We start from the raw sequence: 72,089 nt of genomic DNA on the forward strand, positions 1-72,089 counted from the left end.
CAGGCACTAACATACATGAACAAGAAGTTTAATAGCATTATTGGCATGTTTAGAGCATAAAAATGAAGGAGGGAAGCATAACAAAAACAACATATGGGAGTAATGGTAAAGAGGAAGTGGACGTGGCCACTATTGGAGGCAAAAGTGGGAATGCCCAATTGGATGGGAGTAATACTGTAATGCCCCAAATTTCACGAATTAATTAGCAACTCTTGGATTAGAACTTCTCGCTGTCTCTGACTTTCTAGTATCAGAAGGAGTAGATGGAAATTAAAATTTTTAGAATAGTGATTTATTTTAGAGTTGGAATTTTAGGGAAAATTGTGTGCAATACTTGGTTTCAGGATCATTCAGGACTAATTTACTCTGCAGTACTGTCTAAAGTGTCCACTGATAATTCTATCCAAAAAATATATTTTCGTTCTATTTGAATTATTCAAAAAATAATAATAATAATTAATTAATAAATATATTTGTCATAATTATCTTTCTCGAAAAGCGTGAGATTTGGTAATCATTACTTTGGATTTTCAATGATTACTTAGGCGTCATAATTTTGCACGGAATTTCACGAGATCTAGTAATCATTCCCTTGAAGATCCCAAAAATCTAGTTCGGCCACTAAGATTGCATGCAATGGATCTTGTTCCCCGATTCATAGACCAAGTCACTTCGAAACTTTCTTGTCTTGTCTTACAAATTCCAACATGATTTCCTTGAAATTGCCACCATGTCAAATGTCCTTTCAAATGTCAACCAAGTCGCATCAAATTCCTCGTCGGCCAATTATTTTGCATGCATGCTGTCCAAAGCTTTAAGCCTTGATACTTTGTGCCGATTCTTGGAACTTGCCTCACCAAAAACCGTGTGCATGCAGCCTAGACCATTCCATGCAGCTTGCTTATCAAAATACACTAAGTGTTACTTGCAAGCCTTTCTAAAATTCACTATTCATGCACCAAAAAACCGTGAGCTCCTTTTCATGCAACAATCCTTTTACTTCAATTGGCCAATTGCAAAATTGGAAGCCTTAGAACCTTATCCAAGGAGCCTAGGGCCGTGAATCCATTCCCTTGGCCATTTCATTTTCACCTTTCATGCAAAAGGGGACACTAGGTCCGAATTTGCATTTTTGCTGCACCAAACCAAGAAATTATCTCACACTATCTCTTGAAACCCTTCCACTTTCTCATTCTCTCCATCCTCTCTTCAAACCGAGACCTCCCCTCCCCAAAAATCTCACATTCTCTCAACTTTTCAAGGCCAAAACCGAGAGACTTCAAGCACTCACCTTGTTCCTTGCTTGCTTTCTTCAAACCGAGACCACAACACCAAAGAGGTAAGCCATTTCTCATCTTTACTTCCTTGATTTGGGGGAGCCTAACACCATAGCACCTTCCTCCACCTTTCTTTCTAATTTTTATGTTGAAGGAACCCACTTTAGAAGGAGAACTTGAAGAATCTTGCCACTATTTTTTTCGGTCCAGCAAGCTTCCCTTGAAGATCAACCATTTCCAGCCCTTCTCTCTTCAATCTCACGTCCAAAAATCAAAGGCAAGGGGGAGTTCTCACCTTGCTTGATTTTGCATGTTGCGATTTGATGTTCTTACTTGTGTTTCCTTGATAAAATCTTGTATTTTAGACTGCATGTGGAAGTGACTTGAATCTAATTTTTGCATGTTGAATCCCTTCAAAGAGTGTGTTATCTTCCCATTTACATGTCTCGGCCAGCCCCTAGAAAAAAAAAAGAGTGGACTTTTTCTTAATCAACTTGATTCACAAAAAGGTTGAGACTTTGAAGTGTGCATATTGATTTCCTTGTCTTTCCTTGACTGTTTTTGCTTGTTCGTCCTTAGAAAAATCTATACATTGGACTGCATGTTGAATATACCCCAAATCTGAATTTGCATGTTAAGTTCTCAAAAAAAAAATGTGAACCTTTCTCTTAACGAATTCACTCTTAAAAGTCTGAACCATTGATGTGTACGTGTGGTTTCTTTCCAATTGCATGTCTCGGATTTGTATACCTTTTGACTTGATCTCTTGTTCAAATATTGATTGACCCTTGGAATCAAGAAACCACAGATTTACACATTAATTTTGCATCATTGCATGTTAATTTCAGCCCTATGTATTTCGGTTTCACTCTTAAAAGTTTGGACATTCCTTAGGAAATTTGATGTACTGCACTTAGATGATGAAACCTTGTTTTTGCACGCAAACTTCCCTTGATTTAGTGGTGTGATGATTGAAAAAGAAGGAAGTAATAAGGAGGTTCATAAGGCTGGACAGTTTTGAACGTTTTGAGGAAAAAGGCAAGGATTTCATATTTTAGAACTTTAAAATAAATTGGGAGCATGAGAATGGACCATGGACATTAACCTTGTAAAAAGAGAGGACCAATAAACTTGAATGATTTTCGGTTTTGACAATAAGTGATGCAAATTATTTGGAGATGTCATGCTTAGATTGAACCTTGACGAATGTGTGAACTAAAGTGTTTAACAACTGAATTTTTGAAAGGAGAACCCTTGTATAAGCCTTGGTCTTGTGTCCCTAAAAGCTTGATTTCTTATAAAATAAAATCATGAAACTTGGACAATGAGTTAGAGTCTTCGTATGTTGATTTTCCTACTTTAGTATGTTAGAAAACTTAAGTAAAATAATAAACGTGAGTGCTGGACAGATTTAACTCTTAGGGAAAAGGTTAGTGTTTTCGCGCCTTGATGTCTTGTTTTATCTAGGTTTAACCAAAGAGATTGAAAGCATTTTACCTTGAATTAATTGATTGAACCCATGCTGAATTTAATTGGTTGAACGATTGTTGTTGCATGTGAGTTTGAGTGATTGACCTCGTGAGAAAAGAAGTGTATGTTTTAATTTGGCCAAGCTTTGAAGTTAGGAAAGTTCTGAATATGGTTATGTACAAGTGCTAGAAAAATGTGATTGACATATGTTGTTAGCAATCTAAACTCTAGCAAGTGCACTAGTATTGCAGCAAGTAATGAGTAATTTTTAAGAACAGGATATCGTCTCCACAGGGAATTTAGATTTCAAGTATCAATTCACAAAATTGTAACCGTTTGAGCCATACAAATTTGGGAGAAGAGTTGTAACATACAAAAGCAATTAAGAGTAAAGAAGAACTTGCAGAAAACAGAACAATGAACACACAGTTATGTAATAATAGAGGAAGAAACCATAGTCAGAAATTGCTTCACCAAAACTCCAATGTTTAATCAATAAAGTTCTAAATTAACAAGCAATTGGAAAGAATGACAATCAGTTTCACATTGTATTATTCAGAGGTTAATTCCTTAACTCAGTGAACCTAACATCCAATTAAACCATTCTAATTCCTTAGATCTGATTCAATTCAATATTGCTTTAAGTGTAAGAAACCAAAAGATTGCAAGATCAAAGTTCCTTATTGATGAATCCATATTTTGACTGATATTTTAGCATAATTCTAACACATTTGATAAGAAAAATATATAAAGAAAACAGAAAAACTTAGAAAAAATAAAAGGAATTGAAGTTTGTTTAAATTTTTAGTTATTTTAGTAATTGTGAAATTTTTGCTTAGGAATTAAGTTTATAATCTTGTTTTTGAAGGAATAAATTGAGCAAGGATCATATTCATGGAAGTTTGATGACAAGGAAGAGAGAAGAAGCAAGTCTGGACTCCACAAACTCAAGAATAAGAAATTGCAGACTGGGCATGATCACCATTATCAGTGAAAGTGATCACTTCAAAAGTTCAAAGAAGAAAGAAAGCTCTGCGTAACCACTTTTATCATTAAAAGTGATAGTTCCAGAGAGGCAAAATATCAGGAAAGCTCTGCGTAACCACTATTGTCATCAAAAGTGATCGTTCCAGAGAGTCTTCAACTTGGCGAGTTGCGCGTAGTCACTTTTATCAACAATAGTGATAACACGCAAATACTAATTTAAATCACATAGGACCTGCCAATCTCAAGCAACAGCTAAGCATGAAGACTGAACCAACCTGATCATCCGAGGAAAGGCAATCAGAAGCATGAGTGACAACTACAAGCTGATCCTTGAAACCAGATGCAGTCACCACTGGCCCATCTAGCGAAATCACACGTCTCTGCAATGTCAAATATTCAAAAGTGTGTAAATGCTTCCGGATAAATACCATCGACCACGGATTCTTGGTTACACGCTTTAAGACAAAATAAATGTCTAAAAAGTTAAATGAAAGTGATAGGTCCAATAAGTCTATGGATGAGTTTCTGAGTATGGGGCCACCGAGGCCCAAGGTCTAGAAGGTGTATACTAGAAGAACGAAGGCACACGACAATGGGAATGCCAACGTGGCAAAAGTTTGTTAGGAGAATTTGTTAGAATATTTGGAGGTATATAGGATGAGGGAATAGCATGATAGAGGAGACATTTTTGTTAGTGGGTTATTGGCACAGTAAGGGACCTTGCTGTGATTGCTGGTTGTTTTGGAGCTTTTGATCTGGTGTATTTGCAAAATGCTGTTGCTTGATCTTTTGAGTCCAGTTTTGGGCTCTTTATTTGGAATTGTATTTGATTCAGTTAATCGAGTTCCTATCAGAAAGGCTAGGAAGTACACAATCATCTACCTTTTAAACCCATAGTTCTTCTACATACAGGAAAGTATCATACCTTCAGTATTCAGTCAGTGAAAATGAAAAAACATGTAAATAAGCTATGTGCTACAAACCTGCAAACCACCCTCAGAAAAGATGCGAAGATAGTTAAAACTAGTTACGGTGGCCACCCAAGCCGCACCAAGTGCAACAACCTTCACTTCTTCTCCCTCAAAGCGCATAGACCACTGCCAATTTTTAAACAGAGTGAGCAACGGTGAATTTTCATATCATGCACAGCTAACCAAAAGAACTGATATGTTGTCTGTCCTTTTAAGAAATGCTTTTTCTTAACAAGGGATAAGCGCTTTAACCTAACCTCACTATTACTAGCCCAGCTACTAAATGGGCGATACATGAGGGTGCTCATGTTCTTCTCCCCCTTGCAAGGATTTGCAAAGACACTCCCTTTCTCATTTAATGCCGCTATTGAAAATCCAAAATGATCTATCATTGAAGGAACTCGTGGAGTGCTTCCAGTATCATGAAAATCAATCTGTAAACAAAGATATTCCAACTCATTAATTTATGCTAAAAGTGATGATTTAACTAAAAGGTAAACTTAAACTATCTCTAGTTCCTATGCACTACGTTACCTCAATATGGCAGTATCCATCATGTTCAATAGAGGTCACACATCCAAGCATATTGTAGCATAAGAAACGCCTTTTCCCAGGCTGCACAGGGGTTGATCCTGGTTGAAATGCCTCCTGCATCTTTGGCTTACAAATTACCATGTTGCTCCTAAACCTCACATTCCCACTGTCCAAATTTTCTTTCTTTGAGCGATTTCGTTTCGTGTGAGACTCAACCTTAGGATATAAACCAATTTCCTCACCTCCATCCTCATCAAAATTATCCTCACTCAAAGACTGTTTACGCAATCTCTTTCTGCTCGGTGGCTCAGCATCAACATTACTAGTTTCACCAATATCACTCAAGCTTCCACTTGAAGCACTGTTTTCAGGATCCTCTTCATCAATCAAAAGAAGCCCATTACTCTTATATTGCACAGGAATATCCTCAGTTGGAGACTTCATCGACGAAGGAATAACATTCTCCCAAACACCATACTTCCCCATAACATCCATAACAGCCAAGGCATTCCCAATTGGCTTCCAAGCCATACAACAAACTCTCTCATCAAATTTCTGCCTATCAATGTCCTGCTTCCTACTAACATCCCAGATCAGAACCTGCTTGTCCAAACCTGATGTAGCAATGTACTTTCCATTGGGTGACCAGCACAAGAAACAAATAGCTTCTACATGATCACCTCTCAAAGAAAACAACTTTTCAGCAGTGTCCCTATCATACATCACCACATAATTTCTCAACCCGGGAACCGCCAAGGTCTCGCCATCAGGACTCCAGCAAAGAACATTCATAGTGGAAAGGTCTACCCCTGTGTCAGGAGCTATGCTTTTGAGATTATGAACGATTCTCCCAGAATGAAGCTCCCAGAAAATAACAGTTCCAGTTGAATCCAGAGAGGCTAAGTATTCGCTGTTAGGGTCGAAAGCTAAGCCACTGACGGACCCTTTGTGCCCTTTCAGAACCCTCGCAATAGAACCATCAACTGTGTTAATCAGCTTGATGCCCTCATCATCACCAGCTGCAGCCAGCATGCTCCCAGATTTGTTAAACGCTAGAGAACGAATTGGAAGAGTAAACCTCGTAATGTTTGTCTCGAATTCCCACCTGCCAAGGATCAATTCAAATCGTTCAAATTGGAACATGCGCGTCTCAAAAGTTTAAACAATAATAATAAAAAAAAAAAAGCATTAAGTTGAGTTATTAAATTGGCAAAGGACCAAGTCCAAAATGCAATTCATATTCACAAGTAACAAATAAAGTAAGAACAATGGTGTACCGGGAAACTTGTAGAGTTTGACGGAGTGATCGACGCAACCGGATGCGAGGCAAGTGGAGTTTGGGCTAAGAGCCAAGGCGGTGACACCGTCACGGTGGTGACGGAGGATTTTGGGAGTGGCGGAGGGGAGAAGAGGGTCGTGAATGGAGACGGAGACATCGGAAGAGGAGGCGGTGACCAGATGCTGAGCTTGCTGGTCCCACAGGATGGAGCAGAAGGAACGACGACCACCCTTGTTGGCGTGGGCCTCCCTCAGCTTCAACGATCGAACCTTCATGGTGGCTTTTGAAACGGCTCCCGTCGTTGCACGAGTTTTGGGCGCCAAATGGGGTTTCTGTTTGGCGGGAGGGGTCGAAATGAAACTACGAATGTTTCGCTATCGAGTCCAGACGGACCGGAGATAGGCAACGAGCCAACGAACTCGTAATGAACTGCGGTGTGGCAAGACCTATTTCGGCCCAATTCCTTTTATGAGACAATAAAATGGGTTGCGCTTTGTGCCAACTTGTATAACAGTCTCTATTAAAATTTATTTTCAATTTGAATATATTATAACGATGTTAATTTTCTCTCTTAATATAATGATGTTAATTTTCTCTCTTAATTAGAAAATGATTATCTAACATGATAAGTTTAAATTATTTTCTAAGTCCCGTTATAAGATTTTTCCTTTTTTTAATTTAGTTTTCATAAGTAAAAAAAAGTTGTATTATACAAAAATTTGTTTCAATTTCATTCTTATTATTATGGTAACATTTTTATATCAATGTTAAGTGATATTTTTTCATCACTTTCATAAGATTATTTTAAATTCTTCAAAAAAAATTTATATTCTTCTCCATACATTTTTAATTTATGACAACTCGCTTCATTATACAAGTTAACATTTCTTTACTTTAAACTGTTGTAAAAACTATTCCAAAAATACTTTAATGTTTTAATTTATCTTTATATGATCATCACCTTCAATATTTTTATGGTGATAGTTTAAAGAATGATTCTAATTTTCTTACAAATATTCAAAAAAGTTAAAAGCAGACATTTTTTACTTTATATATGACTCAAGGAAATATGGTCGATATTCAAGATATTAAGATTAGAATAATAGAAGAAAGAATGATGATTATGAAAAGAATATAATGAGGCAAATAAGTAGTGACATTAAAAATAAAAATATTGAAGATAATGCTCATGTAAAGATTAATCAAAACATGAAGCTAAATGTTTAAGGCTATGTTTTGAGTCATGTTTAACAGAGGAGGGGAGGAGAAGAGGGATTAGTGGGGTTTAAACCTTATTTACAAGTTACTTGATTAAGAGTGGAATGGTTAAAAAGTTTTAGAGATTTTTCTAAATCTTCTAAAACCCTTAGAGTGATAATTTTTTGAGTTCTCTCGTTTCAAGAGGTTTTCTCTTTCCACTCTTTTGTATTCTTTCACACATAAGATTCTAATTTTTTTATAAAAAATATTTTTTTTAAGTGAGAATTTAAAAAAAAGTTATACAAAATAAAATTATTAATTTTTAGAGAGAGAAAAATATATATAAAAATATAAAAGACAATAATATAATATCATTTATATGATTAAACCTTTCATCACCCTCCTCTCTCAATCATAACATTCAAACAAAGAAGGGGTTTAACTTCCTTCCCTCCCCCTTCTCCTCTCCCCTTCAAATCTTTTTCTTCCTTTTCTTTCAAAACTTTCAAACAAAGCCTAAAAGTATAAGAAGAAAGAGACTTGAAGAATATAAAATACTCCTCTAAAGATAGTAAAAAAGATCACTTGACACAGATATAAAAATGTCACCATAACAATATCAATGAAATTGAAAATAAATTTTCATATATAAATTGATATACAAATTTTTTTATCTATAAGGACTAAATTACCTTAAAAAAATCTTGAATAAAGATAAAAAAAAAAAAAACAATTTAAACCTACCACATTGGATAATAATTTTTCATGTAGAAAAGAGAGATAACATCGCTACAATGTATTGTAAGGATATGGATGAAATTAAAAATAATTTTTTGTATAAAATTTAATATACAAATTTTTTTACCTACAAAGACTAAATTATAAAAAGTGGTTTCATATAGGGATTAAAAAATCATTTATCCCTTATTTTTTATATATCCTATGTGAGAAACTCATTATTTTTACAAATTTTTATTCTAAAAATATTTTTAAATGATGTATAACTCAAACCAACGTATGTACATATAAATTTTTAAAGTAGAATTTTTTTTAAAAAAATTATAAAAAATAAAAGTATTAATTTTTAAATTATTTATTTTTAGAGAGAGAAAAATATTAATTTTTTAAAAAAGATAAAAAAATATAAATAAAAGATATAAAAAATAATAAATATCCAAGAGAGGGGTTTAAGCCTCCTTCTCTTTCTCTTTCCCCTCCTTTCTCTTCTCTTCTCCTCCTTCCGTTTTCAAACTCATTTTTTTCCTCTTTTCTAAACATTCAAACAAACCCTTAGTGTCATAGAAAGAATTAATCTTACAAATATAATTATATATAAATAATTAGTATTTTTTAATTTAATTATATATATATATATATATATATATATATATATATATATATATAGTCATAGAAAGGTTCATGTGGCATATGGGAGTTTTATGGATTTGTTTGACATGGAGACGTACGTGTGGATGGTAAAATGAGTTTTTATTTTAAAAAATTAAAATGAGACGTACATATGTCAGATTAATTTTGATTTTTACACGTGTTTTAAGTTTCTTTTATTTGATATATGAAATTTTTAAAACAACATTTAAATAAAAATGGTGCATGCTTTTGTAACTTAAATGGGCATTTATGCCTTTTTCAAATTAACCGTTAAGATATAGTTATATTTATTAATCATTATTTTAATATTTTTAATATTTATTTTAATTGTAAATATTTTTAATGCAAAAAGATTCTTTCAAATTATTGTTCATGCAAAAAGATTTCCTTTCTTTCAATTTTTGAGTGTTTTTTTTTTGCTTTGAACGTTTTTTTGCCAAGTCATGCAAGTTAGAGTTTGTAATCTTTCTTTTGTAATCTTTGAGTAAGAAAATGCAGTGTCACAAATCAATATCAGCATAAGTAGAATAACTCTTCTAACGAGTCCATCAAAGACTTCACGCATTGCAAGCTATCCCCTAATCACAACCTTTCACCCTTTTGGCTGTCATCTTCAACTTCAGCAGTTCTGGCATCCATGTTCATCTTTTCCATTTTGACCAAAATCTAGATCTCGTTCATATGGCAGAGACTTCGAGCTTTTCATGCAAGTGTGCAAAATTTGTGGATTTTCATTTGTTTCTTCCTTCATAAGAACTTGCACTTATTCAATCTATCTTCTACAAGTTTATATATATATATATATAGGGAAATTTCAAGTAAGATGTGAGAGGCATTAATAATGGCAATTGGTAAGAGAGAGAAGAAAGTGGATAGTGGGGTAACATTATCAAATCTAAGCTTTATTTTGATCTAATAGCCATTATTAATGCATCTCACCTCTCATAATAACAAACTTCTCTCACTTGAAATGCCCCCTATATATATATATGTTTTAATATCAATATTTAGGATTGATTTTGTGAAACTAAAGTCTAAAATAATTATATATTTTATACATTTGAGTATCCAAATTGTTTGTATGTTACCCTAAGTAATTGCGAGTTTGAGCACTTTGAAAGGGACTAAATCTGAGCAGATCTTAGAAGCAATAAATGATGTTTGCTGCATGTTGTCTGATGTTTAATGCTTTTAGCATATAAGAAGCATCGTTTAAGATTTGGATAAGTAAGGAAGCACTCTAAAATATGACCCTAATGTGATGACTATGTTGGATGGAACCTAAGAATGGAAGCTCACATTAAGACTAAACGATGAAAAAGTTGTTTTTAAAGTTTTTAATTCTCTTAAACACCCTTCTAGTTTTGATTCTTGTAATTTTATTTTTTTAAATAATCTTTTTTCCTCTTTACACTCTGTACAATTAATTAATAGGTTAAGGGATGATATTCTAGAGAAAATTCTCACACTTGAAAAAGATACTCTAATAGAAACAGAGGAGGTAATAGATGAAATTTTGGCTTTAGAGAGCAGGAACTGAAGTCGATAGTTGGCGCCTAGGCATTTTGAAAGCTTTAATGTTTGGCTTTATTCAATTAAAATGTATTGTGTATATTAAGATTTGATCACCCTTAACATCCCATAGTTAGTTGCATTGTAGGCGATTGTACCACGTGTAATTAATGGAATCATATGATAAAATGAGACAAGGGGTTAGGTTCATCACACTTAATTCCTTTCTTTCAGCCGTTATTAAATTAATAAACTCATAAGATCTTCATGCTTTCTCGACCAATTATCTTGCATGATCATTGGGGGTGTTTGCTAAGGAAAAAGAATATTGACATTGCATAATCATTAGGTTGGCAAATATTTGGATACCAATATCGGGATTAAATTAATTAGAACATAAAGAAGTGTAGTATGTGAACCCATAAGTTCTAAGCTCATCTCATCCAATCTCTCTCATACGTTGTATTATTGTTCTTTTAATTTATTGTTAACATTAAGCTCTATTTTTTATTCGTTATAATTTCGTTACGTTTAAACAATCAAATTAAGTTATTCTTGGTACTTGGAAATAATCTTTGTGAAACGATAACTTGGGAACTCTTAATTCAAAAACCCTTTATTACTTTTTGATAGGTACACTTGCATATGAACACTATACTAGTCTCTTTTATTAAATTCACTATATATATCTTAGCATTTCTGTCTTCTCTAAGTATATGTTTTATCATTTTTATTTAACTAAAAGGGTTGTAGAATGTTGTAGAAGCATGATATTGAATTATTCATTTGTTGGCTTTGCAAATTAAATGTTACATGTAGTAACTGTTTAGGTTTGGAGGCTTAAATACTACCATAGTAGGGGTGTTTTGCACCATGACATCAAGGGTTCAAATCTTTTTATTTACCAAAATGAAAATCTTAAGATTGAGATTTGGTCTTACAACAGTTTATAACCCTACTAAAAGGTCTGTTAGCTAGCCATGTTGTGACTTTGTAATGTAGGGCAACTCAGCTTTTGCTAGGAGATATTCATTGTGGAGATGCAATTGACTTATGGAGTGTTTGTTGCCTTCCAATGAAAAGGTAGGTAGGCAAGCCTATCTTATTAGGAAGAGCAGGGACATTTTTCATGAACCAATATGAAACTTGCATATTAGGTAGTATTTACCAGTAATATATTTAAAAATTAGTTGCAATTTATGTAAATGACAAAACTTAAGTCTAAATGTTAGAGGTTGTTAATTAATCAAAATTTGAATTTCATGTTAACCAATGATAACAATAAATGTGAATATTTTTATTAAAATAAAACTCAAATTTTAATTAGTAAACAAACACTACAAAACAATATCTAAGTTTTGTTATTTTCTAAGTTCTATCTACTTCTTATCAACTTTTTCTAAATAGATGGCGCATGTCTTTTTAATATCACTCATTTTATTTGTAAACAATAAAAGTAGACAATATTTTATTGTACACATAATTTTTATTACTACTAACTAAGCACATTCAAACAATTGTAATTTAATATAGAAAATGATTTAATATATTGAGGTGGAACAAGTACACAAATTTTTAAGCTTTATGGTTTTTCATTTGAAGATTATGTTGAGAACAAAATTTACTTATGCAATAAGTTTTAAGCAATAACACCCTTACAATCAAAAAGTTGTTGATGGATTTAATAATTTTTCACCTACAACATTGACTCTTGTTGAATAAGCTCATTGCAATAGTATTAGTGGTTTCATCATAAACTTGTAGAACCATTATTGAAATGTTGAACAAGTAGGTAACTTGTTGTCAACCTCTTGATGTGCATGATACCATAGTAGTCACAATAAATTTTACCTAATATAATATTGTATATGAAAGTGGTAACCTTGTTCCACTGAAATGTTTCATTGACAACCACGTCGTAATGGTTTCAAACAAAACTAGATTCCTCAAATAATTTTGCAATATAGGGAGCAAACATAGGTCATCTCACAAGGACACAAATTCATTCTATTTCTAGTTTTAAACATGCAATAGTGGTTAGATTGGGGGGTTTTGTAGTTTTTAAGAATTTAAACATAAATGTAAATTAGAATTGAAGAGCATTAATGTGAATCAATGACAACAAATTTAAAATCTAGAAAAACGAAAATGAAAACAAAAACAAAAATGAATGCAAGGAAGAACAAATGTGAATTAAAAGAACAAAGGCAATTAAAAAAGAAACACGAACTCGGATTAAAATCGAAAACCACAAACACGAACTAGGATTGTTATACCGAATTTGCCTAAACCTTGAATGCAAAAGAAATCAATTAATCAATCGAACAATCTTACACTCAAGAATAAAAATCAAATTACGCATGCACAAATCTTAATCAAGAATTGCGAGAAAGAGAAAGCAAAAAGACAAACTCGGAGCGATCAATCGGTCTTGCAATCCATGCTCTAGATGAGATGATTCGAGAATTCAACCATGTAGTCGCGAATCGGAATACAAATAAAATCAAATTAAAAGTCGCAATGGAATCATAAATCGAATTATGCAGAATCCGGAAAGGAGGTTGTAAGATCTGAATATGAAATTCAAATCTAACCCTCAACTCACTCCCAATACAATATTGAAGAGGTTGCCTAAAAACTTAATTGAATATAGATGGGTATATATATAACCCGTGTTTCTGATGGCTATATCCAATTTTTCGTCACTTTCCTATTCCTAATGACTTAAGCAAATAACTCGCGCCCCACAACTATATTAACTAATTATTAAATTGCTAATCAAACTCTTTTTTTTTCCACTTATTACAGAAGCAAGTAACAGTAACGAAAAATGTTTCTTTTCAAAAAAGGGAAAAAGTCTAATAGAAAATGAAATTATGAAAAGAGAGAGAAAAGCAAAGTCAACCTTTTGACTCATATATATATATACTGGTCTTAAATGAAACGAAAAATAAATGGGTCAAGGCTACCACAAGTAGATAAAGGTCAGAATAGAAAAAATATAAAATATACAGTAAAGATAATAAGTATTTATAAAAATTCTAATTTAATGCAAGAAATGCAAAAACATGTTAAATGAAAGGAATAAAGAAGAAAAAAGTATTTTAAAAGATACAGTAAAACTATAAATGTGAGTATAAAATATGAGTCATCATTCACCATCCTAAAACTATAATGCGATGACACGCACAAAATCTAACTAGATTAATATTTACAAATTTTCCTTTCAAATTAGAATCTCCTCAAAGTTCCATCTTCTTCCCTTAATAAACAATAATAATTGGATGATGACTAACTTGGAGCAAGCTTCTTGTTAGATGAGAATTAGCATCACGAGACAAATACAAATCTCAACCATTTTTCATATTCAATGACAATAGCAATAATAAATCAACAAATTTATGAATTTATTGCTATGTTTACTTATAAATTTGACTCATTTTCATAAACCTTAATAAAGAAGTTAACGAGAAAATCCTTTTATCTTCTAAAAAATATTAATAGAAAATTAACATTTTTTTAATATTTATTTCTTTATTATTATAATTAGTCGTGATCAATTTCCATGTTAAAAATAACTTTTATCCTTAGCAAAATTATAATAATATGACAAATTTAGTCATCTTATTTGAAAAACTACATAAAATAACATTAGCTACGTATAAACTCATATAAAATTATAATCAATCAAAGTATTAAATTGCTTACATTACGTACATATTTTTATATCTATATTTTGTACTTATTTCCTTTTATTTTTGTAAGGATGTATATTTTACGTATACTATCTGTTTAGTATAAATTATATTTGATAGAAAGTGGATTTACAACTTAAAAAGTTGACTTGATATGCATATGCAAGGAAGAAAATTAAACACTTTAGATTATGTTACATCAAGAGAAAATTTACTTTAAAAAGAGGATACTATAATTATTAAAGATAACATCACCGGAACTATGGTGGAAGTATCTTTTCTTTCCCAATAATGCCCCCAATATAGAAGTTTAAATTATTAAATTTTGCATGAAAATACATATATTATTATTGTGCTTCAGTGAAGCGGCAATTATTGATGTTAATGGTTAGAAGTGAAGTAAAATACGCATAATATTATAAAATTTTAACGGCGTTACGTAAAAGATAAACATTGATCTCCGTTACGTTTCACTTTTCAAACGGCAAAAGTAGCTGTCCCATCAAGCACCCCAAGTCCTTCTCGGAGCTTCCACCGTTTCTAACGGCGTCAAGCGCCGCGGCCTGCAGTCTCAACGCCTCTCTCTTTTGGGCGCCGTTTTCACTCACGGACTCGGCCAAAACTCGACCCAAATGTTCCACGTCGGGAACAGTCTTTTCTCCCTCACACACCATCCTAGCCACCTTCAACTGCTCCACGAGCAACGTTGCATCTACGAATTGGTCAGCGGTCATAGGCCACGCAAGCAGTGGCACCCCAGCCACCACCGATTCCAGCACCGAGTTCCACCCGCAGTGAGTCAAGAACGCGCCCACAGCTCTGTGCCTCAGAATCACCACCTGTGGGGCCCACCCTCTAATCACGAGACCCTTCTGCCTGACCCCTTCCTCGAATCCCAATGGAAATGCAATTCTACCGTTAACGGCTTCTTTCATTGACCAAATAAAATGGACCCCACTTTTCAGCAATGCTGATGCAATCGCGTCCGTCTGATCCTCGGTCAGAATAGTCTGGCTCCCGAAACACACGTACACGACCTTGCGATCATCTTTTTCATCAAGCCACGACACCACGTCGTTTACTACGACCGAACTGGACCCGCCTCTCTTCTCAAGAGAGGAATCGTCCGCAGGCAGCAACGGTCCAATCGCCCACACACGATCATGGCCCAGCTCCCTCTTCAGAAAATCAAGATAAGGCTTTTCTAATTCGTCGAACGTGTTCAGAACGAGTCCCCAGCTGGCTATGTTCCCGAGATACCAATCCTTGAACCGCTCCATCTCTGCCTCTCCGGAAGCGTAGCTACGGTACAGAGGAGAGACCTGCCACCAGGGGTATTTTGGGGAGTTGGGAAGGCGGTGAAACGAAACGACCTCGTTTTGGTGGGTGCATTTGGGGAGTTCCTTCCAGAGGACGCACATGATGGAGAAGGCGAAAGCAGCAGAAGGGGAGAAGACAAGCCTTTTAATGCCAACTTGGGAGGCGAGTTGTTGGCTCCAACCGCAGAACATGTCAGAAATTATGAAGTGAGGAGGGGAAGGGTGGGAGTGGAACCAGTGGAGGAGGGGGCGGTGGAGGCTGGAGAGGGAGAGAATGATGGGCTGCATAGAGTGGGGCATGTCTTTGGCGTTTTCGACGCCTCCGGGAAGGGAAGGGTGAGATGGGAATGGAAGGAGTAAGGGGTGGACGGAAGGGTGGGAGGAAAGGATAGGGGTTAAGAGGGTTTGGTTGTTTGGGGTTGTTAGGATCGTTATGGTGAGGTTGCTGTTGTTGGAGGCGAGCTTGTGGGTTAGGTCGAGGAGGGGTATCATGTGCCCCTGTGCCGGGAATGGAATCACAAGCACGTGTGAGCCCGCTTTCTCGCAGCCGCTTCGAGCCATGCTGCAAGTTCTTTCATTATCTCCGTCCGTGAGCATATCCAACTTTTATACCTTTTTCAAGGTGAATTATTTTATATAACTTTTATACTTTTTTTATATCTATTATTTTTATTAATATATCAGTAAGATTTTAATTTTATTATGGAAATAAGTTATCGTGTGCACGTGTCCACCGATCTATCTGCTTCAATAGCAAGTTTTCGTTACTACAGTCTGCAATCGAAAAAATGCCACACGATGTGAAGGTTCATCTTTTATCATTCATTATTTTCAAAAATAAATAAATAAAAAATAATAATAATAAATAAATAAATAAATAAATAAATAAATAAATAAATAAATAAATATATATATATATATATATATATATATATATATATATATATATATATATATATCAATGACTGAGATTAGTGTTTGCAGAAAAAATTAACTGCAGAGATCTAAAGTTCCAATGAATGTGCTCAATAATTTTTTATAAATATTAAATTTTATTAATTTAATTATTTATTTAAAATCTTTGAATAAATAGTTTGAGTTTATAAATTTTATAATTTTAAAAATAATTTGATATTTTATTAAACGAGTTTATTTAATATATTATAAATTTTTTAAAAATATGAATACACGTTAACTATAAAATTATATATTTATAAATAATTATTAGTTTAATTAAAATTTGAGATATATCATTATCAAGATAATATTAAATCAAATTAAGTTTGATGTCGTAAAAAATTTATTATATATATATATATTGTTTAAAATCATAAAATTAGAAGATTAAGTGTATTAATAATATTAAATATTATAATTTTAATATTTTTATCGACTATTTTTTATTATATATCCTTTCACATATTATTGTGAATTTTGATATTGTTGATTATCATTATCTGATATTTTTTTTTAAAAAATTATTTATAGCATTTTCTAATTTAAAATTAATTTTATTATAAGTATTTTGCTAACTAATAATGTATTAAATTAAATGTAACGTCATTTTAATTTTAACATTTGAGATTGAGTTTAAATATTTAAAAATAAAAAATACTAAGAAAGAACATATTAGAATATTAAAGTAATTAAAATAAAATAAACATTTTTTAAAATTTTTTTTTATTAATAGTTGTCTAAATTTAACTTTAAAATTTGATATTAATATTTTACTATAATATATAATTTATTAAATAATGGATAAGTATTTGTAAAAGTATGTTATATATTAAAAATGACTAATAAGAAAACTTAGAATCATATTGTAAAAATAATAAGATTGTAAAATTGACGAGCTCAGAGAATATTTTATTATTTATATTTCTCACATAAGTTTTATCGACATCAAAATCAGTTTTAAAATGTTCATACTTTCTCATATATTTCAAATGCAAAAATATTATTCAATGTCCTAACATTTGTGTATATATATATAGTCAGATTGAAAAATATCTATTTAATTGTAAGAGAATATTGAATAAAATGTAATGAATGCATGCTAAATCAATCAAGATTTTTAAATGAATGGACATTTCTGTTATTTCAGATTTTAAAATTGCTTAACATAACAGCAACATTCAAAACACCGGATAAATCCTAAAACAAAAATAAACAAATATATTTTTCAGCTTTTTTTTATTTGAATATTTTATTTATCTCCAAATCAGTTTCATCAAACAACATCACTGATACATATTTTTTTATCAACACGCGCGGTCTATCCAAAGTACTAATTTTATCAAAAATATCATTCTCAAATCAATTATCAATCAATAGAACACATGATATAAAGATTCTTCGCATCAAGAATAGAGAAACATTAGCAAGAAATTCTTACTCTAACATTTCATTGTTCATAATGTGGATTGAGATTCTCTCAGTTATGTATCAAAATGAATAAAATGTATTTAAAAAATTTCCTTAATCATTACAAAATACTATTTGTTTTATGCAAAGTAGTTTACAATCATATTCATCAATATATAACTTCGATCAAGAAATTAAAGTGTGTGAAATACTTTTATATTGCTGAAATGTACGATTCTTAATTGTTCTTGATGAAAACAATGATGATTCTTTGATGAACTACTTGCTCACGAGGACAAAGAAGCACAAATGAGGAGTTTGGTTTTAATAAGCTCTAGAGAATTTTTAACTATTAATTAGAGTAAAAATTCAAAAGTTAGAAATTTTTACTTGTAAGAATTTTAAAATGTTTGCCTCATTCCTAACATTCAACTTTAAAAAAATAGATTAGCAGAAAATTATAATAAGTTTACCAATTCACAATTCCTAATAACTTTTTAGTCTTGCTAGATCCAATTGTTCTCTTAAGGTGTACCTTGGCATATTCTAAGAACGACTTATAATTCTTGATAAGATATAAAGTATCCTATACTACTTTACCTTTTGCCAACTAAGATCTAATGTATCCCATACCACATTAGTTCTTTGGATGAATGTTACTTCTTTCACTAGATTTACATAAAGTCCTAACCCAAAAGTCTAATTAAACCAAACCGCTTTGATATCACTTAATTGAGACACCTCTGTTACTTAATTTAATAATTCTATCTCTTTATCACTAATTATTCCATGTTAATTACCTTGATATAAATCATATGTTGTATATCTAAAATTCACAGACTAATAATTACTTTCTTTCTACATGCAAACACGCTAATATTATATATTAACATGTTTTTAGAGTGCACAATATTTTATAGACCTTCTAATTCTCTTAATTATATAAATATAATATAGAATAAGAGAAAATAAACGTCTACAAAATATCTTATAGCATACATAATGTACATAGTATTTTCCTAAACAACTCGTCCCTCTCTACTCCTTAAACTTACCACGAGGAGGATGGTAATATAAACCCATATATGTCATTGCACAATATAAGAAAAAAGAGACTTCAGCCCTAACTACATCTACCATGACTATAGGAGACATATTGAAATTATTGATAGTGGTAAACATTAAAATAATATTATATTTCCCTTCATATTTGGTACATTAACCTTTTTTTTTGTGCTTAATTGAATTGATTTAGATTACTTTTGCTTTTGAGTCTTAGTTAAGTCTTAATTCATTTATTTCATCATAACGCATATTCTGACACTATTTATTATTTGGGTTATAACTTGAACTCTAGACCTTATTTTAATGTAATTCTTGTTTTGTAGGAAAGTTAAGAGATGAGCCTACAATTCTCATGGAGAATTAAGAGGTTGATTCCCAACTTCTAAAGCCAAAACTAGGCCTAAACCAAAAGAAAAGGAGGAAAGCGTAGATTCTAACTAGTGTACATTGTTTGAGTCATATCTCATTTCACAAATATCCAATTGAAATTATTCTAGTGACATTTGAAAGCTAACATCTAGGAATCTAGTTTATTTTCAGACCATGAAGCCAACTTAATGCAGATTCTGGGCCAAAATAAAGGAGCAAGTTACAATTTAATTCTATGAGATTAGGTGGTTACCATTTATGATATATCTTTCCTTAGATTAAGATATCTTACAAATTTGGCGCAATCTTGTTTTGGAATTTATTTTTATAAAATAACTTATTATTAGGATTACAATTTTGATTATCTTCTATTTTAAATTTTGAACCTGTTAAAAGGAGAGAGGGAAAATATAGATAGAGACATATTGATAGATTTAGATTCAATTTTAATTTTCCTTTTTGCTTCTTCCCCTATTCCCTTAACTCTAGATTTTTGTGTTCTTCTAATTATGGAAAAGTAGTTTCATTATCTAATTCAAGGATCAATGAATCACAATACTTTTAAGAATGATTTGCAACATTTATTTTGATAAAACTTATAAATAAATTTATAATATAAACTTTCGTAAAAGAGTTTTAGTTATATGCAAGGATTGACTAATTTCCATGGATTGTTTGGAGGCAAGTTGTTTTCTATCTCTAGTTTGCTTGATTTGACAAAAACAATCCTTCAACACAGAAGATAATTAATCTATGATTTTATATGTCTTTCATATTCATTTTGTTAAAAATGTTCCTTATCGAAAAGTCATCAGTTGGATAAAAAGAGTTTCAATAAATGTTGACTTTTTATTTTAAGTTTTGTTTAGGAGTTTGGAGGAGAAAGAATGAAATGGTTTGAAAGGTAAAGGGAAAAAAAGAAGGGGGGAAAAACAAGGTTTAATACACAATTTTTAAATTTAGAAAAACTAAAAGAAAATGTGAGACTAGGAACATTTTGGAAGGTTTAGGATCATCAGGTTGGATAAAAGGAGTTTCAATAAATGTTGACTTTTTTATTTTAAATTTTGTTTGGGAGTTTGGAGGGAGAAAGAATGAAATAGTTTGAAAGGTAAAGGAGAAAAAAGAAAGGAAGAGAAACAAGGTTTAATACAAAAATTTTGAATTTAGAAAAACTAAAAAATATGAGATTAGGAACATTTTGGAAGGTTTAGGGAAAAAAGAAGAGAGAAGAAACAAGGTTTATTACAAAATTTTTGAATTTAAAAAAACTAAAAAAAATATGAAATTAGGAACATTTTGGAAGGTTTATGACCTTCCCTTCTTCATCTAAAAACTCTCTTAGATAAACATCACATAAGTTTTCTTTTCTCTTAGATAAACAAAATCTTAAAATTTTATATCTATTTTATTAAAATTTTAGTAAGACAAAATCATTAAAAATAATATTTTTAATTAAATTATTGCAAATACATTTTTATACTTAATTTTAAAATTATTATCAATCAAATTAGAACATTTTTTAATTTATGTGCTAGTTAATAAATGTTGAGTTGATATTCTCTCATCTACCATTTTGACATTTAACAAATTAGGAATTGAAATTCTTGAAGATTCCGTGATGTAGTAGTTCACTATTTGATGAATCCATATTTTTACTGATATTTTAGCATAATTCTAACATAATTAATAAGAAAAATATATGAAGAAAGTAGAAAAACTCATAAAAAAGAGAAGGAATTGAAGTTTGTTTACATATGTAGTTATTTTAGCAATTGTAGAAATTTTGCTTAGAAATTAAGTTTTTAATCTTGTTTTTGAAGGAATAAATTGAGCAAGGATCATGGAAATGGAGGCTTGAAGACAACAAAGAAGAAAGAAGCAAGTCTGGACTCCAAAAACACAAGACCAAGAAAGTGTAGACTGGGCGTGATCACTATTGTCAGTAAAAGTGATCACTCCAGAGTTCAAAGAAGAAGAAAGCTTGGGCGTTATCACTTCTGCTAGGAAAAGTGAGAGATCCTGTGAAGTCTCAGACTCAACATGTTGGGCGTTATCACTTTTATCAGTAAAAGTGAGCGTTCCAGAGAGGCAAATATCAGAAAAAGCTCTGTGTGATCACTATTATCAACGAAAGTGAACGTTCCAGAGAGCCTTCAACCTGGCGAGTTGTGCGTAATCACTTTTATTCATAAGAGTGATCATGCACAACCACTTGAACTCTGCGTAGTCACTTTTATCAGCAAGAGTGATAGTTCCAGAGAGCTTTCAATATCAAGAAAGTTGCGCATGGTCACTTTTTCTCATAAAAGTGTTAACGCCTGCGTGGCTACTATTTCTCATAAAAGTGATAATGCGCAAATCTGGGAAATTCTATAAATAACAGAAACGTGTAGATTTTTCAGAGTTCAGTTTTATTTTTCCATTTTTCTATTAGATCTCGTTGAGAGAGCCTGAGAGAGAAGATTGGGGTCAAATCTTGAAGCTTCCACAAAGAGAAATCGGATTGGAGCTTTCGACTATGGCTTCTTGGAGTTTTTTTTTTTCTTCTTCTTCTTCTTTCTTTTTCTCTTCTCCCATGTCTGAGTAGTTTTCTTGTAGTTAGGGGTTTATGGAACTCGAATTGATGTATTAATTTGACTTTTACTTCTGAATTTTGAGTTCTTGAATTAATTGAATTGTGAATTCTATTTTTCTTGCAATCTATGAATGGAAATTCGTTTGATTCATCTTAGAGGAACAATTACCAATGGAAGTTGGATTTGCTTCTCCGATCTGAGTTAACAATCAGAATTTGGGGATTTCTTAGGGATAAGGAGACCTAATTCTGCAATCTTAAGGTTTTAAGTCTTAATGCAACTTGGAATAGAACTTCACCTAAGGGATTAGGGTGGTTTAGTTGCTTGTTAGGGTCAATGAGTTAAGGAATTAACCTTTGGCTATTGCTATGCAAAACTGATTGTCAATTAACCAAGTTCTTGAATGTTCAAAGGCATAATTGAATTAATACTGATATTCTTGTGAAGTAAATTCCTAACTATTCTTCATTCCTATCTCATTTCATTACATACTTTGTTTTTCTGCAAGTTCTTTGTTTTAATTGCTTTGGTTTACTGCTGTTATATGTTATAAATCTCATTCCAAAATTCGTATGGCTCAAATGGTTATAATTCTGTGAAGTGGTACTTGAAACCTAAATTCCCTGTGGAGACGATATTCTGATCTTAAATTTACTCATCACTTGGTGCAATCCTAGTGCACTTGCTAGTGTTAGATTGCGAACAACAAGTTTTTGGCGCCGTTGCCAGGGAATTTTGCCATTCAATATCATTAGTAGTAGAAAGGTAACTAGATTGAGCATTTATTTTATTGCTTTGCTTTCAAATTACTTTCTGCATAATTTTACTGCACCTTGTATTGTATTCTGCATAATATTGCTGTCTGCTGAATAGAGTTTTTACATCTTTTTTTTTTATCTGCATAATTTCGGTTTTCATTGTTCTTCATGTTTGTAATTGTCATTCTGCATATTTTTACATGATTTTACAATTCTGCAACTGCTAGATTTAAGTTTCTATATGCTTTTACTGATAGATTTTGCATGATTTCTGTTGTGCATTTCTGAATATTGATTGTATCTAATTTTGTTTTAATCTGATTTGTATATGCGTTGTAAAAACAAGAATAAATCAATTCTGGTCTTTGATCTTGACATAGACATAACTTTGAGAAGATTGAGAAAATAGTCTAGAACAGAAAAAGTCATAGGGAGTGATAGTGAATTAGAAGCTGTCAATTCTCTAGAATTTTAGAGTAATCCTAGAGTGAAAAGAACACCTACACCTTTGAGACAACCAAATCCAGCAATAGAAATGGCAGAGCAAAATAGAATTAGAACATTAGGGGGACTATGCTATTCCTAACATGCAAGGTTTTAACTCTTCTATAATTAGGCCAACTATTTTGAGATTAAACCTGCCCTACTACATTTAGTCCAACAGGATCAGTTTCTTGGAGGAAATTCTGATGATCCTAACCTCCATATTTCAAATTTTTTGCAGCTATGTGACACCATAAGAATGAATGGAGTTAGTGAAGAAGCTATCAGATTGAGACTATTTCCTTTTTCCTTGAGAGATAGAACAAAATGCTAGTTACAAGCTCAACCACAAGGAAGCATCACAACCTAGACAGAACTTGTGAATAAGTTTCTAACTAAGTACTTCCCTCCATCCAAAGCTGCTAAGTTGAGAGGAGAAATTACATCATTTGTGTAGCAAGAAGGAGAATCATTGTATAAAGCTTTGGAAAGATACAAAGAATTACTTAGAATGTGTCCACATCATTGTATCCCAGATTAGATGCAATTGAAAACTTTTTATAATGGGATAAATGCAGCAATAAGAACAATGGTTGATGCTGCTGCTGGAGGTTCATTAAATACAAAGTCTTTGGAAGAAGCTCAGAGAATTATTGAGATGATGACATCTTCAATGTATCAGAATTCAAACTCAAGAAATCAAGGAAGAAACTCTGGTCATGAAGCTAAGGTTCTGGAATCTTTTCTTGCACAGAATCAGCTACAAAATCAAATGTTTTCAGAACAATTAGCTGCCTTAACACAACAAATCAGCAATCTGCAAATAGGGAGTATGCCTACCAGTCAGCTAAGTTGTGATTTTTGTGGAGGAAACCATGTAAATGGTGCATGCGAGGCATCTACAAGTGAACCACAAGAGCAAGTGAATTATATGAATAATTTTCAGAGACAACAACCATCATATCCCCCTGGATTTCAATTTTTGAATAATAGAACTCAGCAGTATTCTAATTGGAATAATCAATATTCTGCTGCAAAGAATTCTAACTCAAATTTACCTTTTTCTAATGCAGGTCCAGCAACCCAACAACCTTATTTTCAGAGGAATTCATCCACTCAACCTCAAGGAAATCAGAAATTTTCCAAGCTTATGAATGAGAGGTTGACTGAGATGGAAGAAACTATGTTGCAATTTATGAAGGTGACTCAAACAAGCTTCAAGAACCAAGAAGCTTCCATGAAGAAACTAGAAACACAAATCGAACAATTAGCTGAACAACTATCCAGCAGGGATTAAGGAAGATTTCCAAGCAATACATTAATCAATCCTAAAGAGCAATGTCAAGCCATAACTACAAGAAGTGGAGCTTTAGTTGCAAGTCCTAAACCAGCAGAAAAGAAAGTAAATGATGCAGCAAAGAGAAAAATTAAACAAGATCTGCAACAAGGAAATTTTAAGCTATTGAAGAAAGACCATTCAGAAGAAAAAGTAGATGTTCCTATGAATCCTGAGAGGAAAACCAAAAAGCAACTCTTTGAGGAAGCTTGTAAGCCAATAGATCTAGAAAAATACAAGAGGCTGCCCTATCCTTAAAGAGTCCAAAATCCTAAACAAGAGGAACAATTTGAAAGGTTTATGAATGTCTTTAAGAAATTACAAATTAACATTCCTTTCGCAGAAGCTTTGGAGCAAATGCCTTCATATGCAAAGTTTATGAAAGAACTACTTTCCAGAAAAAGGAAGCTAAAGCATGATAAAATAGTACCTTTGACAGAGGAGTGCAGTGCCATTCTTAAGAGAAAACTTCCTCAAAAGCTGAAAGATCCTGGATCATTTAGCATTCCTTGTGAAATAGTAAACTGCACTGTGGGAAGAGCATTGTGTGACTTGGGAGCAAGCATAAATCTGATGTCATTGGCTGTTCTGCAGAAACTTGGCATAGAGGAAGTGAAGCCCACCAACATTACACTGCAGCTAGCTGATAGATCATACACTTATCCATATGGAGTTGTTGAAGATTTATTAGTTAAAGTTGATAAGTTCATTTTTCCTGCAGATTTTGTAATTCTGGACATGGAAGTGAATTCTAACATTCCTTTGATCCTAGGAAGGCCATTTCTTGCAACTGGGAGAGCCTTAATAAATGTGCAGAAAGGTGAACTTATGCTTCGAGTTCAAGATAAGAAGGTAGTGTTTAATGTGTTTGAAGCTTTAAAATATCCAATTGAAGATAGTACATGTATGAAGGTAGATATACTGGATGCTTTTATTACACAAAACCATATTAATGAAATTGATGAACTTGCTGTGTTAGAAGAAATAATATCTGCAGGGAATAACAAATCTGAACTTCTCCATGAAGAATACATCATGGAAGTGCAGCAGCAATTGGAAGCTTTGCCAATTCAAAAATCTGCAGAAAATTCAGTGAAGGAGAAGCTGGAAAAGGATGATAAAGAAGAGGAAAAGCAAAAGATAGAGTTGAAACAACTTCCTTCCGACTTGTGGTATGCATTTCTGGATGAGAAACATGAAAATCCAGTCATCATTAATAATGAACTTAAGGAAGAACAAGAGGAAAAACTGCTGAGAATTTTAAGAGAACACAAATCTGCAATTGGATGGAGTATTGCAGATCTGAAAGGTATAAATCCCTCATTTTGTAAGCACAGAATTTTATTTGAAGAGAATTTTAAGCCTGTTATGCAACCACAAAGGAGGTAAAACCCAGCCATGAAAGAGGTAGTTAAAAAGGAGGTCATGAAGCTGTTAGATGCAAGAATAATATACCCTATTTCTGACAGCAATTGGGTGAGTCCAGTCCAAGTTGTTCCAAAGAAAGGTGGTATGACAGTTGTACCTGTTGTTCATAATCTACACTAGCAAGTGCACTAGGATTGCAGCAAGTAATGAGTAAATTTAAGATCCAAATATCGTCTCCACAGAGAATTTAGGTTTCAAATACCACTTCATAGAATTATAACCATTTAAGCTTTTTCGAAATTGGAAGGAGAGTAGTAACATGTAATAACAGCAAACTAGAACAATTAAAAGTAAAATGAACTTGCAGAAAACAGAAAAATGAACACACAGTTATGTGATAACAGAGGAAGAAACCATAGCTAGGGAATTGCTTCACCAAAACTCCAATGTTTAATCAATAAAGTTCTGAATTAACAAGCAATTGGAAAGAATGACAATCAGTTTCACATTGTATTATTCAGAGGTTAATTCCTTAACTCAGTGAACCTAACATTCAATTAAACCATTCTAATTCCTTAGATCTGATTCAATTCAATATTGCTTTAAGTGTAAGAAACCAAAAGATTGCAAGATCAAAGTTCCTTATCCCTAAGAAAACTATAATCTCGGTGATTGGTTCAGATCTAAAGAACAAATTCAATTTCCATTGACAAGAGTTCCTCTGAATTTAGTTAATCAAATTTCCATTCAATTTCCATGTGAAGTTCAGAATCAATCACTCAATCTATTCTAAAGCTTGAAATTCAGATCCAAATCAATTCAACATGTTCGTTTCAGATCTACAATCCCTAACTATGAACGAATTACACAGCCATGGCAGCAGAGAAAAGAAAAGAAAGAGAAGAAGAGAAGAAGAAACTCAGAAATGCCATGGAAGCTTGCTCCACTCCAATTCCTTTTCGTGAAGCTCCAAGATTCGAATCCCCACTCCTCTCTCTCACTTCCTCTAACAAGAAGCTAACTAAAAAAACTGAAAATGAATAGAATCCCCCATTTCAGGATCGTTTCTGGTATTTATAAAATTTTCCAGATTTTCACGTCATCACTTTTATGAGAAATAGTAGTTACGCAGAGAGTTTTTGGTTGTGCATTAACACTTTTCCCAGAAATAGTGGCCACGCGCATTTTCCTGATATTGAGAGCTCTCTGGAACTATCACTCTTGATGATAAAAGTGACAACGCAGAGCCAAGGTAGTTGCGCGTTATCACTATTGCTGATAAAAGTGACTATGCGCAACTCGCCAAGTTGAAGACTCTCTGGAACGGCCACTTTTGATGACAATAGTGGTTACGCAGAGCTTTCTTGATATTTTGCCTTTCTGGAACTATCACTTTTAATGATAAAAGTGGTTACGCAGAGCTTTCCTTCTTCTTCGAGCTCTGAAGTGATCACTTTCACTGACAATAGTGATCACGCCCAGTCTGCAATTTCTTATTCTTGTGTTTTTGGAGTCCAGACTTGCTTCTTTCCTCTTCCTTGTCATCAAACGTCCATGGATATGATCCTTGCTCAATTTATTCCTTCAAAAACAAGATTAAAAACTTAATCCTAAGCAAAAATTTCACAATTGCTAAAATAACTACAAATTTAAACAAACTTCAATTCCTTCTCTTTTTCTAGGTTTTTTTGCTTTCTTTATATATTTTTCTTATCAAATGTGTTAGAATTATGCTAAAATATCAGTCAAAATATGGATTCATCACTACCCCAAACTTGAATTTTTGCTTGTCCTCAAGCAAATCAAACTAAACCAAGGGTAATTCTTTCACTTTTCAAAAACAATTAGCAAACTGCTTTTCTCAGATTTTTTAATTTCCAATTCTGTGTTTTCTGCAAAATTTTCAATCAAGATGTTCATCCAATTACTCATCATTGCAATCACAATGCATTCATCACATTTTAAGCAAGAATTGCTATCTAAGTGAATCAGCCAAGTTCATGTGAGAAACATTAAAATCATGATCACTTCTCACTGGACAATGTTTCCCTCATTTCTCAACAGTGTTAAGGTACTGTTTTCTCTCTTTAATCATCAATTCAGCTATACTCTACCATATGCTTGCCCAATTTCTCCATCTCCTCTGCTTAGTACAGCCAATCACACATCAAGAGGACTTTTTACAGTTTATAACAGGGCTTAGGTTAACGTAGATACTGAACAAAATAAGAAACAAGTTGCAATTTCAAAAGATCAGAAGCATTTTGAGTGAATGACTTTAAAACTAGTCTGGTTTAGCATCAATTCACATTAAATCCCTCAATTATGCAGCAAATTGATTGTTTTTGTGCAGCAGAATTTTCATTTTCCTTTTTCTTCTCTTACTTCCATTTACTCTTTTTTTTTCCTTGAATTTCTTTTTTTTTCTTTTTCTCTGCAACAGTTTACTGCGAATTTCTTCTTTTTGATCTTCATTTTGCTCTTTTCAACTCAGATTCTGTTTTTGAACTCATGTTTTACTCTTTTCACAGTTTTGCTGTATAATTTTTCATTTTTCTGCAGCACTTTTGTTCTTTCGTTCTGACTTTTTGAACTCAAACTTAGATATCTTGCTATTCCCCTACCCCAAACTTAAAAATTTGCTTGTCCTTAAGCAACATAAATGGATGCTACCCAAACTTAGTTTTAAAACTCATTCTTGATTAAACTCACAATGCCTTTGATCAATTTGAATGGTAAAATTGGTTTTTCAGCAAGGCATGTAATGAAGTTAACTCAAGAAAAGGGAATATTAAGCTCAAAGGGGTAAACTAGGGCAATTAATCATAAGGGAAGGCATTTTAGCCTAACTAAGTATATCAAACATGGCCTCTATCATGTGTGTGAGAACTGTAACATGCATATTCAATTAAGAACAAGGGCAAGTTCTAGAGAATGCAGTAAAATCTGATTAATCACACAAGAAAAAGAAATAGGCAGCTCAAGTCTCACTAGGCATTTATAAGTGATCATGTGGATTAATGAAAACACAATGCACTTTTTAGAAATAAATGCACCTAGTGGCAACTGCCTCATTTTTGAAATACAAGTGTGATCTCATTTTGAGAATGGGAAAAATAACTTAAAAAGAAATTCACACAGAATTCACAGCCAGCAGTTTATTATTTATTCTAGTATTTAGTATTTTTCAAAAACAATTCAGTGTAATGTGAGGCTACACATGAATAAGAGGTAGAGAATGAAAACCCCCCTTTCATGGCAGCTTGTGCAAGAGTCACCATCCAATGTGTGTGAGTGTTGTGTGTGTGATATTCTCTACACAAAAACACCAGAATTCCATCAATTCGCAGCAAGAGAAAGGTGATTAGTTAGGAAGCTAATATAATTGCAAAACAGGTAAGTGAAAATTAAACCAAATTGTACCAAATAGTGATTACAACCCAAAAAGTTTAAAACTACAGAAATTTACAAAATCCTAATAACAGAAAATAAATTCCTAAACTAATCTTCTGCTGCATCTTCTTCTTCTGAGCTTTCCTCATCAGAACCTTCTTCTTCTTCTTCTTCTTCTTCTTCTTCTTCCACTACCTCTTCAAATGGTGGCTGAGGAAAGTGGGTTCTGTATATTGGCATATTCTTGAAAAAAGAAGAACGAAGGCACTGGGCATTCTCTGCCAAGTCTGTAGTATGATACATTTCTTCTTTGGTCATTCCCAATTTCTGACCAATATTCAGCATAATACATTCCATTAACATGACTCCAGCTTTGAGGCTATTGTGCAACTCAGTCTGTCTTTCAGCCAATTGATTCTGCCCTTCAGCTAGCTGCTTCAGAGTGTCCTTCATCATCATTGGTTTCTCTTTCTTGATTTGTGAAGGAATTGGGGCTGCAGAGGTGCAGGAGACAGTTGCATAAATCTCTTTGATCAGAGCTGTAGAAATGGATGGTGCAGCTCTGATTTTCTCTTGATAATCACCAAACTCTACTCCTGCGTCTTCACAAAGTAATGTAATTACTTAGGGAAGGCTAATGAATCCCTTTTTGTCTTAAGTATTCCCAAAATACATTCACTTATTACTTCTCCCACATCTATGAAGATGTCGAAGACTATGGCAAAAAGCAGAGCAGCCCTCTTCACAGCTAGTGTGGAGCTATGTTTGACAGGCATGAAAGAATTAAGATAAACATGCTCCATACTTTGGCAAAGGGCAGAAGATTCTTGGTGACAATATGCTTTGGCTTCTTAGATTGGTTGAGCTCCTATGTGGTGCCTGGTTTCCAAATCCTTTACAGAATTTGCACAAAATCAATATCTGGACTTTCCTTAAATGTTTTGAAGTCCAGCTGTGCAGCATGTTGTGCAGAATTAATTTCCAGCACCCTGTTGATATTTGCTGGTGAGAAGTCAATTCTCATGCCCTTGACCATGGAGCTGAACTTAGGGATTCCTTTTCCTTTAAACTGCATGGCATTGGCATAGAATTCCTGAGTGATTTCCCTCCAACCCAGGCCAGCCGTTGCACAGAAAAATTCCCAGCCTCTTTTCTGGATTTCCTCCTTGAATTCAGGGTAATTGTTCCCAGCTATTTGGAATGCTCTGTCAAGAACAATTTTTCTTCTTAGAATGTTGGCTCTGAAAAAGTTGTCATGAGCCAAACTTCTGAATCTTGGATCATGTGTGGCAAGTGGTGAGGATCCTGAGGGTGCAGCTGTTCTTGGTGGGGGTGATGGTGTAGGTGAAGGTGCAGGTGCAGGAGATCTTGGTGAAGGTGGTGGAGAAGGTTAAAGTTCAGATGTAGGTGCAGATGATCTTGTCTGAGGTGAGGGTTCAAAGATCTGAATAGGTGAAGAACTTGAGACACCATCAGTTCTGGCCCTCTTTGATGCTGTAGCTAGGAGATTTCGGCTGGATCTTCTTGTTGGGGTTGTGGAAGATGCAGCTCGCTTCTTCTTAGGAGTGGTAGAAGATGCAACTTGCTTCTTCTTAGGAGGACCTACAGGTGTGTTGAATGAAGTCCTAACCATTTTGTAATTTTCTGCAAGAAAGGAGTAATTGTCAGTTTAAAATTTTAGAATCAAAGAATAATCCTATACTGCAGAAAATTCAATCAAGCAGTTTGCAGAAATTTAAATTTTCTAATACTTCTCATCATGCAATCTGCTAATAATATCATTCATATTCAAATACTAACACCCAATTACACAACTTAGTCAAAACATGCAAAATCTAACAGTAGAATTTCAGAGTGCACACTCTTATCAACTATCAGGGTAACGCAGAAAGATAATTACATGCCTTAACCAAAATTTCAAACTAATTTTGTGCTGACAGCAAAAATTCCTAAGTTGTATTCATTTTGCAATCAAATATGCACTTCAGATATCCCTAATTTAATGTCTAATCTCAATTTCAGCATAGTTATGCATTCTAATTTCCAATTCCATAGTTTCAGAAAATTCTGTTGCTATCAGTTCAGATTCTGCAGAGATGTGGTTCATATAATGCAATGTGATTTCAACCCTTCCATCAAACTAACATACATGACAGAGAACAACTATTTAGAGTATTATTCATTCTATTTTGAACCAATTAGCTTCAGAGTGTGATGAATTTAAGTCTGCTATCAAAACATGTATTATACAGATGCACAGAATAAATGCTCAACATTAATCCATCATATTCAGAGAATTTTAGATACTCCTAAGCTGAAAATTCAGGATGTGTTCACTATCATTAAAAATTAGGGTAGCGCAGAGCAATATTTTCAAGTTTCAACCAATTTTCAAACATATTTTGCAACCCAATCATTCTCAGCAAAAAGTTATTCTATCAAAGTAATGCAGAATTACTTGTCCTGGTATTTTCCTAACATTCGATTGCATTACATGCAGTGTATGGTTGCAGTTAATCTCATTCAACAGTCTTAGTTCAAACGTTTTCACTGAATTCTTTTTAGGTCATCCCAATTTCTGCAGAACTTTTATTTAAATATGTATAATGCAGATTCGAATTCTCAATAAATGACAAGGAAGACTTCTTCAGTGTATTGTTCCTACAGTGCCTCAGTACCCCATCCTACATTTTTCCAAATTTTTAAACGAAGAAAACCCTAGCTACAGTTACAAAGGAATGAGAGTAAGTGTACCTTGCAGGAAGATGTAGTATTGAATGAGAAATGCTAGTTGATTCTAGGTCGACGCACACAGAGAGTGAGATTTGCAGAGAAAGCTTAGACAGAGATGAAGTTTCAAGCATGAAAAGTGTGTGTGCGTGCCCAGCTTAGGGATTATATATGGTTACGCTGGCCCGTGACAATTATTTTTAAACAAAAATGAACGTTGTAAAATTAATTATTCCCAGCGTAATCACTATTATTCGAAAGAGTGAATGTTCCAGAGAGTGAATTTTTCAGAGTGAGGCGCGCGTTATCACTATTGCTGAGCAAAGTGATAACACGCAACAAAGTGATAACTTTTTTTTTAATAAAAGTACTAACGCAGAAATATTGGAAGTTTACTTACCTGTGCATTGTTGTTTGCAATCTAAAGACTAGCAAGTGCACTAGGATTGCAGCAAGTAATGAGTAAATTTAAGATCCGAGTATCGTCTCCACAGGGAATTAGGAACTCAATTATCACTTCACAGAAAAATAACCATTTGAGCCATACGAATTTGGGAAGAGAGTTGTATCATATAAAAGCAATAATCAGAGCAATCAAAAGTAAAGAACTTGCAGAAAAACAGAGTATAAGATTTGTGATGAAATGAAATAGCAATGAAGGATAGTTAGGAATTTACTTCACAAGAATATCAATATCAATCCAATTAAATCCTCTGAACATTCAAGCAATTGAATAATTGACAATCAGTTTCACATATACCTAGCCAAAGGTTAATTCCTTAACTCATTGACCCTAACAATCCACTAAACCTCCCTAATCCCTTAGGTGAGATTCAATTTCAGGTTGCATTAAGAATTAGAACTATAAGATTGCAGAATTAGGTCTCCTTATCCCTAAGAAATCCCTAAACTCTGGTTGCCAATTCAGATCGGAGCAAACAATCCAATTCCCATTGGTAAAGATTCCTCTTTGATTAATCAAATGAATTTCCATTCAAAGATTGTATGAAAAGCAGAATTAACAACTCAATTAATCCAAGAACTTAAAGTTCAGAAGATAGAGTCGAATCAATACATCAATTCGAGTTCCATAAACCCCTAACTATGGGAAATTAAGCACACATTGCAACAAAAACAGAGAAAGAAGAAGAAGAAGATGAAGAAGAATGCAGAGCAGCCATGGCCACGACCTCCAATCCGATCCCTCTTCTTAGAGCTTCAAGCTTCGACCCCAATCTTCTCTCCACTCTCTCTCAACGAGAATCTAACTAACAAAACAGAAAATGAGCAAAAGACCCCTAGTTTCGCGCTTTAATCATGTATTTATAGAAACCCCAGTTCTGCGCGTTGTCACTTTTCTTCACAAGAGTAACCACGCAGAAGCTTTATGTAGTGCGCATGTTCACTTTCAAGAGCAAGAGTAACCACGCGCAACTTGCAGAGTTGAAGGCTTCTCTGGAACATTCACTTTAATTCATAAGAGTGGCAACGCAGGAGGTCGAGGGTTCGTGAGTAATAGTAACCACGCGCAAATTGTCCTGATACAAGTGCCTCTGGAACGCTCACTTTCGTTGGCGAAAGTGACAACGCGCAGCTCATCAGGAATGAAGTCTCTCTGGAACGTTCACTTTCGTTGGCGAAAGTGATAACGCACACTGGCAACGCTCACTCTTGTAAATAAAAGTGATTACGCACAGGCTCCTCTTCTCATTTAGGCTGTGGAATGATCATTTTCACTAACAATAGTGATCACGCCCAGCCTGCATCCCATAATTCTTGTATTTTGGAGTCCAACATTGCCATTCTTCCTCTTCCTTTCCATTGATAATCCATTTCCATGACTTTTGCTCAGATTATTCCTTCAAAAACAAGATAAATTCCTTAAGAACTAAGCATAAATTCTACAAATGCGAAAATAACTACAAATTGAAATAAAACTTTCAATCATTCTCTTTTTCTGAGTTTTTCTGCTTTCTTCATATATTTTCCTTATTAAATGAGCTAGAATTATGCTAAAATATCAGTAAAAATATAGATTCATCATGCGTAGTCACTTTTGCCAATAAAAGGGAATGATCCAAAGAGCTAGTTTTCCCATCTGTCTCTACGTGATCACTTTTATCAGAAAAAGTGATTGTTCCAGCATGGATCCTCCAAACTGAACTCTCTGCGTATCTCATTTTCTGCAAAATAGTGACTCATCTCATTAATCAAATACCTCTAAAACCTCAATAAATTCAATTTTCACTTTCGAATCCATCAAATACACACTCTAAACATTGAATCTCAATTTAAGTATCTCAATTGTGCCTCAGAAAATCATATTCAGCAGTATATCCATATACATTATGCAGAAACTTCCAAAAATTGGTAAAATCAGATTATGCAGAATCTTAAACTCTTAACTACACATTCACCTCACCAATTCTCAGATTAAGCCTCCAAATGCACCTCAGAAAATCAGATTCAGCAGTATTTTTGCAGAATTTTCGCAGAATATCAGAAATTTACAGAACATTAATATGCAAAATTCTAAAAACACTATAGAAAGCTTAAACTGGGTTAGAAATGTGAGTTGCCTCTCACAAAGCGTTTCTTTAATGTCACTAGCTTGACATTAGTTGTTCCTCACTCAAGAGGAACCAATTTCAAGCATGATATGTTTCTTGCAAACTCTTCTCCATGATAGACCTTCAATCTTTGGCCATTGACCTTCAATTCCCTCCCTGTTTTCTGATCTTCTATAAGAATTGCTCCAAAGGGAGAGGTCTCCTTTATTAAAAATGGTCCAAACCATCTAGATTTCAATTTCCCTGGAAACAATTTTAATCTTGAATTGAATAGCAGCACTTGCTGGCCAGGTCTGAAATCTTTTTGCAGAATGAACTTGTCATGGATTCTCTTGGTTCTTTCTTTGTACAACTTTGCATTCTCATATGCTTGCTGTCTGAATTCCTCCAATTCATGCAGCTGCATAACTCTCTTCCTTCCAGCACTTGACAGATCAAAGTTAAGCCATTTTGTAGTCCACTATGCTTTATGTTCCAGCTCTAGAGGTAGGTGACAGGCCTTTCTAAATTCTAATTGATATGGAGACATACCAATTGGAGTTTTAAAAGCAGTTCTATATGCCCATAGTGAATCATCCAGCCTCTTTGACCAATCCTTTCTTGAGCTGTTTACTACTTTCTCTAGAATTTGCTTGATTTCTCTATTTGAGACCTCCACTTTTCCACTTGTTTGTGGATGGTATGGAGTAGCAACCTTATGCTTCACACCATATTTCATTAATACAGCTTCAAGATACTTGTTGCAGAAATGAGTACCTCCATCACTTATCAGCACTCTAGGCACACCAAATCTTGAAAAAATGTTCTTTCTTATAAAAGAAATCACTACCTTTGCATCATTTGATCTGGTGGGAATTGCTTCTACCCATTTAGACACATAATCCACTGCCACTATAATGTATTCGTGTGAGAATGATGGGGGAAATGGTCCCATGAAATCAATCCCCCATACATCAAATAGTTCCACTTCTAAGATGTTGGTTAATGGCAGCTCATGTCTTCTTGAGATATTTCTAGTTCTTTGACATTTGTCATAGTTTTCCACATACTTCTTGGCATCTTTGAAGAGTGTAGGCCAAAAGAAACCTGCTTGCAAAACTTTTGCAGCAGTCCTTGAACTTGCATGGTGGCCTCCATATTCTGAATTATGACAATGCCATAGTATCTCAGCTTGCTCACTTTGTGGAATGCATCTTCTAAGTAACCCATCTACTCTAATTTTGAACAGGTATGGGTCTTCCCACACATAGAATTTGCTGTCATGTAAGAACTTCTTCTTTTGCTGCCAAGTAAACCTCTTTGGAATGAATTGAGTGGCTTTAAAATTTGCAATGTCAGCAAACCAAGGCATGTTATCAACTGCAAACAGTTTTTCATCTGGAAATTCTTCATTTATTTCCAATGATTCAGTGGTTGAACTCTCCAAAGGTAATCTGGATAGGTGGTCAGCAACACTGTTTTCTTTCCCTTTCTTGTCTTTGATCTCTAGCTCAAATTTTTGGGGGGAGTAGGATCCATCTTAATAATCTGGGCTTTGCATCCTGTTTTGTGAAAAGATATTTAAGAGCAGCATGATCAGTGTATACAATCACTTTTGAACCCATTAAATATGATCTGAACTTATCAAAAGCATATACAACAGCTAAAAGTTCTTTTTCTGTTGTTGTGTAATTCACTTGTGCAGGATTTAACACTTTGCTTGAATAATATATAGCATGTAATTTCCTATCTTTTCTCTGTCCTAACACAGCACCCACTGCACTATCACTTGCATCACACATGAGTTCAAAAGGTAATTTCCAATCTGGTTTTGCAAGAATAGGTGCAGAAATCAGTTTCTCTTTTAAAACAGAAAACGCATGCAAACAATTATCATCAAATATGAAATCTGCATCCTTTATAAGTAAATTACTCAAGGGTTTAGCAATCTTAGAAAAATCTTTTATGAATCTTCTATAAAAACCAGCATGTCCTAAAAAACTTCTAACTCCCTTAACATTGATAGGTGGAGGCAATTTACTAATGACTTCTATCTTAGCTTGGTCCACCTCCATTCCTTTCTCTGAAATTTTGTGACCAAGGACAATGCCTTCTTGTACCATGAAATGACACTTCTCCTAATTCAACACAAGGTTAGTGTCTTGACATCTCTGCAAAACAGTGGATAGATTAGCTAAACAATCATCAAAAGAATCACAAAAAACAGAGAAATCATCTATGAACACTTCTATGATGTTTTCTACCAAATCAGAAAAAATAGAAAGCATGCATCTTTGGAAAGTGGCAGGGGCATTACACAAACCAAATGGCATTCTCCTATATGCAAACACTCCAAATGGACATGTAAATGCAGTTCTCTCTTGATCCAAAGGATCCAAAGCTATTTGGTTGTATCCTGAATACCCATCAAGAAAACAATAAAATGAATGTCCAGCAAGTCTTTCTAGCATTTGATCTGCAAATGGTAGTGGGAAATGGTCTTTTCTGGTTGCATCATTTAATTTCCTATAGTCTGTGCACATTCTCCATCCAGTCACAGTCCTAGTAGGGACAAGTTCATTCTTTTCGTTAGGTACAATTGTCATACCACCTTTCTTTGAAACAACTTGGACTGGACTTACCCAATTGCTGTCAGAAATAAGGTATATTATTCCTGCATCTAATAGCTTCATGACCTCCTTTTTAACTACCTCTTTCATGGCTGGGTTTAACCTCCTTTGTGGCTGCACAATAGGCTTAAAATTCTCTTCAAATAAAATTTTGTGCTTACAAAATGAAGGATTTATACCTTTTAGATCTGCAATACTCCATCCAATTGCAGATTTGTGTTCTCTCAAAATTCTCAGCAGTTTTTCCTCTTATTCTTCCTTAAGTTCATTATTGATGATGACTGAATTTTCATGTTTCTCATCCAGAAATGCATACCGCAGGTGGGAAGGAAGTTGTTTAAGCTCTAGCTTTTGCTTTTCCTCTTCTTTATCATCTTTTCTAGCTTCTCCTTCACTGAATTTTCTGCAGATTTTTGAATTGGCAGAGCTTCTAGTTGCTGCTGCACTTCCATGATGTATTCTTCATGCAGAAGTTCAGATTTGTTATTCCCTGCAGATATTATTTCTTCTAACACAGCAAGTTCATCAATTTCATTAATATGGCGTTGTGTAATAAAAGCATCCAGTATATCTACCTTCATACATGTACTATCTTCAATTGGATATTTTAAAGCTTCAAACACATTAAACACTACATTCTCATCTTGAACTCGAAGCATAAGTTCACCTTTCTGCGCATCTATTAAGGCTCTCCCGGTTGCAAGAAATGGTCTCCCTAGGATCAAAGGGATGTTAGAATCCACCTCCATGTCCAGAATTACTAAATCTGCAGGAAAAAATGAACTTATCAACTTTAACTAATAAATCTTCAACAACTCCATATGGATAAGTGTATGATCTATCAGCTAGCTGCAGTGTAATGTTGGTGGGCTTCACTTCCTCTATGCCAAGTTTTTGCAGCACAGCCAATGGCATCAGATTTATGCTTGCTCCCAAGTCACACAATGCTCTTCCCACAGTGCAGTTTCCTATTTCATAAGGAATGCTAAATGATCCAGGATCTTTCAACTTTTGAGGAAGCTTTCTCTTGAGAATGGCACTACACTCCTTTGTCAAAGGTACTGTTTTATCATGCTCTAGCTTTCTTTTTCTGGAAAGTAGTTCTTTCATAAACTTTGCATATGAAGGCATTTGCTCCAAAGCTTCTGCAAAAGGAATGCTAATTTGTAATTTCTTAAAGACATTCATAAACCTTTCAAATTGTTCCTCTTGTTTAGGATTTTGGACTCTTTAAGGATAGGGCAGCCTCTTGTATTTTTCTGGATCTATTGGCTTACAAGCTTCCTCAAAGAGTTGCTTTTTGGTTTTCCTTTCAGAATTCATAGGAACATCTACTTTTTCTTCTGAATGGTCTTTCTTCAATAGCTTAAAATTTCCTTGTTGCAGATCTTGTTCAATTTTTCTCTCTGCTGCATCATTTACTTTCTTTTCTGCTGGTTTAGGACTTGCAACTATAGCTCCACTCCTTGTAGTTATGGCTTGACATTGCTCTTTAGGATTGACTACTGTATTGCTTGGAAATCTTCCTTCATCCCTGCTGGATAGTTGTTCAGCTAATTGTCCGATTTGTGTTTCTAGTTTCTTCATGGAAGCTTCTTGGTTTTTGAAGCTTGTTTGAGTCACCTTCATGAATTGCAGCATAGTTTCTTCCATCTCAGTCAACCTCTCATTCATAGGCTTGGAAAATTTTTGATTTCCTTAAGGTTGAGTGGATGAATTCCTCTAAAAATAAGGCTGTCGTGTTGCTGGACCTGCATTAGAAAAAGGCAAATTTGAGTTAGAATTCTTTGCAGCAGAATATTGATTATTCCAATTAGAATACTGCTGAGTTCTATTATTCGAAAATTGAAATCCAGGGGGATGTGATGGCTATTGTCTCTAAAAATTATTCATATAATTCACTTGCTCTTGTGGTTCACTTGTGGATGCCTCACATGCACCATTTACATGGTTTCCTCCACAAAAATAACAACTTAGCTGACTGGTAGGCATACTCCCTGTTTGCAGATTGCTGATTTGTTGTGTTAAGGCAGCTAATTGTTCTGAAAACATTTGATTTTGTAGCTGATTCTGTGCAAGAAAAGATTCCAGAACCTTAGCTTCATGACCAGAATTTCTTCCTTGATTTCTTGAGTTTGAATTCTGATACATTGAAGATGCCATCATCTCAATAATTCTCTGAGCTTCTTCCAAGGACTTTGTATTTAATGAACCTCTAGCAGCAGCATCAACCATTGTTCTTGTTAGTGCATTCATCCCATTATAAAAAGTTTCCAATTGCATCAAATCTGGGATATAATGATGTGGACACCTTCTAAGTAATTCTTTGTATCTTTCCCAAGTTTCATACAATGATTCTCCTTCTTGCTGCACAAAAGATGTAATTTCTCCTCTCAACTTAGCAGCTTTGGATGGAGGGAAGTACTTAGTTAGAAACTTATTCACAAGTTCTGTCCAGGTTGTGATGCTTCCTTGTGGTTGAGCTTGTAACCAACATTTTGCTCTATCTCTCAAGGAAAAAGGAAATAGTCTTAATCTGATAGCTTCTTCACTAACTCCATTCATTCTTATGCTGTCACATAGCAGCAGAAAATTTGAAATATGTAAGTTAGGATCATCAGAATTTCCTCCAGAAAACTGATCCTGTTGGACTAAATGTAGTAGGGCAGGTTTAATCTCAAAATGGTTGGCTTGAATAGTTGGCCTAATTATAGAAGAGTTAAAGCCTTGCATGTTAGGAATAGCATAGTGCCCTAATGTTCTAATTCTGTTATGCTCTGCCATTTCTATTGCTGGATTTGGTTGTCTCAAGGGTGTAGATGTTCTTTTCACTCTAGGATTACTCTGAAATTCTAGAGAATGGACAGCTTCTAATTCACTATCACTCCCTATGGCTTTTTCTGCTCTAGACTCTTTTCGCAATCTTCTCAAAGTTATGTCTATGTCAGGATCAAAGACCAGAATTGATTTATTCTTGTTTTTACCATGCATATACAAATCAGATTAAAGCAAAATTAGACTACAATTGATATTCAGAAATGCATAACAGAAATCATGCAAAATCTATCAGTAAAAGCATATAGAAACTTAAATCTAGCAATTACCGAATTGTAAAATCATGTAAAAATATGCAGAATGGCAATTACAAATATGAAGAATAATGAAAACTGAAATTATGCAGATAAACAAGGATGTAAAAATTCTATGCAGCAGACAGAAATATGATGCAGAATACTACACAAGGTGCAGTGAAATTATGCAGAAAGCAATTTGAAAGCAAAGCAACAAAATAAATGCTCAATCTAGTTACTTTTCTACTACTAATGATATTGAAATGCAAAATTCCCCGGCAACGGCGCCAAAAACTTGTTGTTCACAATCTACACTAGCAAGTGCACTAGGATTGCAGCAAGTAATGAGTAAATTTAAGATCCAAATATCGTCTCCACAGGGAATTTAGGTTTCAAATACCACTTCATAGAATTATAATTATTTAAGCTTTTTGGAAATTGGAAGGAGAGTAGTAACATGTAATAACAGCAAACTAGAACAATTAAAAGTAAAATGAACTTGCAGAAAACAGAACAATGAACACACAGTTATGTGATAACAAAAGAAGAAACCATAGCTAGGGAATTGCTTCACCAAAACTCCAATGTTTAATCAATAAAGTTCTGAATTAACAAGCAATTGGAAAGAATGACAATCAGTTTCACATTGTATTATTCAGAGGTTAATTCTTTAACTCAGTGAACCTAACATTCAATTAAACCATTCTAATTCCTTAGATCTGATTCAATTCAATATTGCTTTAAGTGTAAGAAATCAAAAGATTGTAAGATCAAAGTTCCTTATCCCTAAGAAAACTATAATCTCGGTGATTGGTTCAGATCTGAAGAACAAATTCAATTTCCATTGACAAGAGTTCCTCTGAATTTAGTTAATCAAATTTCCATTCAATTTCCACGTGAAGTTCAGAATCAATCACTCAATCTATTCCAAAGCTTGAAATTCAGATCCAAATCAATTCAACATGTTCGTTTCAGATCTACAATCCCTAACTATGAACGAATTACACAGCCATGGCAGCAGAGAAAAGAAAAGAAAGAGAAGAAGAAAAGAAGAAACTCAGAAATGCCATGGAAGCTTGCTCTACTCCAATTGCTTTTCGTGAAGCACCAAGATTCGAATCCCCTCTCCTCTCTCTCACTTCCTCTAACAAGAAGCTAACTAAAAAAACTGAAAATGAACAGAATCCCCCATTTCCGTATCATTTTTGGTATTTATAAAATTTCCCAGATTTTCACGTCATCACTTTTATGAGAAATAGTAGTTACGCAGAGAGTTTTTGGTTGCGCGTTAACACTTTTCTCAGAAATAGTGGCCACGCGCATTTTCCTGATATTGAGAGCTCTCTGGAACTATCACTTTTGATGATAAAAGTGACAACGCAGAGCCAAGGTAGTTGCGCGTTATCACTATTGCTGATAAAAGTGACTACGCGCAACTCGCCAAGTTGAAGACTCTCTGGAACTATCACTTTTAATGATAAAAGTGGTTACGCAGAGCTTTCCTTCTTCTTTGAGCTCTGAAGTGATCACTTTCACTGACAATAGTGATCACGCCCAGTCTGTAATTTCTTATTCTTGTGTTTTTGGAGTCCAGACTTGCTTCTTTCCTCTTCCTTGTCATCAAACCTCCATGGATATGATCCTTGCTCAATTTATTCCTTCAAAAACAAGATTAAAAACTTAATCCTAAGCAAAAATTTCACAATTGCTAAAATAACTACAAATTTAAACAAACTTCAATTCCTTCTCTTTTTCTAAGTTTTTCTGCTTTCTTTATATATTTTTCTTATCAAATGTGTTAGAATTATGCTAAAATATCAGTCAAAATATGGATTCATTAGTACCTAATGAAAAGAATGAACTTATCCCTACTAGGACTGTGACTGGATGGAGAATGTGCATAGACTATAGGAAGTTAAATGATGCAACCAGAAAAGACCATTTCCCACTACCATTTGCAGATCAAATGCTAGAAAGACTTGCTAGACATTCATTTTATTGTTTTCTTGATGGGTATTCAGGATACAACCAAATAGCTGTGGATCCTTTGGATCAAGAGAGAACTGCATTTACATGTCCATTTGGAGTCTTTGCATATAAGAGAATGCCATTTGGTTTGTGTAATGCCCCTGCAACTTTCCAAAGATGCATGCTTTCTATTTTTTCTGATTTGGGAGAAAACATCATAGAGGTATTGATAAATGCTTTCTATACTTGATCGTACATTGTAATTCATGAATGATAATTGAGAGTTTTAAGCTATTCATTGAGAAAATTTACTATTGTTAATTTCATTTTATTTATATTTCAGGAAAAAGGATCAAGAAGTGAAAGCTTTAAAAGATATTGGGAATTGAAACGCACAAAAAAGCTAGAGATATACACGAGCAAGTACATGCCCGTGTATATGAGCGTGTACTTTTATGGAAAGCTTTGAAGGGCGTCTATTAGAAAACAGAGATGTACACGGCCAAGTACATGGCCGTGTACTTGGGCGTGTACTTTTACGCGCGTCAGAAATTTAACTTTTGCGAGAAAATTAACCCTAGGATAATTCCTATAAAAGGAGAACTAAACTCAAACCTGAGGAAGCAGTTTTTGGAGATGAAAGACTCAGAGACGGTAGAAGGATAGGATCAAGCGTTTTAATTCATCTCTTTTGTAATTTTAATTTCAAGATGTTTAGGTTCTAACTTTCCTTTGAGTATCTAGACGTAATGAATCCTAATTGACTAAATTTTCTGGAATTCTTCTAATGCTATTTCATGTTCCTTTCTCTTGGGTTTAATTGAGTAGTATCAATTTTCTCTATCTTGTTTTCTTGTTTGAATTTGAGTAAAATTCCTGCATGAAATTAATATTGCTCAATTAAAAAGACTTGAATGTATTTCTAGAGATAGAAAGACGTGAGTTTTCTGTATTAGGATTAACCCTAATTATGGAATTCATAATGAACTTAATGCAACCTAGGGGTATTAATTAAGGAAGAGATTCCAATTAATCAACTGAGGGTTATCATTATCCTTGAGAAAGGTATTGATTTAATTTGGAATTTCCTGCAGTGATAAGGGTTTGGAACTAAGTAGTTGAAGAAGATCTTCAGTTATTTGGACACTTAGGGGGATTTACAGTCTATATACTTGCCTTTTTACATTGAAAACTTTTAGTCATAATTTTCTATAATTTATTTTCACTAGAATATCTATTCCTTTTAATTTATTATTCTTTTACTTTTAGCAATTTCATCAACAAGGTTTATTTTTCATATTTATTAACAATTACGCAATTAAGGAAAAGTTTCTTAATAACAGTCCTTGTGGATACGACACTTGGTACTTTAATTTTATTTTAATAATATTACTTCGACAACGGGTTCACTTGCCCAGTGATCTAGTTTTTACACATCAGGTATTCATGGATGGTTTCTCTGTTTTTGGTGATTCTTTTGATAATTGTTTAGCTAATCTATCCACTGTTTTGCAGAGATGTCAAGACACTAACCTTGTGTTGAATTGGGAGAGGTGCCATTTTATGGTACAAGAAGGCATTGTCCTTGGTCACAAAATTTCAGAGAAAGGAATGGAGGTGGACCAAGCTAAGATAGAAGTCATTAGTAAATTGCCTCCACCTATCAATGTTAAGGGAGTTAGAAGTTTTTTAGGACATGCTGGTTTTTATAGAAGATTCATAAAAGATTTTTCCAAGATTGCTAAACCCTTGAGTAATTTACTTATAAAGGATGCAGATTTCATATTTGATGATAATTGTTTGCATGCATTTTCTATTTTAAAAGAGAAACTGATTTCTGCACCTATTCCTGTAAAACTAGATTGGAAATTACCTTTTGAACTCATATGTGATGCAAGTGATAGTGCAGTGGGTGCTGTGTTAGGACAGAGAAAAGATAAGAAATTACATGCTATTTATTATTCAAGCAAAATGTTAAATCCTGCACAAGTGAATTACACAACAACAGAAAAAGATCTTTTAGCTGTTGTATATGCTTTTGATAAGTTCAGATCATATTTAATGGGTTCGAAAGTGATTGTATACACTGATCATGCTGCTCTTAAATATCTTTTGACAAAACAGGATGCAAAGCCCAGACTATTAAGATGGATTCTACTTCTCCAAGAATTTGAGCTAGAGATCAAAGACAAGAAAGGGAAAGAAAATAGTGTTGATGACCACCTATCCAGATTACCTTTGGAGAGTTCAACCACTGAACCATTGGAAATAAATGAAGAATTTCTAGATAAAAAGCTGTTTGCAGTGGAAAACATGCCTTGGTTTGCTGACATTGCAAATTTTAAAGCCACTCAATTCATTCCAAAGAGGTTTACTTGGCAGCAAAAGAAGAAGTTCTTACATGACAACAAATTCTATGTGTGGGAAGACCTATACCTGTTCAAAATTGGAGTAGATCGGTTACTTAGAAGGTGCATTCCACCATGCAAGTTCAAGGACTGCTGCAAAAGTTTTGCAAGCAAGTTTCTTTTGGCCTACACTCTTCAAAGATGCCAAGAGGTATGTGGAAAACTGTGATAAATGTCAAAGAACTGGAAATATCTCAAGAAGACATGAGCTGCCATTAACCAACATCCTAGAAGTGGAACTATTTGATGTATGGGGGATTGATTTCATGGGACCATTTCCCCCATCATTTTCACACGAATACATTCTAGTGGCAGTGGATTATGTGTCTAAATAGGTAGAAGCAATTCCCATCAAATCAAATGATGCAAAGGTAGTGATTTCTTTTATAAGAAAGAACATTTTTTCAAGATTTGGTGTGTCTAGAGTGCTGATAAGTGATGGAGGTACTCACTTCTGCAACAAGTATCTTGAAGCTGTATTAATGAAATATGGTGTGAAGCATAAGGTTGCTACTACATACCATCCACAAACAAGTGGACAAGTGGAGGTTTCAAATAGAAAAATCAAGCAAATTCTAGAGAAAGTAGTGAACAACTCAAGGAAGGATTGGTCAAAGAGGCTGGATGATTCATTGTGGGCATATAGAACTGCTTTTAAAACTCCAATTGGTATGTCTCCATATCAATTAGTATTTGGAAAGGCCTGTCACCTACCTCTAGAGCTAGAACATAGAGCATATTGGACTACAAAATGGCTTAACTTTGATCTGTCAAGTGCTGGAAGGAAGAGAGTTCTGCAGCTGCATGAATTGGAGGAATTCAGACAGCAAGCTTATGAGAATGCAAAGTTGTACAAAGAAAGAACTAAGAGAATCCATGACAAGTTCATTCTGCAAAAAGATTTCAGACCTGGCCAGCAAGTGCTGCTATTCAATTCAAGATTAAAATTGTTTTCAGGGAAACTGAAATCTAGATGGTCTAGACCATATTTAATTAAGGAGACTTCTCCCTTTGGAGCAATTCTTATAGAAGATCAGAAAACAAGGAGGGAATTCAAGGTCAATGGCCAAAAATTGAAGATCTATCATGGAGAAGAGTTTGCAAGAAACATATCATTCTTGAAATTGGTTCCTCTTGAGTAAGGAACAACTAATGTCAAGCTAGTGACATTAAAGAAGCGCTTTGTGAGAGGCAACTCACATTTCTAACCCAGTTTAAGCTTTCTATAGTGTTTTTAGAATTCTACATATTAACGTTTTGTAAATTTCTGATATTCTGCAAAAATACTGCTGAATCTGATTTTCTGAGGTGCATTTGGATGCTTAAATTGAGAATTGATGAGGTGAATGTGAATCAAAGGGTTAAAATTCTGCATAATCAGATTTTTCAATTTTTTGTTTTTCTGCTATGTGATTCTGCTGCATATCTTTGTTGAGGTGAAATTGATATGTGAATTGAGATCCAATATGTCTAATGTGTATCTGCAGAATTAGAAATATGTATAATCATGTTTTACAATTTTATCAAGTTCCGCATATATGTTGCTACAGCTATCTTTATGAATTGAATCTGATAAATAGTCAGAAGTTTGAAATTGAGATTCAATGTGGAGAGTGTGTATTTGATGGATTCGAGAGTGAAAATTGAATTAATTGAGGTTTTAGAGGTATTTGATTAATGAGAGGAGTCACTATTTTGCAGAAAAGAAGCTACGCAGAAAGTTCAATTTGGAAGATCCATGCTGGAACAATCACTTTTTCTGATAAAAGTGATCACGCAGAGACAGATGGGAAAACTAGCTCTCTAGACCGTTCCCTTTTATTGGCAAAAATGACTACGCACAGGTAAGTAAACTTCCAATATTTCTGAGTTAGTACTTTTATTGAAAAAAGTTATCACTTTGCTGCACGTTATCACTTTGCTCAGCAATAGTGATAACGCGTGCCTCATTCTGAAAAATCCACTCTCTGGAACATTCACTCTTAAGAATAATAGTGATTACGCTGGGAACAATTAATTTTACAACGTTCATTTTTGTTTAAAAAAAAAATGTCCTGTGCCCAGCGTAACCATATATAATCCCTAACCTGAGCACACACACACACTTTTCATGCTTAAAACTTCATCTCTTTCTAAGTTTTCTCTGCAAATCTCACTCTCTGTGTGCGTCGACCTAGAATCGACAAGCATTTCTCATTCAATACTACATCTTCCTGCAATGTACACTTACTCTCATCCCTCTGTAACTGTAGTTAGGGTTTTCTGCATTTGAAGTTTTTGAAAAAAAATGTGGAATGGGGTACTGAGGCACTGTAGGAACAATACACTGAAGAAGTCTTCCCTGTCATTTATTAAGCATTTGAAGCTGCATTGTACATATTTGAATAAAATTTCTGCAGAAATTGGGATGACCAAAAAAGACTTCAGTAAAAATGTTGAACTAAAACTTTTGAATGAGATTAACTGCAACCATGCACTGCATGTAATACAATCGAATGTTTGGAAAATACCAGGACAATCAATTCTGCATTACTTTGATAGAATAACTTTTTGCTGAAAATGATTGGGTTGCAAAATATGTTTGAAAATTGGTTGAAACTTGAAAATATTGCTCTATGCTACCCTAATTCTTTATGACAGTGAACACATCCTGAATTTCCAAATTAGGAGTATCCAAATTTCTCTGAATGTGATGGATTAATGTTGTGCATCTATACTGTGCATTTGTATAATACATGTTCTGACAGCAGACTTAAATTCACACTCTGAGGCTATTTGTTTCAAAATAGAATGAATAATACTCTAAATAGTTGTTCTCTGTCATGTATGTTAGTTTGATGGGATAGTTGAAATCACATTGCACTATGTGAACCAAATCTGAACTGATAGCAACAGAATTTTCTGAAACTGTGGAATTGGAAATTAGAATACATACTGTGTTGAAATTGAGTTAGACATTAAATTGGGAATATCTGAAGTGCATACTTGATTGCAAAATAAATACAACCTGTGAATTTTTGCTGACAGTATAGAATTGTTTTGAAAATCTGGTCAAGGCATGTAATAATCTTTCTGCGTTACCCTAATATTTTATAAGAGTGTGCACTCTAAAATTCTACTGTTAAATTTTGCATGTTTTGACTAAGTTGTGCAATTGGGTGTTGGTATTTGAATGTGAATGATATTATTAGCAGATTGCATGATGTGAAGTATTAGAAAATTTAAATTTTGCAAACTGCTTGATTGCACTTTCTGTAGTATAGGATTATTCTATGGTTCTAAAATTTTAAACTGACAATTACTCCTTTCTTGCAGAAAATTACAAAATGGTTAGGACTTCATTCAATACACATGTAGGTCCTCCTAAGAAGAAGCAAGCTGCATCTTCTACCACTTCTAAGAAGAAGCGAGCTGCATCTTCCACAACCCAACAAGAAGATTCAGCCGAAATCTCCAAGCTGCAGCATCAAAAAGAGCCAGAACTGATGGTGTCTCAAGTTCCTCACCTATTCAGATCTCTGAACCCTCACCTTCTCCCTCACCTCAGACAAGATCCTGTGCACCTGCATCTGAACCCTCACCTTCTCCCTCACCTCAGACAAGATCTCCTGCACCTGCACCTTCACCTTCGCCATCACCTCCACCAAGAACAGTTGCACCCTCAAGATCTTCACCACCTGCCACACATGATCCAAGATTCAGAAGTTTGGCTCATGAAAACTTTTTCAGGGCCAATATTCTAAGAAGAAAAATTGTTCCTGACAGAGCATTCCAAATAGCTGGGAACAATTACCCTGAATTCAAGGAGGAAATCTAGAGAAGAGGCTGGGAATTCTTCTGTGCAACAGCTGGCCTGGGTTGGAGGGAAATCACTCAAGAATTCTATGCCAATGCCATGAGGTTTAAAGGAAAAGGAATCCCTAAGTTCAGCTCCATGGTCAAAGGCATGAGGATTGACTTCTCACCAGCAAACATCAACAGGGTGCTGGAAATTAATTCTGCACAACATGCTACACAACTGGACTTCAAAACATTTAAGGAAAGTCCAGATATTGATTTTGTGCAAATTATGGAAAGGATTGGGAAACCAGGCACCACATGGGAGCTTAACCAGTCTAAGAAGCCAAAGCACATTGTCAACAAAAATCTTCTGCCCTTTGCCCAAGTATGGAGCATGTTTATCTTAAATTCTTTCATGCCTGTCAAACATAGCTCCACACTAGCTGTGAAGAGGGCTGCTCTGCTTTTTGCCATAGTCTCCAACATCTACATAGATGTGGGAGAAGTAATAAGTGAATGCATTTTGGGAATACTGAAGACAAAAAGGGATTCGTTAGCCTTCCCTTCAGTAATTACATTACTTTGTGAAGACGCAGGAGTAGAGTTTGGCGATTACCAAGAGAAAATCAGAGTTGCACCATCCATTTCTGCAGCTCTGATAAAAGAGACTTATGCAACTGTTTCCTGCACCTCTGCAGCCGCAATTCCTTCACAATTCAAGAAAGAGAAGCCAATGATGATGAAGGACACTCTGAAGCAGCTAGCTGAAGGGCAGAATCAATTGGCTGAAAGGCAGACTGAGCTGCACAATAGCCTCAAAGCTGGAGTTACGTTAATGGAATGTATTATGGTGAATATTGGTCAGAAATCAGGAATGACCAAAGATGAAATGTATCATACTCCAGACTTGGCAGAGAATGCCCAGTGCCTTCGTTCTTCTGTTTTCAAGAATATGCCAATATACAGAACCCATTTTCCTCAGCCACCATTTGAAGAGGTAGTGGAAGAAGAAGAAGAAGAAGAAGAAGAAGGTTCTGAAGAGGAAAGCTTAGAGGAAGAAGATGCAGCAAAAGACTAGTTTAGGAATTTATTTTCCGTTATTAGGAGTTTATAAATTTCTGGTAGTTTTAAACTTTTTGGGTTGTAATCACTATTTGGTACAATTTGGGTTAATTTTCACATACTTGTTCTGCATTTATATTAGTTTTCTAACTAATTACCTTTCTCTTGCTGTGCATTGATGGAATTCTGGTGTTTTTGTGCAGAGAATGTCACACACACAACACTCACACACATTGGATGGTGACACTTGCACAAGCTGCCATGAAAGGGGGGGTTTCATTCTCTACCTCTTATTCATGTGTTAGCTTCACATTACACTGAATTGTTTTTGAAAAACACCAAAATACTAGAATAAATAATAAACTGCTGGCTGTGAATTCTATGTGAATTTCTTTTTAAGTTATTTTTCCCATTCTCAAAATGAAATCACACTTGTATTTTCAAAATGAGGCAGTCTTGCCACTAGGTGCATATATTTCTGATAAGTGTATTGTGTTTTCATTAATCCACATGATCACTTATAAATACCTAGTGAGATTTGAGCTGTCTAATTCTTTTTCTTGTGTGATTAATCATATTTGGCTGCATTCTCTAGAACTTGCCCTTGTTCTTAATTGAATATGCATGTTACAGTGTTCACCCACATGATAGAGGCCATGATTGATATCCTTAGTTAGCCTAAAATGCCTTCCCTTATGATTAATTGCCCTAGTTTACCCCCTTGAGCTTAATATTCCTTTTTCTTGAGTTAACTTCATTACAAGCCTTGCTGAAAAACCAATTTTACCATTCAAATTAATCAGAGGCATTGTGAGTTTAATCAAGAATGAGTTTTAAAACTAATTTTGGGGTAGCATCCATTTGTGTTGCTTGAGGACAAGCAAATTTATAAGTTTGGGGTAGGGGAATAACAGGCTATCTAAAGTCTGAAAAGCTGTCTAAAGTCAGAAAATAAAAATACAGTGTTGCAGAAAAATAAAGAGATTATGCCGCAAAACTAGCTGCAGGAAATTTTGAAAAGTAAAAAAAAATAAAAAAATAAAAATTGAGTTCAAGAGAAAAAGAATTGCAGTAAAAGGCTGCAGAAAAATTTTTGAACCCAGAAAAGCAAGGAAAGAAAAATCAACATGATAATTCTTCTGCACAAAAACAAAGTGTTTGCTGCAATATTGAGGAAGTTAAGGAGAAATGAGGCAAAACCAGATTAGTTTTTAAGTCATTCACTCAAAATGTCTCTGATTTTTTTTGAAATTGCAAGTTGCTCCTTATTTTGTTCAGTATCTGCCTTAACCTAAGCCATGTAAAAAGCCCTCTGGATGTGTGATTAACTGTATTAAGCAGAGGAGATGGAGAAATTGGGCAAGTATATGGTAGAGTGTAGCTGAATTGATGATTATAGAGAGAAAACAGTACCTAAACACTGTTGAGCAACGAGGGAAACACTGTCTAGTGAGAAGTGATCATGATTTTTAATGTTTCTCACATGAACTTGGCTGATATATATTCACTTAGATAGCAATTATTGCTTAAAACTTGAGGAATGCATTGTGATTGCTATGCTGAGTAATTGGAAGAACATCTTAAATGAAAATTATGCAGAAAACGCAAAATTACAAATTGGAAAATTCGAATATAGCAGTTTGTGAATTGGTTTTTGAAAATTGGAAGAATTACCCTTGGTTTAGTTTGATTTGCTTAAGGATAAGCAAAAATTCAAGTTTGGGATAGTGATGAATCCATATTTTTATTGATATTTTAGCATAATTCTAACACAATTAATAAGAAAAATATATGAAGAAAGTAGAAAAACTCAGAAAAAAGAGAAGGAATTGAAGTTTGTTTACATATGTAGTTATTTTAGTAATTGTAGAAATTTTGCTTAGAAATTAAGTTTTTAATCTTGTTTTTGAAGGAATAAATTGAGCAAGGATCATGGAAATGGAGGCTTGAAGACAAGGAAGAAGCAAGTCTGGACTCCAAAAACACAAGACCAAGAAAGTGCAGACTGGGCGTGATCACTATTGTCAGTAAAAGTGATCACTCCAGAGTTCAAAGAAGAAGAAAGCTTAGGCGTTATCACTTCTGCTAGGAAAAGTGAGAGATCCTGTGAAGTCTCAGACTCAACATGTTGGGCGTTATCACTTTTATCAGTAAAAGTGAGCGTTCCAGAGAGGCAAATATCAGGAAAAGCTCTGCGTGATCACTATTATCAACAAAAGTGAACGTTTCAGAGAGCCTTCAACCTGGTGAGTTGCGCGTAATCACTTTTATTCATAAGAGTGATCACGCGCAACCACTTGAACTCTGCGTAGTCACTTTTATCAGCAAGAGTGATAGTTCCAGAGAGCCTTCAATATCAAGAAAGTTGCGCGTGGTCACTTTTTCTCATAAAAGTGTTAACGCGCAACCATAAACCTTCTACGTGGCTACTATTTCTCATAAAAGTGATAACACGCAAATCTGGGAAATTCTATAAATAACAAAAACGTGCAGATTTTTCAGAGTTCAGTTTTATTTTTTCATTTTTCTATTAGATCTCGTTGAGAGAGCTTGAGAGAGAAGATTGGGGTTAAGTCTTGAAGCTTCCACAAAGAGGAATCGGATTGGAGCTTCCGACTATGGCTTCTTGGAGTTTCTCTTCTTCTTCTTCTTCTTTCTCTTTCTCTTCTCCCATGTCTGAGTAGTTTTCTTGTAGTTAGGGGTTTATTGAACTCGAATTGATGTATTAATTTGACTCTTGCTTATGAATTTTGAGTTCTTGGATTAATTGAATTGTGAATTCTGTTTTTCTTGCAATCTATGAATGGAAATTCGTTTGATTCATCTTAGAGGAACAATTACCAATGGAAGTTGGATTTGCTTCTCCGATCTGAGTTAGCAATCAGAATTTGGGGATTTCTTAGGGATAAGGAGACCTAATTCTGCAATCTTAAGGTTCTAAGTCTTAATGCAACTTGGAATTTAACTTCACCTAAGGGATTAGGGTGGTTTAGTTGCTTGTCAGGGTCAATGAGTTAAGGAATTAACCTTTGGCTATTGCTATGCGAAACTGATTGTCAATTAACCAAGTTCTTGAATGTTCAGAGGCATAATTGAATTAATACTGATATTCTTGTGAAGTAAATTCCTAACTATTCTTTATTTCTATCTCATTTCATTACATACTCTGTTTTTTTGCAAGTTCTTTGCTTTAATTGCTTTGGTTTACTGCTGTTATATGTTACAAATCTCATTCCAAAATTCGTATGGCTCAAATGGTTATAATTCTGTGAAGTGGTACTTGAAACCTAAATTCCCTGTGGAGACGATAATCTGATCTTAAATTTACTCATCACTTGCTGCAATCCTAGTGCACTTGCTAGTGTTAGATTGCGAACAACACTATTATTATTGGTGCTTAATAAATGTTATTTTGGTAGTAGTTTTTGGTATATAATTTGGTACTTATTTGATTCCTTTTTAACTAGTTTATATTTCAAGTCTTTCTAATTTGATGCAATTTACAATCCATACCAATTCAAGTCTAGCTTCTTAAAGGTAGAAGTTATTTACCTTTGTTATGTGATTATTTGAAGACATTTGATCATCTTTCCTTGTGTCAAATATTAAGGGCAAGGCATGATGGAATGAAGAGTAGTGAAAAGAAGAGAAGCAAAGTTCTCAAAGCTAGCAAGTCAAGTTGCAGGTTCTGCATTATGTCGCATTCTTACTTGAACGAGATGAAACTCACTTGAGTGAGAAGCTCGCCTGAGTGAGGAGAAAGCTCGCTGAACGAGGTAGTCTAGAATTTTCAAAGCACCTCTGTTTGAATCTCACTTGAGTGAGAAATCGTTTACTCAAGCGAGAATTCATTAAATGCCCTAAATTTGAAGAGCCCGCATGACGGAGGATGATAGATTCATAGACCTAACTAGGTTTTGGAGTGCAAAACAAGAGAAGCATGGGAGAGTGGCTACACCATTGGAGGACTAATTTATATCACTTTTTCATATATTTTCTTGTTATTTTGTACACTATGAATGGCTAGAACTTCATAGCGAATTGGGTGTAATCTTAACTTTTGAGTATTTTGGTTCATTAATATAGTTTGTTCATTTTTATGAGTTGGGTGTGTTTATTTTGATATTAATGCTTGTTTCTACCTTACGGGGAATGATTCATGATTTGGGAACTCAAAGTGAGTTAGAAAACTACTTTGAACCTAATTGGGATAAACTCACACAATGGTTTGAGACTCTAAGAATAGGTTTTAATCCATTGTATGCTAATTAACTCTTGCTGTTAATGTTAGATTATTTGTTGTTTAGGTAAGGAATTATCATGCAATAAATATATCTTAGAATCTCGGATGAAAGGAATCTAATGAGTGAATATAATGGAAGTGCATCGTAAGACCTTGGTATTTGTTCAAAATATATTATGACTAAAATATGAAGTTAGTGATAGATGAAATCTGATCCCTGCTTTTTATTATGGTAATAAATTTACATTTTATCATCTTGTCTAAATTTTCATGAATCTAATCAATCAAAACCAAACAAATTGTAGTTGTGAATTTGTGAATATTTAGGATTATTAATTTTAATTTCGATAACTAAAATTGCTTACATATTGTAAAGCCCCGAAAATGTAATATCGTTTGAGTATATATATATATATATATATATATATATATATATATATATATATACTATTTTGTGGTATGATGATTGACTTGATGGTGATATGAATGTATGGATGTGCCTTAGTTTGATGAGAAGGTGTGTGTGAATACAAATATGTGTAAATGTATATATAGATATATATATATATCTATATCTCATACCATATAACCCAAAATAGTTTGATTGTCTATTTGTCCTTAATCCACTTTGGGTTATCTGGTATCAGAGCCTGATGGGGAAGTAGAAATATAACTATTGATTATTTATAACTATGTTCTTCTGGATCTGGACTTTAAATTGCTTTTAAATTCTGCTTTTGTATAGTTCATTATTTTATGGAATGCTTTTACTGGAAGTACAACAGTTCTTAGTTCTTTTGAATAGGGCTGTAGCTGTAAGTCTCGTGGTTGAAGGGCAGCAACACTAATTTGACGATGCTGTATTCAAAAGAAACCAAGAACATAAGAAGCTGGTGGTTATAGTAGAAGAATTTCTGATTTTATATAAAAAAAAGTCCACTAATAACCAGATCTAGTTGAAAGAGTTATAAATAATTAATAGATATGTTGTTATGGAACCAAATGAGGGTGATGTGCCAGATTCATTTTGTATGATGTCACGGTTCCTTCGCTCCTTCTCCCGTATTTCTTTCCATTCTGGTTCTAGCTCTTCATCTTCCTCTCCAACCAAAAACAATTACTTCAACGATCAGGAGAAACAATCTCCTGAAATCACACCAAAACATAACCTCTTCGACGAAGAAGTTCACTTCGAAGAGATTAACCAAAATATGGATAACTCGACCATCCTAGAAATCCCTTAGGATACATTATATGTTCCTGAAGAGCACTCTAAGAAAAATAGTTTTGACTATATTATTAAGACTATTGAAAACAATATTCCTTTAGGAAAATATTTAGGAGAAGAATTTCATCTTCTGTCCAAATCCTCAATCAATGAGCATAAACGCAAATATAAGTACCTCCACATAGGATGTGTTCAGGTAGCTATCAAACCTCTCATAGACATAGGTATAGATGCTGCTATCTTAATGTGTCTTAGAGATGCCCGTCATAATAATTTTAATTATTCCCTTATAGGGATAGTAAAGACTAGTCTTGGCCAAGGTTCAATTTATTTCAACTGTTTCCCAAACAAAATAGTGAGTCTTTTAGATGATCATATCCTTGACTCTCTGTTTCTTAATGTTTGCTTTCATGGGTTAAACATGAAAGAGGGATCTATTCCCGTCGCCTTAATCTATAAGATTCAGTACAAAGCCATGAACTCTTGTGCTTCTAGAGTCCTTCTCAAACCTTAGAGAGGTGAGACTACTTTGTTTATCACTAATATGACGAAGGCTAATGTCTCTCTTCCTAGAGTCATCAAATGGGATGAAGTTTCTCTCCCAAAAAAGTGGGTTTTGGATAAGGCTACGCCTTGTGTCCCAAGGCCTGCTCCTGAAATTCAAAATATTTCTCAAGATAATTCTGGGAAAGTCGAAATAATCTTTGATAGGAGAAACTCTTTCTCCTTAAGAGTTGACGCTTATAGCAGTCGATCTGATTTTGCCTCTGCTAGAAGGTCATTTTTCAATAGATCTCAAGCTTTTAGGTCTGAAATACCTAGATCTGTTCGTCATGATTCTTCACATATAAACTTACAAGGTTTAGATACGTCTTCTAATATTCCTAGGAATGTCTATCAAACCTCTGAAAAAGAAGAAGAAAACCAGAGTATCCAATCTCCAACCTACTCTTCCTTTAATAAGTCTTATGATGTTATTTCATAAATTCATTATAGATAAAGAAACCCTTAGGAAAGATTTCTACTCTGAGGTATGGAAACGTCAAAGAGAATGATTCTTCCAAAATTACAAGGGTAAAAATAGATCCAAAATCCAAGAGGAATTTTACCAATTTCTCGAAAAAGTCAATCAAAATATCCCTTTCTTTGATTGATATTATGCTTATACCATTCATAATAATATTAATTATCCTTGGAAAGAGTATGTTATTAGTACTTCCTCTGCTAATGTTATATCTTGGCAGATTAAAGATGGACAAATTGTCCAGAGTGAACTGCCACCCACAACTCATTATCAGTTACCAAACTTGAAAGACAAAAGCGGTAACCCTGTTACGGCTACTCCTTTCAAAACCAAGAATTATGAGTCTATCATTCCCAATGATATTCAAGGCCTCATGGAACAGGCCAATTATACCAACAATACCTTCAAGTTTTAGGAGAAAAAATCTCTATGAATCCTGTTAAACTAAAGGTGGAAGAAATAGCTTCTTCCTCTTCTCAACGTCAATTAGAAAAACCTCTCTTCAAGCCTTTTAAGATTAGCGCCAAAGCTAAACAGAAAATCCTAGAACTTAGGCAAAAAGAAAAAACCAAAGTCATTGACAATAACCAGACTGAGCTACTTAGTAAAATTACAAGTCTCCTCACTATTGTCCCTGATACTCCCCAAGCTTCTGAAGAATCTAGTGCCAAACCTAGGACTAGATCTCTTACCAAGATGGTCAATGTCATTTCCAATGTCATTTTCAAAGCTGATTCAGAACAATATTCTGAGACAGATTATGTTTTAGCCATTAATCCAGTTAATAACTGGAAAAATTCTTCCAAGCTTTATTATAATAGAGCCACTACTCCTGATCTTATTTTAGAAGATAAGCAAGATTATATCCAAAGTTTTAATTATAATGATATATATATTTGGAATATTGATGTCCTATCTGAATATAATATCATTTCCAAACTTCAAAATATGTCTGTCGTTGCTATGGGATATTTTACTAATCAAAATATGTCTGAAAATACCATTGTTTACATCCTAGTTGCAGGTTTCACTGGTCAACTAAAAGGATGGTGGGATAATTATCTCACTGAAACTGATAGAGAAAATATTCTCTCTGCAATAAAAATTGATGACAAAGGTAAAGCCATAGTAAGTGATAATGAATAACTCCCTGATGCAGTGTATACTTTATTATACACTATATCTCAACATTTTCTGGGAGATCCTTCTTTATGGAGAGAAAGATTTGGTGAGATTTTATCCAATCTTCGTTGTAAAACCTTAAAGGACTTTAAATGGTATAAAGATACTTTATGTCTAGGGTTTTAACTAGAGAAGATTGTAACCAAGCCTATTGGAAGGAGAAATACCTTGATGGCCTTCCTAAGTCATTTGGTGATCTTATTAGAAAGAAACTACGAAGTCACTCTCCCAATGGAGATATCAATTATGACAGTTATGACTATGGTCAGCTCATTGCCATTATTATAATGCTATCAAAGTCTGCCGAAAAGATAAACTTCATAAGTAGTTAGTCAAAGAAAGAGCCCTGAACAAGAAAGATTTAGGATCTTTCTGCGAGCAATTTGGTCTTCCTTCTTGCTCTACCAAAAAGAAAAAACAGACTCCTAAAAAGGAAACTGTTGATCCTTATAAAAAGCATTATAAAAAGAAGTACAATAGGAGACCTCATTCCAAGAAGCACGGGGAAAATGTCATCTCCAGCAATATCCCTAAGAAACCCAAAACAGGTGTAACTTGTTACAACTATGGAAAACCTGGCCATATCAGTAAATACTGTAGGCTTAAGAAGAAAATTAGTAGCCTTAACCTTGATCCTTCTATTGAAGATCAGATCAATAACCTCCTTATTGAATCTTCTGAAGAAGATTTTGCCAAGGAAACCAATGAGGATGTCAATCAAATCTAACATGATGATCAAATCTCTTCTTCTGATAGTGATGATACTCTAGAAATCAACGTTTTACCAAAAGAACAAGATCTCTTTATAGAAGCAATAAGCTCTATATCTGATCTTCAAGAAAGAAAAGAATTTTTTAACAAATTCAAAGATGTTTTAGAAACAAAACCAAAACCCAAAGAACTTTTTACTACTAATAAGTTTGATATAACAAATATTTTCAAAAGATTAGAGAAGAATTCTAATATTAAATCAACCACTATCCAAGATCTCTAGATCGAGATTAAGAATCTCAAGAAATAATTAGAGATATCAGAGAACAACAACAAATTCATTAGGTTATTCTTTCTCAACTCGATGATGATGATAAATCTGAAAATGAGAATGAAAAACCTCTTGAGAATAATGATTCTGAGAAAATTGATTCTGAAAATCTCGAAGAAACTTTTATGTGCTTGATTAACAAAGTCAAAATTAAAAAAATTTACATTAACATCAGAATCATTATTGATGATTTTGTTCTTGATACTTTGGCACTCTTTGATATCGGTGCTGACTCAAATTGTATTTTAGAAGGATTAGTTTCTACAAAATATTTTGAGAAAACTTCTGAAAAACTAAGCACTGCTAGTGGTTCGAAGCTCAAAACTAATTATAAATTATCCAAAGCTGTTATAGAAAATCAAGGATTTAAGATAGAAACAAATAACCTTTTATTAAAGCCCTTTTTCCACTTCAGATTTCGAAAGAAGGTATTTCCACCTATCATTTAGGCAAGCAAATAACCTTTAAATTTTTCAGTAAACCTTTTATTAAAAATATTAATTCTATTCAAAATAAAATTAATCAAATTAATTTCCTAAAAGAAGAAATTTCTTTTGCTAACATTGAAAAACAATTAAAGGATCATTCTCTTTAGAAAAAGATCCAATTCCTTTTAGGTTCTATCCATTGTTCTATCTGTTCTGACCTTCCCAATGCTTTCTGGAATAGGAAAAAACATATTGTTAGTCTTTCTTATGAGTCAGATTTTAAGGACATTCAAATCCCTACAAGGCTAGACCGATTCAAATGAATGAAAACTCTTTCAGTATTGTCAAAAAGAAATCAAAGATCTCTTAGACAAAAAACTCATTAGAAAAAGTAGGAGTCCTTGGTCGTGTTCTGCTTTTTATGTCAATAAACCTGCAAAATTAGAAAGAGGTACTCCCAGATTAGTTATCAACTACAAGCCCCTTAACCAAGCCCTCCAATGGATTAGATATCCTATTCCTAACAAAAAAGATCTTCTTAATAGATTAAATTCTGCTAAGATATTTTCAAAATTTGACATGAAATCTGGATTTTGGCAAATCCAAATTTGTGAGAATGATAGGTATAAAACAATCTTTGCTGTTCCCTTTGGGCATTACGAATGAATGTTATGCCCTTTGGCTTAAAAAATGTCCCTTCTAAATTTCAGAAGATTATGAATGATATCTTTAATCCTTATTCCAAATTTGTCATTGTCTATATTGATGATGTTTTAATTTTTTCTCATTCTATTGATCAACATTAGACACATATAAATGTTTTTATCAATGTTGTTAAACAAAATGAACTTGCTGTTTCCAAGTCTAAGATTAATCTTTTCCTAACCAAGATTAGGTTCCTTGGTCACAATATTCATCAAGGAACTATCATTCCTATCAGCAGATCCATTGAATTTGCTGACAAATTTCCTGACAGAATCCTTGATAAAACTCAACTTTAAAGGTTTTTGGGATGTCTTAATTATGTAGGTGATTTTATTCCACACCTCAACAATATTATTAAACCTCTACATGATAGGCTTAAAAAGAATCCTCCTTCCTAGACCGATGTTCATACCAAGGTGGTCAGAGATATTAAAAATAAAGTCAGAGAGATAAGTTGTCTTTATCTCCCTATCCCTCAAGCTTTCAAAATTGTTGAAACTGATGCCTCTGACATAGGTTACGGTGTCATTCTCAAACAAAAAATAAGTCGCATGAGCATATTATTGCATATACTTCAAAACATTAGAATTCTGCATAACAAAATTACTCGATTGTTAAAAAAGAAGTTTTGGCTATTGTTTTATGCATCTCAAAATTTCAATCAGATTCATTAAACCAAAAATTTCTCATCAGAGTGGATTGCAAGTCTGCTAAAGAAATTTTACAAAAGGATGTTAAAAACCTTGCCTCAAAACAAATTTTTGCTAGATGGCAAGCAATTTTAAGTGTTTTTGATTTTGAAATTGAATATATCAAAGGGACCTCCAATTCTCTCCCTGATTATCTCACTCGTGAATATTTACAAGATAAATAGCATGCCTAGAAAGGCAACAACCCCATCTACGGGTGGGACTTCTCGAGGAGGAAGAGTCAGGCTTGCCTTGACTCTAAACAAATCAAAATGAAAATATGCTTCAACAGATTCAAAATCATTATCTTTCGGGTTATCTACCCCCATTGAGTCATCAACTCAAAAGGCAATCCAAATTGTTGAGTCATCAACCCAGCAATCTGGAACTCTAAGAGAATCTTCCAAAAAGAATGATTCTTCTATCAAAACAACCAAACAAACTAAAGCAGATTATGCTTTACCGATTAGCACTCTCTTAGTTGTCCAACAAGAAAGTTTGAGTGACTTACCAAAGAAATCTTGGGCAGATATTGCCTTTGAAGAAGATATGGAAATAGATTTAGCTAGCCTAAACACTATAATCCAATCCTTCAACCAATCCCAAAAAACAGTTAGCTATCCTAACAAAACAAAACATACCCTTAACCTTCAAAAGGACAAATAGAAGTCTTCAAACACCAACCATTATATGGCAAAAGGAAAATTTTCTTCTTTCATATAAATGGAGCCTGAATTTTGGGATAAAAATCCCTACAAATCCATTTCTAAAGTCTTCCCACCTGGTTTTCATTTTAGACCATATGCTATGAATAAAACTAGACAATTTTACGAATTTACTTTGGTAGATTCAGATTCTGTTTCCATCAAACACTACAAAGATAAAAGAGATCCTTCTATTATAACACATTCTACATCTAAATCCTAAAAGTTATGACACCAAAAAACTTTGGGAAAAATTTGAATTCTTACAAAAAGTTTTCTCAACCCTTTGACCAAGTAGGATATTATTATTGAGATTATATTGATGCTTGGACAAGAAGTTTCTGGTTTCAAAACAGACTTAACCGATATTCTTGGTTAATATATTTTAAAAGAAATCAGAATTATGATTTTCCAAATTGGTTTCTCCAATGGTGGAACTATTTTGGACCAATTGAAGATATTCTTCCTACACCAGTTAAAGAAGGATATAAGATATACAAAGGCAGATATTTGCGAGAATCAAGAATTCCTGCAGATTTCAAGTATTTTTCTAATTTTTCTTTGGCATGGGTATTCTCATGGCAGTACAGATATAGCAAGACAGAAAATGAAGAAACTCTTCCTCTACTTCACAGATACTCCTTTGTGAAATTGTGGAATCAGTTTAAAGCTGACCATGCTGGAGTATCTGGTGTTGCTAAATATTTTGGGAAAAATCCAATATTGTTAAATTTAACAGATCCAGCAACATTCCAATTTTTGAATCAAAAATCAAAGATTGCAGCTTATTTATCAAGTTGTGACTCACAAGAAAAAATGAAGAAAAATTTAAAAGATGTTCTTCTCTTACAAAGTCAAGATGAAGCTGAATCATCCATAAAACAAAATACCAATGCAAATCTTGATCAAAATGAAGACGATTGCTTCAGTATTGATATTCAAGAATTATAACGTGTACTGTAGAAAATAGTTCCAGTAATCAACCAGAACTGTAAAAACAATATTTATTTTCTCTTTATAAGAAGTCCTCGACCATGATGTGAGGCACCCTTTCATTGAGCAATCTTAGAGAGATAAACTAGAGAGAAGTGCTCTGAGATAATATCTTTGTAAGCTTTTCTCCAAAGTTTAATAAAAGTTTGCTGTTTCAAATTATTTTCTCTCTTCTCCCTCTTAGCCGGTTCTGTTCGGACTACTGTCGTCCAACTTTCTTCTCTTCTCCCTTTGCTAGATCTATGCTAATTATACCACCGTTCTAGCTTCTATGTTTTAAATTTACATATTTATATTCTGCATTTTATTTAGTAGTCTTGCTACTGCCTACTTTCCTTTTTGTCTACTTTTCCTTGATCCACTTTGGGTTATATATATATATAGTGTTCACTTTCTCACTCATTTTCTCCAAATTCTCTGAGCATTTTTCGCTCCCCCTCTCAAATTTCTCTGCATTCTTCCTCTCGTACTCATTTTTCTGCATCAAGGATCTCATTTTCCTGCTTTTTTACCAAGTTCTACACTTCCAATCAGGTAATTACTCAACTTCTCACTCTTTGAACTAGGGTTCTCCACTAAACAAAATAGGAATTTTGAATTAGGGACCCCTACGTTGAAATTGTTGTGTAGAACTTGTGATTTTATATATAATTATATGATTGAAGGACAATAGGGATGTTTAATTGAATCAAATTGCTGAGTTTTTCCATGGGCGCACCCTAGGGTAACCACTTTCACTTGCAATAGTACTTACTTTATGTGTTCTGATATGACAGTACTTACCCTAGGTTCATTTTAGGTACACAATGATTCCTCTGCCCTGAATTTCATTTTTCCATAATTAAATTGCACAGAATTCTGCTCTGCTAAATTCTGCATAATTGCTGCCATACATGCCTAATGTCATATGCTCTATGACTACTTTTGCTGCATAAATGATGTGTCATGCCTGCACCCTAAAGTAATTACTATTATCGTGCATAGTATTCACTATGATAGCACATCACCTCATAGTAATTACCTTGATATCCACTTTCACTATTTGCTTAATAGTTGGAACTACATAATTGTTGCTGCATTTTGTTGCATCTGAACTCATATATCCTAGATAAACTTCTCCCCCTTCAACATGCGCAGAATCCTGAACATACTTGCTGTGGAGAGGTAAACAGTTGCACTTCACCACATTCAGTTACCTTGAGGATAAGGATTACAAGCCTATCTTCCAGGAAATTTGCAAAGTTAGACAGAACTAGGAGTTTGATATAAAGCTCCACCCCAAGAATCTCACCACAAAGCACCTCTTTCCACCAGCAAAAGTCTGGAGTGTTTTTATTTTTAGCTCTTTCATGCCAGTCCACCATTCCTCCACCTTTGCAGTGAAGAGGGCAGAGCTTATCTATACCATACTTACTAGCATGCCCATCCATGTTGACGATGTCATTAGTGGTGCCATCATGGACATTCTGGGTAGGAAAAGAGACTCCATAGGCTTTCCATCCATCATTACCATGCTCTGCCAGGATGTTGGGGTAGACATGGGTGATTATCAGCACAAAATTAGAGTGGCCCTTCCTATCACCACAGCCATGGCGAAGGAGTTGTTCTCCCACAAGAAGACTACTAGCCTAAGTTTATCACTGCTTGCTAAGTACAGGAAGAGAGCTCCACTGAAGATGAGGGAGTAGGTGAAGCAGATAAACCTGATGGACACCATGATGCAGAACATTGGGAAGAAGCTGGAAATGACTTTAGACCAGCTGTACGATGCCCTTACAGTTGATGCCCCTATCTTAATGCTATTGTCATGAGTGACCTGCCTCCCTTTGCCACCACTACCATTGCACCACCCCCTTAAGAGGCTACTGAAGATGACAGCTTACCTTACATTCACTGATGACGATATTCCCGTGGGACAAGTAGAACATAACAAGGCTTTGCATATTTCTGTGAAGTGTATGCATCATATCTTGGCAAGAGTCTTAATTGATAATAGCTCTTCACTGAACATAATGCCTAAAATGACTCTAGCAAAGTTACCATCAGATGGATCATAGGGAAATAACTTTACCGGTGATGATTGGACCTATTATTTTTTAGGTAACATTCCATGTGATGGATATCACACTGGCTTATAGTTTTCTCTTGGGTAGACCATGGATTCACTGTGTAAGGGTGTACATCTATCATAAAGCCGCAACCATCAAATGTAGCTATGATGATAGCGAGAGTCATGCTTGAAGAAGGTTACCAGCCCGAATGTGGGTTAGGCAGGAATGAGCAAGGGTTGATCGAGTTGCCTAACCCAATCGACAATAAAAATTGATTCGGACTTGGTTATAGGCCATCGAGGGCAGATAAACGAAAGATAATAGTTGAGAGTGGAGAAAAGAGGATGGTCAAATTAGAAAATAGAGAGCTTGAAACTAGAAGGATCCCCTTATGTGATCTCCTACAAAGCTTTTAAAGTGCAACATATGAGTTTACAAATCCAGTGGCTGCTACTAAGGAAGACATCCCTGAAGATGGGCATGTCAATTTTGTTCGTGCTTGCTTGCCGAATACAAAGATCGACAACTGGGAGATCATTGAGCTTCCTATGATTTTAGATCCAAAATTCAAGTAATTTGTAATGCTAATTCTATTGCTATGCCCAAGGCTTTAGGATATTTGTTTTTCTCAATTTTGTTTAGTTGAATCAGGCGTACATGTTTCCTTTTGATATTATCAATAAAATGCATTTTGAATTTTCTAATAAAAATTTTCTCCCTTTCTTATTCTTGAACCTTTCTCTATCTTCTTATCTTTTTGTTATTCCAAACTATAAATTGTGCAGACCTAATGATGATGTACTCAAAAGTAACAATGCTAATATTGCACTAAATAAAGTTGATTGTCTCATTAATCAAGCTAGAAATGACACCAAATATGAGCACGATCCTTTTCTTAAACTGCTAAGACTAGTAGAGCAAGAAACCAAAGATAGGATTAATTTTGACCTTAGAGAAGAGAAAAATGAAGTCAAAATCATCAATTTATTTAAAGAAAATGCACGCCATAAGTTGATAGAAGTTCTCTAAGAATATAAGGATATCTTTGCATGGTCGTACCAAGACATGTGATGAATCCACATTTTGTTAATATTTTAGTTATCTTTTCAATAGATTCTTAATAGAAAAATGAAGTTAGAAAATGTAAGTAACATAAAAATGTCAATTCTGTTATTAATTTCAATTTTCTTAATTTAGTTCAATTTACATAAGTTTTACAACTATCTTTTGTAATTTTGCTAATTAGAATAATTGTGTAGGAATTTTTGGGCAATTAATCCATGGGATTTAAGCCTTTAAGAGAAAATTGGGTGGAAGTAATCACTTCCAGCACCCAGAGTAACTACTCCAGTACACAGCCTCCAAAGGTCAAGTGGAAGTAATCACTTCTAGTATTGATCGTGAACACACCAGAGCCATTTCAAAGAGGCAAGGTTGCATGTGTTTACTTTCACCATTGATAGTGAACACTTAAGAGCCATTTCAGAGAGGCGAGGTTACACGTAATTACTATCACTAATCATAGTAATTATGTGCAAGCCTATTTTGCTAATGAAGCTGTGCATAATTACTCTCAGCATTCATAGTAATCACTTTAGTTAGGACAACACTATAGGAGATTTTCTGTGTAATTACTTTCTTTATTTAAAGTGATTACTCAGGAAGGCATTAACTTTACTATAAATAGATTCCTAATTAGAAGAGAAGGACCCTTTTGCCATTGTTTGTAATTTTCATTTTCTACACTCTTATAGGATTAGGGTAGGAGTTTTGAGTGGCTGCCCAAGAACTCCATTTTAAGGTTTTCATTTCTTTTCTTTTTCTCACTCTATTTTTCTGGTTTTCTGAATATCAAATGCTTGTATATGGATTACATCTTTATGGAAGGCTAAGTTTTGAGGATTAACTCCAAGTATGGTTTACAATGGTTCTTGAAGTTTAGGTTTGGTTTTTAATATGAATTTCCTCTTGCACAATTTTTAGTACCAAACATGGGAATAGAAGAAAATAAAAAGATTCCTGAGAAATTTACTTAGTAAACAAACATGGGTAACAAGTTAGGGTAGTTAGGTTAAACACTAGGACCAATGAGTCAAGGAATTGATCTTTGGTCAAATTAATGAAATTGCTTATCAATGAATCAGAACACTTGAGTGTTCAGAACTTAATCAAGTTGTGATTGAAATTTTGGTGAAATAGTCCTAACCACATTCCATATACTTTTACAATCTCAAATTTGTAATTCAGTTTTACTGCATTTTTACATTTTTCTGCATTTTATGATTTGGTTGATACTTATTCAAAACTTCTCCAGCATTCAATTAGTTCAAATGGTTATTGATTTGTGAAGTGATAACTGGAAGAATTAATCCTCGAGGATGATAATTGAGACTCAATTGAATTCTGAATCTTTTATAACTTGTTACAACTACACTAGTACACTAACTAGTTAGTGCTCTCTGAGTTTGTGACAAGTTTTTGATACCATTGCCGGAGATCAATTACTTCTACATCATTAGTAACAAAAGATAACTAGATCGAGCATTTATTTTTTGCTTTTTGTAGTATAAACTTTCTGTAATTGCAATATTTTTGTGTTCTGCATAATTCATTGATTTTGCACTTTGCTGTATTTTGTATAGTTAGTTTACATTACTTTTCTTTTTATGTTTTTACATGTTCTGCATAAATTCAGTTTGTGATTTACGTGCTTGATAATTTGTTTTTAACTTTGTTTTTCTCTGTTTGTCTTTGCGAGGTAAGAATAAAAACAAAGTTGTTCTTGTATTTGGTGGTGGATGGTTTTCTTGATTGCACAAACTGATGAGAGTAAAACACCACAAGGCTCACACTCATTTCCTGACTTAAAGTCTTAACAATGCTTTTGCTAAAAAGGACCGGGTCAGCACACGTTATATGCGTATTGCTGCGGTTAACCAACAACTATCTATGCTAAGGAAAACCTCAAGAGATCCTAAGAGCAATATTTGGTTGAGATAAGGACTCAAAAATATTAATGGTAATAATAGAATGAAATCATCATATTAATGAATGTTATGTATGTAGCAAATTGTTGTGGAATGTACTTGTTATTTCTAGTTTGTTAATGTGTTATTTATTCATGTGTGACTTGAATGTAATCTTGTTCATGTATGGTATGAAAATAGGCTCATTCTTACTAAAATGTTTTAGGGAAGTAGGATGACCCCTCCACCGATAACCTTTAGAGTAGAGGGAACATTGTATAATACATTACACTTTTTGGTTTAATGAGTGGGAACAACTTTGTCCCTATAGTTTTATTATAGATATTTATAATTGATGAATTCACATGTTATTGGATTTTTACTTGTCTTTTTAGTGTTCCTTGATAGAAAAAGTAGACTTAGGAAGTGTAAATAACATAAAAACAAAATTTTGGTCAAATATCATGGGTTTCTTAATTTTTGGTTAATTTATATTAAATTACACAGATATAATTTGCAGTTTTAATCATTTGAATAATTGTGTAGGAATTTCTAGGATTATTCTATGGATTTTTAGCCTTTGAGAAATTTTGAGTTGAAAGTGACCACTTTCAGAAGTGATAGTGGACACTACAAAGACCCTAGTTTCTAAGAGGACCTGTGCGTAGACACTTTGGTTCCATAGTGGACACTCCAGAGAAAGTTAATTTCACCCAGACTTGCGCGTAGCTAATATGAACCCAAAGTGAACACTCCAGAGAGGGTCAACAGCAAGGGAGACCTGCGTATAGCCACTATGAAACCATAGTAGCTACTATGGGAGGCTGGGCATAGCTACTATGAAATAGTAGCTACTATGGACGACGACCACTTCACTATAAATGGATTTTTGGAAATTAGGGTTAGAGAACTTTTGCGTAACCTTTTCCTTAAGATATTTTAGGGTTTTTAGGATACTTTTGGAGAGCCTAGGTTGGCCTTGGGTGACAGCCAACGGTCCAACCTAGGGTTTGAATTCCATTTCTTCTTCACTTTTCTTTAATTTTTCATCTTGATGTTATTGATTTCTCTTTACTTTCATTTTGTAATTGTGAGGCCCATCCTCATGGAGGGCTAAACTTTTTTGTAATCTTTAGTGAGTTCATATAGATTCTTGAATTCCTTGACTTTTGAATGTTAATATAATTCCTTTTCTTTCATGAATTTCTTCTTCCTAATCTCTTGAATTGAGTTAATGGTTGAATAAGGGGGACATTGCTTAATTAACCCTAATTTGTTTTAATGAGATTTTAAACTTGAATTGCTTAATTCTGGGTTTATTTCTAAGGTTACGTAATCTTGGGATGAGAGATTGGAGTTCATCGAATTGCTTAATTCGTATGGAAACATAAGGTTAATTTTTGCTTGTTAAATTAACCTAATTCTGGGAGGAGAGGAAGAGTATTAAATCTTGAGAGGAATAGGGATAGAGTCTACATGAATGAACTAGGGGTTACTACATTTTATTGATTGAACTTTATAATTTTGTTTCTTGATCTTTATATTGAACGTGAAATCACAAAACTCCCTTTTTTTACTTGCTTTCTGAATACACTGAACACCATATGTTTGATATTTGGTCACTCATCCAATGATTCATGGGAGACGATCTAGGTTAGCACCCTAGTATTACATTAATTTCTGTTTATATTTTGATAAGGATTCGCGACAAATCTCTTTTCATCAATAAAGAACCTAGTAATGTATAGACCTTAGAAATGAATATAAAATATAATATTCTTTTCGAGTACCTTGTCAGTCGTAGAATTCTCCATTCTCTCAACCTGTACATGTACTGAGGAATGGTTTGGACGCGGCAAACTACTTGTATACTTTCCTTGATCATGATCATCTCGGAAGCCCACTCGGTTCACCTTTCACCTAGTGACTGGTATTGAAGTAGTGGCAGACATTAGTGATTTCTATCTCAACGAGGATGAGGACTTGCACCAGAAGAGTTGGCAGATATAAAGAGTTAGTTTAAAGATGACTACTAGGATTGTCCATAGTCTTTTCGTGTGGAAACCACTACTTACTAGGACTTACATTATTTTGTTTTTTTTGTAAATTTAGAACTTGGATCCTAATGTATTTTTGGCATATGATTTGTTAATTGTTACTCTTACATATTAATGACAGTTAGTATACATGTATTTTATTCTAGACTTAGCACAAATTTATTTATTTCTTATTATTTTTATACTTGTTCATTCTATAGACTGAGTAATAAAAAGGGAATTTTAAGTTTTACCAAAATTTGCATTATGAATATCAGTAAATTTACATAACTCTTTCTCCTTTAATGAAATATTTCACAAATGCTATAATGAAATAAGGACATTACAATATTAATTATATTAATTTTCAAAAATTTCAATATTTATTTTAAAAAATTTATAACCATTTTAGTTTTAAAAATCTTTATTGTAATATTATCTTTGTCAATGTTATTTCATAAATAATTTACTAAATAAATTATTATGATAATTGTAAAAAAATTGTCTTTTGTAGTTCATCTTAAATTATTTTTGTTGTTTTCTTTAGAAATTATTGTTTTCTTATTTTTATTTTTTTTGGAATATTTATATTATTATTACTACTGTCGCAACCGGGCAGTCGCAACGGTACGATGAAAAACGTTTTCATGATAATCAGAGGAGTCGCCACCAAAGTTTATTTCAAGAAAAACCTTAGAAAAACTTTTTAAAATAATAGTCTTTGAAACGAAAAGCGAGTTCGAGAGTCATTTACGTGTAGGGAAGGTATTAGCACCCTACAACATCCGTTTAAAAATAGTTACCTAAAATTAATTGTGCAAATTCATTCTAATTTTGAAAAAAACATTTATTTAACCCCTAAACATTAATTATTTTATTTTAGAAGAAGAAATATTATTTATTGAAATATTATTTGGGTTATTTTAAAAATTATTTTGACTTGACGGGTTCGGTTCTTGCTCCTAAACATTAATTATCCCCGGGTGCAATGGAGAACTCAAAGCCACGTAGTTATATCTAAAAAGTTATGAGATTGGTTAATTAAAATTAAGTTCAGTAAGGAAAATTTATTTTGAGATTAAAATTATTTTCATAAAATTATAATATTTAGGATACAAGATAACGCGGTTATACATGTACCCTACAAGAAACAATACAGAAAGTGACGAAAAATCACACAACTATATTGCAAATCGTTAAGAAATATTTTATTTGTAAATGAAGTATTTGAATTTTAATTTTAATTATGATTAATATTGAAATAAATTTAAGATAGCGTAAGCTATACATAAACCTCTTATAATTTATTAGACTATCGAAGACAATGTAAATTACACATCGATATTATAGAAATTTATAAAATGAAGAAATTATAGTAATTTAATTTATCCAAATTTGAAATATGACTTGAGAAAATTTAAAATATGAACTTAATTCTATTTTAATAAAAAATAATTTTATTTGAATTGATTAAAGAAGATACTCATTTAATAAAAACATTAAAAATTTTATTTGATAAATTTATATTATGTAAAATCTAAGGTAACGTTGGTACACATAGATTTTGACAATTTATAACGCATAAAGGTAGAGTCGCTACACATTAGCATTATAAATTGTTTCTTAATAAAATAATTTAGGTTTAAATTAGTTGGTTGATTTGTAAGTTAGTATTTAGAAGAGAAATACATCTTGCATTATTATTAAAGTGGTTAACTAATTAATTAATGACAATATATGATAAACTAATATTGTATAAAGTCTTGGTAACGTAGGTACACATAGACTTTATCAACATGACGATAGAGAAGTTATATGTTAGTATTATAAATTAATACAATTATATTATTATTTATTAATTAATTATACAAAAAAAAATAAGTAATTTAGTATTCACAATATAAGATAAAGTAATCATAAATATAAAATTAAATCGCATTAATATGATACAAATATACAATAAATAAAATAAAAGATAACAATCCTAAAAAGTATGATATAAATAATGAAATATAGAAAAAAAAATTTATTGTTAATGTTAAAATGAGATAAAAAAAACTAACTCAAATATGATATTATAAAGTAAATGGTATCAAGAGATTTTAAATAAATAAAATAAAATAAAATAATTTAAATAAGGCTAACATAAAAAAAATAAAAATAAATAATAAGAACTCATTCATTAAATAAATTAATAATTATTATAATAACAAATAATAATGATGATGAATAAATAAATAAAACTAAAAATTAAGAAATTGTATGTTGAACTAAATAATAATAATAAAAAAAAATTCAGACAAAAAAATAATAAAAAAAAGGGTAAAATGGTCCGAAATTAAAAATTTTTAGATTTGAGAGGGAAGGACTTTAGGGTTAGGGGTGTGCTTTTCTCCAAGAAAAACAAAAAAGGTTAAGGAAGGGTGGAGGTGAGATTAATGGAGGCCATGGTTTTGAGTGGTAAAGGTTAGTGAGAGTAAAAGGAAAAGGAATGAGAAAAGGTAGGAAAAGAGTTTTTTATGGTGAGTTTTATGTTTGTGGATGATGATAGATGGAGAAATGGGTGGAGAGGTGGTGAGACATGGATGTTTGAAGTGGTGGTTTGAAACTTTTTTCTTGTCATTTGGGATTGATTTGATATAGGAAATGTTTATTCAAAATATAAATATGTATGAAGAAGAAAAATGTATAAAATGTATGATGAAGCTTACTTGATGTTCTTGAAAATTTTTGCTTGCCTCTTGTTCTTCCTCCTTTCCACTAACCTTCCTTTCTCTATATTTTCTCTTTTTCTCTCCAAGTTTAAGAATGCCACCTCTCAAAAAAAATTTTACCCCCTTGATCCATGATTCTTTTTTCTTTTATTGCTAGGGTTTTCACAAAAGGCCAAAAATTCTGAATTTTTTCCTTTTTATGTATAAAGTAGCATTGGTTCAAGAGAGTTTGATTATTTGTCATATTCTATTTTCCTTTTAAAAATTAATTCTAAAATTTTCCTATTTTATTAAGACAAATTTTTGTTTTTTTCTTTGAAACCTTTTAATTCCATTCTTCTTTTGTAATATTAGGATTCAGATTTTTTTTTAAATAAAAAATTTTAAATCAAAATTTGGTTTTTACAGTTGCCCCTCTTTACTCAGTTTTTTTTATCAAAAATATGTATGAACAAGTTTCATATTAGAGTGATAAAAATTGAGTAAAGAAGTGAACTAATTTTGGTTTAAAAAAGATAAAATACATAAAAAGAAAAAT

At 33.5% G+C, this 72,089-nt stretch overlaps 2 protein-coding genes and 2 non-coding genes across 4 annotated transcripts; 1 reads left to right on the top strand and 3 right to left on the bottom strand.

Moving 5' to 3' along the window:
* Window positions 1-3,955: 3,955 nt before the first annotated feature.
* On the bottom strand, window positions 3,956-6,793 carry LOC113859488 (WD repeat and HMG-box DNA-binding protein 1-like). Its single transcript, XM_027492249.1, has 5 exons — window positions 6,507-6,793; window positions 5,240-6,344; window positions 4,963-5,139; window positions 4,718-4,831; window positions 3,956-4,114 (listed from the first exon to the last, which is right to left on the bottom strand). Exons 1-5 carry the CDS (start codon window positions 6,791-6,793, stop codon window positions 3,956-3,958), a joined length of 1,842 nt encoding a protein of 613 aa, XP_027348050.1.
* Window positions 6,794-14,534: 7,741 nt separating this feature from the next.
* LOC113859072 (flavonol 3-O-glucosyltransferase UGT89B1) lies at window positions 14,535-16,206 on the bottom strand. The gene has a single exon (XM_027491888.1). It carries the CDS (start codon window positions 16,192-16,194, stop codon window positions 14,785-14,787), a length of 1,410 nt encoding a protein of 469 aa, XP_027347689.1. The 5' UTR covers window positions 16,195-16,206; the 3' UTR covers window positions 14,535-14,784.
* Window positions 16,207-23,675: 7,469 nt separating this feature from the next.
* On the bottom strand, window positions 23,676-23,782 carry LOC113860422. The gene has a single exon (XR_003503875.1). It is a non-coding gene; the product is annotated as a small nucleolar RNA R71 (small nucleolar RNA).
* Window positions 23,783-39,550: 15,768 nt separating this feature from the next.
* Window positions 39,551-39,657, top strand: LOC113860292. The gene has a single exon (XR_003503747.1). It is a non-coding gene; the product is annotated as a small nucleolar RNA R71 (small nucleolar RNA).
* The last annotated feature ends 32,432 nt before the right edge of the window (window positions 39,658-72,089 follow it).

The sequence above is a fragment of the Abrus precatorius genome, unplaced genomic scaffold, assembly GCF_003935025.1.
Source record: "Abrus precatorius isolate BTA unplaced genomic scaffold, Abrus_2018 Scaffold2, whole genome shotgun sequence".
Lineage (NCBI taxonomy): Eukaryota > Viridiplantae > Streptophyta > Magnoliopsida > Fabales > Fabaceae > Abrus > Abrus precatorius.

Bases quoted from the DNA above. Each gene is read 5' to 3' on its own strand.
- LOC113859488 (XM_027492249.1), bottom strand. From the start codon at position 6,793: ATGAAGGTTCGATCGTTGAAGCTGAGGGAGGCCCACGCCAACAAGGGT. The intron at 6,345-6,506 runs GTTCTTACTTTA...GATCCTTGGCAG, and splicing joins AAGTTTCCCGGTACACCATT to GTGGGAATTCGAGACAAACA. The intron at 4,832-4,962 runs GTTAGGTTAAAG...AAAAATTGGCAG, and splicing joins GCTGGGCTAGTAATAGTGAG to TGGTCTATGCGCTTTGAGGG.
- LOC113859072 (XM_027491888.1), bottom strand. From the start codon at position 16,194: ATGGCTCGAAGCGGCTGCGAGAAAGCGGGCTCACACGTGCTTGTGATT.